Genomic DNA, 71,263 nt, shown 5'->3' with positions numbered 1-71,263 from the left:
ATGTCCTTAAGGCACAGATTGCTCATGCTATTGTTTGTGGCTTAAGAATGCCTTTAAGCTGTTTTCCACCCTGGGCAGGCCAGGTGTTCCTTGCCCTCATTCTGGTAAACCCACAACCTTCCAGCATGGACATTAGGGCCATTATGAACATGTTACAGTGCTGCAGAGATTTTGTTTATGGCCAGTTTTGGGGCCAGTTTATGGTCAGATTTTGGGGGGCTTGCTCCCAGCATATATCTTAAGGTAATAAAAGCCAACTATGAGAAGCCCACAGCAAACATTATACGGAATGGGGAAAAGTTGAAAGCATTCCCCCTGAGAACTGGAAAAAGACAAGGATGCCCACTTTCACCACTTCTATTCAACATAGTACTGTAAGTCCTAGCCAGAGCAATCAAACAAGAGAAAGAAAACAAGGGCATCCAAATCCATAAAGAGGAAATCAAACTGTCGCTGTTTGCTGATGATATGATTGAATACCTAGAAAACCCTAAAGACTCATCCAAAAAGCTCCAAGAACTGATAAATGAATTCAGCAAAGTTCCAGGATACAAAATTAATGTTGATAAATTAGTAGCTCCGCTATATGCCAACAGCAACCAAGCTGAGAATCAAATCAAGAAGTCAACCCCTTTTACAATACCTGTGATAAAAATAAAATAATTAGGAATATACCTAATCAAGGAGGTAAAAAACCTCTACAAGGAGAAAACTACAAAACACTGCTGAAATGCACAAATGAATGGAAACACATCCCATACTCATGGATAGATAGACTTAACATTGTGAAAGGACCATACTGCCAAAAGCAATCTACAAATTCAATGTGACTCTCATCAAAATACCACCATCATTCTTCACAGAACTAGAAAGAAAATTCTAAATTTCATATGGAGCCAAAAAAGAGCCCACATAGCCAAAACAAGACAAAGCCAAAAGAACAAATCTGGAGGCATCACATTACCTGACTTCAAACTAAGCTATACTATAAGGCCATAGTCACCAAAACAGCATGGTACTGGTATAAAAATAGGCACATAGACCAATGGAACAGAATAGAGAACCCAGAAATAAAGCCAATACTTGTAGCCAACTGATCTTTGACAAAGTAAACAAAAACATAAAGTGTGGAAACCACACCCTATTCAACAAATGGTGCTGGGATAATTGGCAAGCCACATGTAGAAGAATGAAACTGGATCCTCATCTCTCGCTTTATATAAAAATCAACTCACAATGGATCAAAGACTTAAATCTAAGTCCTGAAAACATAAAAATTCTAGAAAATAACATCAGAAAAACACTTCTAGACATTGGCTTAGGCAGAGACTTTATGACCAAGAACCCAAAAGCAAATGCAACAAAACAAAGATAAATTGATGGGACTTAATTAAACTAAAAATCTTCTGCACAGCAAAAGAAACAATCAGCAGAGTAAACAGACAACCCATATTGGGAAAAATATCTTCACAATCTATACATCTGACAAAGGACTAATACCCAGAATCTTCAAGGATCTCAAACAAATCAGCAAGAAAAAAACAAACAACCCCATCAAAAAGTGGGCTAAGTACATGAATAGACAATTCTCAAAAGAAGATACACAAATGGCCAACAAACATATGAAACAATGCTCAACATCATTAATGATCAGGGAAATGCAAATCAAAACCACAATGCGATACCACCTTACTCCTGCAAGAATGACCATAATCAAAACATCAAAAAATAATAGATGTTGGTGTATATGTGGTGAAAAGGGAGCACTTTTACACCGCTGATATGAATGTAAACTAGTACAACCACTATGTAAAAAAGTGTGGAGATTCCTTAAAGTACTACCATTTGATACAGCAGTCCCACTACTGGGTGTCTACCCAGAGGAAAAGAAGTCATTATATGAAAAAGATACTTGCACATGCATGTTCATAACAGTACAATTTGCAATTGCAAAAATATGGAACCAACCCATCAATCAAAGAGTGGATAAAGAAATTGTCTTATTTATATAATGGAATACTACTCAGCCATAAAAAGGAATGAAATAATGATATTCATAGCAACCCAGATGGAATTGGAGACCATTATTCTAAGTAAAGTAACTCAGGAATGGAAAACCAAACATCGTTATGTTCTCACTTACAAGTGGGAGCTAAGCTATGAGGGTGCAAAGGCATAAGAATTACACAATGGACTTTGGGGACTAGGGGAACGGGTGGAGGGGTGGTTAGGGATAAAAGACTACACATTGGGGACAGTGTACACTGCTTGGGTGATGGGTGCACAAAAGTCTCAGAAATCACCACTAAAGAACTTTTCCATGTAACCAAACACCACCCGTGCCCCAAAACCCTATTGAAATTAATTGCCCTCCCACCCTTCCCTTCCTCCTAGAGGGTGAAGATGCAGACAAGAGCTGGGGGACCTCTCCTGGCAGAGGTTCAGCCTCAAATCGGAGGCCCTTTCCAACCCAGGAGGGGCACAGAACAGTAACTGGAACTGTGGTCAAGTGGATGTGGTCACACCTCTTTCTGCTTGCTTCCTGGTGGATGACCTCACCCTGGCAATTTCCTTGCCTGGAACCTCAGTTTCCCCATATTTTAAGAAAGGGTTGACAATATGCAGCTGGTCTCCAGGCTGTAAAGATTCAGCTAGACACATTCAGGGCCCCAGTGAGATGTGATTGTCCTCTCTTTCAAGAGGCTGAGAGACTCACTGGGAGCCCTGTGGGCTGGGGCCACTCCTGCCCTCCAGTACCTGCTCCATCTTTCACCAGCAATCTCAGAGCAAATGCTTAAGGAAAAGTCAGGAGGCTGTTGGCATTGAGGGAGACCAGGAGGAGCCTCTGACTGCCCTCACAGAGGGATGAGGGTGCAGCTGCAAAGCCAGCTGTGAACCCAAGTCCTGCAACCCCAGAAAAGGGGAGGGAAGGAGGTCAAGGAGCTCAACAGAGAGGGTGACTGAGGAGGCACCCAGGCCCTACATGTGGTCCCCTGAGAGTGGTAACTGGTCCTTCAGCCCTGTGTGTCTTTCCTCCCACTCTTGTCTCATCCCAAGATTCCCTGGGACTTCCCTGGAACAGGCCTGTGAGGGGACCCAGGCTTGACCACCAACCGCTTCAGGGACCCCTGGGCCTCCTCACCTCGCACAGTCTTGCAGGGAGCAGCAGGAGGTCCAGGACCTGGAGTCTGAGGATGGGCAACACCAGGCCAGGTGAGAAACCATTTCCATCAGTCATCTCTCCTGGGACCCTTACCCCTTCAGCAGCTTCCAGGACTGGGATTTCTCAGAGCATGTGCAGCTCCAAAACTGCCCTGCAGGAAATGGCCCCAGCCACATCCCAGACTGAAGCTACCTTCAAAGAGCCCCAAGCTCCAAGTGGCACACCTTGAACGTGAGGCCTGCATGGAGAAAGGCTTCCTGCATCTTGGCTTAAACAGCAGCTCCCAGCAAGTGTTGGCTTCCTCAGAGCAGGACCAGCCTCTCTGCCAGCACGTAGAGCCCAAGACAGGTCCCGAGGGCCAGACATAGCTCTGAGGGTCAGGACAGCCAGGAAGGACAGGGCCAGGAAAACTGATATCTCTCTGAGGTACCCCCCCCAGACGTCCCCAGGACACTGCGAGATGCCAGGTCAGCCTCCATCTGCAGTCGTCATGATGTCCATACTGCATCCAGTAGAGTGCACAGTATGTATAAGACAAGGGGTGTTCAACCACTGGGTGCTCAGGGCTGATCTAAGAACACAGTGGCCTTTTCCCACTAGCAGAACTGATGTTAGCTCAGCCCCTCCCACACCCCACATGAGGAGCTGGGTGGCCCGAGGTCCCCAGCCCTCCACACACCCAACTCAGCATGGCAGGCTTCCTATCTGCTCACAGTCCTGTGACCTATTTCCAAATTTTGGTCACAACCTAAGATGTGAGTGACCAAGTTGAAGACAGGAATGGGGCCTCTGGGCTCTTTGGAGCTCCTTGGCCCACATCCCACACAGCCTTCCCTGAGTGCCAAAGCCCACTGTGGCCCATGTTCCAGTGGGTTGTGAAAAGAGGGAGGGAGGGAGATAGGAGCCTAGAATCTGCCAAGATCAGAAACTTACAGCTGACAGACCAGAGACCAGAAGGCACTCGTGGGAAAGGGCCAAATACACAAAGCCAGCAAAAAGGCATTCCCTCATTTTGGTCCCTGAAGTCCAGGTAGCCCCAGTGTTCCCAAAACCTGCTGCAAAGGCCGGCCAGGCACCGCACTCCTGCTTCCAACAGCCTGTGCCCTTAACTGTCCGCTCAGGTATTCCCGTGTCCACAGTCCTGCCCGAGACACCTGACTAGGTGGCATGGTGGAGCTAATGTGTCCTGCTTTGGGCATTGCAGAAGGGCCTGGAGAGAGGCAGATGGCACCCCAGAGGTACCCAGGTCTCCTGGGCCTTCTTCACTGCAAGAACCGACATAAGCAGACACTTGGCAGCCACAGGCTCTCCCTGGGATCCTCTCATCTTTACTGAAGAAAAATGGAGATGAAATGAGATGTGAGCCCAGTTCTGCTTCTCCTCCCCAGGAGCCAGGGCAGGATGGCTTTCCCATAGGCTCCCGGTGCAGTCCTGCCTGTGCACTCCCCACAGACACCACACCACCAGACCAGCCACAGCAGGAGCCACTCCACTGTCAGCACTCCCAACCCCAGAGCTGACACTGAACTCCTGTCCCATCCCCACAGCTGGGTCTCTCTGTGAGGTGGACAAGGCCAACCTGGGGGCAGGGGGCTCTAAGAGAAGTTGACAGGGGGATTCTGCACCTTCTAGTAGGACATCCAAATGAGACATGGAGGAGAATGGTTGTTATGAGGAGCCAACAGGGGCAGGATGGAATTGATATCCAAGAAGGGAAGCCCACGTCCATCTACACTGCCCAGGTGCTAGAGACTGTGCCGGGCTGTGCCACAGGTGCCATGTCCTGCAGCGACTGTGAACAGCTGTAAGGTGGGCATTGCCCTGACCACATTCACAGAGGAGAAAACTGACAAAGGGAGCTCGAACGCCCACCCAGGGTCATGCATCTGGTGAGGGCTGAGCCATGGCTGTCCCCCAGGGACCCTCAACCACAAAGCCATGCTCTTCCCTCCCCAACTTGCTCTCCTGGGGGGGATCCAGTGGAGGGGTCGGGTGATGACCTAAACCCAGCCTATCTCTGCTTCTCATTCATTCTGCTCTGTAAGGGCCCACCCAGTGGACACCGTTTCAGGAGCCCCCAAAAGCCGTGGGGAGCTCAGCTTCTCCCCTGGGTGTCACTTGCAAGCCGTGAAAGGAGAGTGTGGATCCAAAATCAGGTTCTGATTTGGTGGTGTCCACAGCATCCTTTGTGTCAAGTCCCAGCATCTGGGGTAGGGGAGAAATAACAGACTTCTGCCTGTGGGTTGTTGTTGGACAAAAGCCACATTTGTCACTGGGCTTACGGCCAAAGTAATAATCATTTTTTTAAGATTGACCCTGATGGAGGGAAGCCACCGTGGGCCACCAAGGCAGTGGTGGATGCGCTGAGGAGTTCCTCCTTGGGCCCATCGATCAGCACCAGAGCCAGACGGACGCTCGTCCCGATGGGGACATGCCATGCGGGGCTGACGCCTAGTCTTGTTTTCTTAATAAGCAGTGAGGTCGCAATAATAAGTCTCGGGTAAACATTGGGGTCAGATGTCCTAGGGGTCATTACTGTTAAAATATGAAAGGAAAACTGGGGAGTGCAACCAACATATGGACCTCTTCTTTAGCACTACAGAAGCTGGGCTCTACTTCATGGTGACTTTGATGGCATAGAGGACTTTGAGGTCTAAATGAGTTCCCAAAGCATAATCTTTCTCACTGCCCTATATGCAATATGCATGTTGAGGGTTGTTGTGTCCTGGTCATTATGGGGCACATGTGGGAGAGAGCAGGGCAGGGTCAGGGGTGGGAGAAAAATTTAGAGATATAGGGAGGTTCACTTGTCACCCCAGCTCCTCATCAGAAGGCAGAAGCCAAAGCCAAGGTACAAAAAGTGGAGGTAAAGAGCACCAAGGAATGAGAGGAAAGTCCAGCAGCAAAGTGCTGGGATGTAAGAAGGCTCAGGGAGCTAAGGCAGCCAGATGGATGGGGACATGGGGAGCAGACCCACTGCCCATTCCTGGGCACCTCCTAGGTGGTGGGTGGGAGCTTTGTGGAGTGGGCCAGCTGCTCAGTCCCACCAGGAAGCCTGCGTGGTGGACCCTCCTGTGGCCTCCCTCCACCCTTCAGTGCCAGGCTTCGCTGCTTTTCCAGGCCTTTGTTCACTGTCCTTTAGCCCCAAACGCCCTTCCCCCATCCTTTGTTAAACAAATCTCAGACATCTCACCCTCCCTCCCGAAGCCTCAGAAGCAAGCTCGGCCCCCTGCCCAGGTGCCCTGACCTTTGCACTTCTCTGCTGTATGAGTTGTCTGTCTCTTGGGCTTCTGCCCCTTCCGCTGGTGGCTCCTCATGGGTAGGCATCAGCTCATGTTAATTTACACGTTGGACCTGCAGTGAGGTCTCCATCTCCTCACTAAGATGTGACTCTTCTCCTCACTGTCCCAACCCTTAACCAGTGAAGGGCCCAGCAAGGTCTGGTGTTAGACTGAGCTCCGCACATTCATGCTGATGGAATGAATGAATGAATGAGTGAATGAGGAAGGAGCAGTGGCTAGAGAGCTGGCCCCAGCCCTGAGGGGGAAGGAGGCTGGGCTTTGACTTACATAACTTGCTCCCCTGAATGCCTGTGCCACATCTCCGAAGTGTGATTATAAACTTACAAGTAAAAATGAAAATGGACTTCCAGGCCAGGTGTAAACTCCTTCTTTTATTTTTATTTATTTATTTATTTATTTATTTATTTTTTGAGACAGGGTCTCACTGTGTCACTTAGGCTGGAGTGCAGTGGTATGATCTCGGCTCACTGCAACCTCTGCCTCCTGGGTTCAAGTGATTCTCATGCCTCAGCCTCCCAAGTAACTGAGATTACAGGTGTGTGCTACCATGCCCAGCTAATTTTTTTTGTAGTTTTAGTAGAGACAGGGTTTCACCATGTTGGCCAGGCTGGTCTAGAACTCCTGACCTCAAATGATCTGCCCACCTCAGCCTCCCAAAGTGCTGGGATTACAGGCGTGAGCCACCACGTCCAGCCTAAACTCCTTCTTTAACTGGTTGAATAAACACCTCGGACTTGAGAGCAGGCTAAGTGTGTCCCACAAAAAGTGTAGAGAAGTCAGTGGGGTGCACAGAGTAGGCATCCAGTGTGCCCTTGGATCTGACTCACAGGCTGGCTTTGTCGTAACTAAAGGGATCTCCTCGTTCCCCTTGTTACCACAGTTAGGGTACCCTAACTCTAACCCTAGTTTTATGATCGTTTTCTAACACAAATCCTTCTGTAGTAACTCTCACTGCGACTCACAGATATGAAGATACAAGACAGGCTGGAAGGTTGTTCATTAGGAAGGGAAAACATCCCTTTACTTAAACTTGATAATGACTGGTTTTGAAACTGGGGCAAGAACTACTTAACTCGAGAACATGAAATTTCAACAACTGTTTGGAGACACATGGTTGGGATTGGCTGTGGGGGTGAACGGCACAGATGCTCTTGACTGAAGTCTTGGCCAGGGCCCAGATCTCCCCCCACTGCTCCCATCCCATACACACGAGTCTTTGCAGAATCAGAGAGGGTGGGAAGGCCCTAAAAACTGGGACTCTGAAAGCCAAGTGCGTTTATGCCTCATTCTCCAGGGAAACATCCAATAGCTGCCTCTAAACTGTATCCATCTCTCACTGCCTTTGGCCATCTCCCATGTTTGCTGGTTGATTTTGTTCACTGGGTTCCACCTTTCTTGGCTGGGCTGAGTCCGTGGTGACTTGCACAGATGCAGATACTTGTGTGCCTGTGAGCAAGGAGCGATGAGTGGAGCAGGATCCTCATCCCGCTGCTCTGTCCAGGGAATTCTCAACAGAAAGAGGAGGGGCCAGGAGCCTCGGGGCTTGGGTGATTTGGTCTGGAAGGGAAGGGCCCATTTAACCATGAGTGCAGAGAGCTGGCGGGGAAACCCTGAAGCAGAAGATCACAGGGAGCTGTCAAGATCTCTGTCAAAGCTGGAAGATGAAGGCATTCCATGTGTTCAGGGAGAAAAAGCTGCATAATTCAGCCCCAAAGGAGAAGGTTCAGAGAGATGCATGAACAAATGACATGCAAAGAGAGGAGATAGGCCTGAGGCACAGAAGTCACCTGGGTCGGGATAGAAGACTGGCTCTGGGAAGACACCCTGGCCCTAGATGTGAGGCCAGCCTAGCTGGACCTGTAGGGTCCTGAGCTTGCCCATGGGTGGGTAGCAGCTGGTGGACACAGCAGCTCTGACACAGCCCTGTTCACCGCATCTGAAAACATTTGAGTCTCTTCTTCTAACTAAAGCCAGCTTGGCTGAGGCAGAACCCTTCCTTTCCTGACTATCCTGCTGGGTCAGCCATTCCAGACACTGGTCCTTTCCTCTGTCCAAAATCAATGAACAACTTCTCACCAATAATCACACCTCTATGTTGCTTTATCTCTCATACCAAACCAATTTAATCATATAGACAAGATGTGTACACATAAAACACATTAATGATTTTTTAAAAAACAGTTTTACTGTAGACAACAATGGTCCTACCAAGGCAAACACTCAGGTAAACCAATCCATGGAAAGTCAATGTAGAGTTCACATGCCTTTCACTCTGGAAAGTCTAATGACTGAGGCCCCCAAAATGTGGGCACTGTTTACATGCGGCAGGTGGGTGGAGGAGAGGCCCTCAGCCCCTCCCTGTTCTGGTCCCCTTCTCCCATGACTGGGGCTGATGGGATGCTCATGAACTGAGCAAGAGAAGCTCAACAGTCCTGACACCCAGGCCATGACAGTCCAAGTCAGCTGCCTCTGACAGAGGCCTTGAGCCCTGTGTTTTCCAATTGCCTGACCTGTACAATTACACTGTCAAATTCAGTTTTATGTGCAAAAACAACAATCATGTTTTGCTTTTGCTTTTACAGTTTTCCACCTGTAACCTAGACACGGTAAACATTCAGAGGGGAGTGGAGCCTGGCCGGGGTGGGGAGCCAGCCGGAAGAACATGCTGATGGTTTTGCCCCTGAAAGGAGGTGACAGGCAGGTGTGCATGGCTAGAAAGCCCCCGAGGACCAGAACAGAGGGAAGAGAAATGCAGCATCAAAAACACAGAGCTTGGAAATACTCCTGTCTCCTCCCAACACATCTCTCCCCACTGCCTGGAGGGGCATCGTTTGAACACTGATTTGTGCATTTAGGTCACTGGATCCCTGAACCCCTACCTACCTGCCATGCAGAATGCCCGGCCACTGCTATTATCTGGTTTTGTCATATGGTAGCACTTTGTACTCTCAGTCACCTCCCTTGGAGTCTGTGATTAATAATCCCTTCCTTTAAAGTTGAGGTGCCCAGGCTGTTTGCCAGTGTGTGTTCACCCCAGCCCAGTCAGCAGCCCTCTGCAGTGCTGAGCTATAGTTCCATGGTTTTCTGGGGGCTGGGGCAGACCAGACCATGCCGAGTGCAAGCCCTGGTCCTGTCTTTAATTAGTAGCTGCGTGGTCTCAGGAAACTTGGCCTCTCTGGGCCTCAGATTCCTCATCTGTAATACAGGCATAATAGCACTGCCTAAATTCAAAGTTGCCCTGAGGAGCAGGTAAGGTATGAGAGGTAGGAGTCACGAGAATTAAATAAGAAGGCATGCCAAAGGTGAACCCCACAGCTAAGTGTTCACCATGCAGCAGTTCTCAGGAGCTGGTAGTCGTATGAATTGTCACAAAGTGCCTCATGGTGCACATGCTGATGGGAAACGATTGCTTTAATAGTCTGAGAAGACCTGCTAGAGAAACTGGGTTTCCAGAAGAGTTTTGATGAATAAAAGCAATGGGAACAATTATACTGAAAGGAAGTGTTGTGTATCATGGGCCTGCCTTCCAAATGCAGGGCACTGTGTGCAACACAGCAGCCAATGCAAGTTTTATTAACTTCCTCCGTGATAACTACTTCAGACAATATTCCAAAATGGAATACAATCGCCACCTCTCCAGTAGTTCTCAGAATATCTGCTGGGATAAAGACATCTCCTGCAAAGCTACATGAAGAAGTTTCCTCAGGAGAAACTGCTGTATAATACAACAGCAAGTGTTAAGTGTGTAGACTTGACCTCAACTTTAATCTGCAAAGTTTATTCACTTCCCTGAAATCATCCGTACTTTTCCTAAGCTGAGTGTTAAAGCCTGTCATGCATGAGCTTCTGTGTAAAACCCTGGGTGTTCCTGCAACCCCCAATGCACCCCACTCTGCTCCATTGCACAGGCAAGTTAGACACAGGCAGGACTTCCTGCTCTGCTGTCTTAGTGAAGCCTAATTCTTCTGGCTCTTCAGGCATATGAGCTTGTGTTGCTTCTTTGCCTTTTGGCTAAGATTAACTGTAGACATATAGGCTTGTGAGCTCCTCCCTGCCAGCCTTCAGGAAGCCTCCAGCCAAGCCCTCTATTTCCTCCCTTCACCACATATGAAGGCTGGGAGTGGCAGGGGCATCTCCAGTGCATGTCTTCCGCAGGTGCCCCCCTCTAAGCCTTCCTCTCCTCCGCAGAGAACATGCTTCCCTGGCTTACTGCCTTGGTGCACCTGCCCATGCCTGGAGCTCCAGAACAAATTTGCCCAGATGCATTTTTCCCAGCTATGGAAAAAATGGCCTTCTCCACACCCATGGAGAATTCCTACCACAGCAACCCAACAGTCTGCAGCTCAGGCTTAGAGATATAAACAGATGATCCTTCTCATATCTCCATGAGGACATAACTTCCATGAGACCAGCAGCCCAAATACAGGTCATGGAGGCTGGAACAGTTCCCAGAGGCACATCCCTGGGGGAGCCAGCCAGAGGTCCAGGCTGGAAGTCCAGTATCACAATCAGTGATCCTGGGCTCACCAATGGAGGGCAGAATTGCACCAGTGTCAAAAAACAGGAGGCGTGCAGGAGACCATCTACTGGTCTGGCCTGAGAACTCCCCCGGGAGGAACACAGTATTTAGGCAAGAAGAGAACAAACCTCTCTCCCTTCTGTGCTATGTGCCACGCTCTTCAGTGGGGCAAGGAACTGATACCTGCCCAAGGTGCTACCAAGAATGACTCTGCATGCCAGCAATACCTTAGTGAGTCCCAACTTGTTCCTCCTCCCAGAATCCCCGAGGGCTCTGACACCTCCACCATCACGTGGCTCACTGTGGGGATAATTTGCAAGTGGGATGGGAGGAGGAGAAAACGCTGAAGTGCTCCCCTTTGAACCCCCATCATTATCTCACTTAATACTCACAGAAGCCCATGAAGGAGGCATCGTGGAGAGGAGACCAGGGCTCCGAGAGGTTCAATAGCTTTCCAGAAAGCAACAGAGCCAGGACTCCCCCTCGGAACAGGCTGGTTTCAGAGTACCGGCTCTGTGCAACACCATTATTAAGCTACAGCACAAAGATGCAACTCTGAGCTCCTGCCTTCCAGGCTGTGGGAAAAAAAGGACAATAGAGAGGACTAGCTTGTTGCATTCCTCCAACCAAGAGGAAGCAGTCCACACAAGGTTTGCTGGGAAAGAAGAAAGATCTTCAAGGGCTTGTGTTCATACTCAGCATTTAGGCCTCTGGGACGTCATGGGAAAGCATGGTAACGTCTGCTCTTTAAAGTAGAATCAAGAAAAGAGGCTCAAGATGAGACTCACCCTAGCATGCAAGCTGTTTGATGGGACGCAGCCAATAGGAGCTGATACTTCCTGAGCACCTGTATCTATTGCCACAGCAACCCAAGAAGGCAGGCAAGGGTATCGTCCCCATGGTGGACGTGAGCACCCTGTCACCTGCCCAGGGCCGTGTAGTTGGTTCTTGGTGGAGCTGGGATCCAGGCTGGTTCTTCACCTCTGTCCTGCCCTGTCTCTGTATCTCACCTGAGGGTCACTGAAACACCAGGTGTACTGCCTGGGAAGGCAGGACACCACCCCACCCTTTGTGTTTGTGTGTGCACGCACACGCACACACACACACCCATTCACAGATGCTTGCCATGACAACTTAAGCCTGCAATATGACCAAAGTATTTGATTAATAAGTACTCTCCTTCCTTCTTTCCTTCCTTCCCTCCTTTCTTCTTTTTGCCTCCATCCCTCCTTTCTCCTTTCCTCTTCTCCTCAAACACTGTCCCCGCCCTTAACCAGTAAAGGGCCCAGCAAGGTCTGGTGGTAGACTGAGCTCCACCTTAAGGTGTCTGCTTCTGGGGAAGAGGAGCCTGCACAGAACCCCTCCCGCTCGCAGGGTATAAAAGTCCAGGAGGGGAAACCAGCTGAGTGCTCAGAGCCAGTGGAGAAAGGACCCAATATCCAACTGGGAAACCAAACCGAGTCAGCTCAGCAGCACAGTGGCATTTATCCTGGGCCTAAAGGAGACCTAAGGAGAGGTAGTATGTTGAGAAATGGAAGCAGAAGAGGCTAAATGCCCATTACCCTGCACTGGATATAGAGATGGGATAAAGCCATGGGGTTTGGGGTCTAGAAGGGACCTTATGGAACACTCTGTCCACCCATCCTTCCCCCCAACCTTCAGAGTGGACTTCTTTAAAAGTAAATAAAGGTAAGTACCAAATTCCAGTCCCTTCACTGTCCCCTTCCCTCAGCCCCTACAGGCCTGTGTGACCTGGTTCCGGGCCCTTTCTCCAACCTCACCTCAATCCATGTTCCCTTGTCCACATCACCGCAGCCACAGTGGCCTTCTTCCTTTTCTCATACGCACCAAGCATGTTCCTACCTCAGGGCCTTTGCACAAGATGCCCCCGTCTCTGGAGCACTTTCCTGGCAGGTGGCTCTGTGACTGTCTCCTTCCCATGATCCAGGATTTACTGAGTCCCAGCAACCCTGGTTCAAGGACCTCTTCCCCAACACATGTGCAGGTGACCTCAAGCTTGAGGTAGTTGGCGTCTTTGATGATTTTCAAAATATCTGTCCCTCTCTGGAGTTGCCTTCACTTTCTGTGAAAGGTCTTCATCTCCTCACTAAGATGTGACTCTGGGAGAGCAGGAGGCAGCTTAGACTTGACGATGGCCCTAGCACCAGACAGTGCCACATGGTTACCCGCCCCCCCATAAATATCTGCTGTTAAATGCTCCATTCCACTTCTCTTTCCTCCTCAGTCTCAACGTGCCTTCTTTAAAATGAGGAATCGTGTGGGATGAACTATGTCCTTCCCAAATCCATGTACTGAAGTCCTAACCCCCAGCCCTCAGCATTTGGCCTTATTTGGAAGGAGGATCTTTGTAAATTAATCAGTTAACATGAGGCCATACTGGAGCAGGGTGGGCCACTAAGCCAGTATGCCAATACGGCTAGAGTCCTTATGAAAAGGGGAAATTGGGGTACAGAGGCAAACACTCACAGAGAGAAGACCCTGTGAAAAGACACAGGGAGGAAACAGCCGTCTACAAGCCAAGGGAGGAGACCTGGAGCAGATCCCTGCTCACAGCTCTCAGAAGGAACCAACCCTGCCAACACTTCATTTTCAAACTTCCCACCTCCAGAACTGGGCAATGATAATTTTCTGTTGTTTAAGCTATCCAGATTGTGATGGTTTGTTAACAAAGCTTTAGCAAACTCACAGGAGGAGTGTGTGAGATGATCCCCAAGCTACCCTCCTGTGCTCCCCACTTTCTGCTCTCCCTGGTCCTAGAAGGAGGGCACTTTCCATCTCTCTCTTGGGGACAGCATTAGGCAAACAGCCTGGGGGCTCTTCCTGAGCTGGCCTATTTAACATTCTTCAGCAGCTGGACATATTCACTTCCCTCAGGTGAGATTAGAGTCCTAATCTCCCCACACTGTACCTTAAATAATATTTATTTTACCACTTCCTATAAACAACTTTGCTGAGGGAGTTTACAACATAGCTTAAAAAGGGAAGCTTTCACTTCCTTTCTCAAGCCACTATTACCAGAACCTTGCCAGGGAGCCAGGAGCCCAGCTGCAGCCCTAGGGCTCACACAGCCCTCCAGGGCCAGCCCTGACATCCCAATGGTTGGCTCAGTTTCTGCCTCAGCCCCATCCTTTCCATAATGATTCTTCCAGCTGGCACTCCTCTGGTTGGAGTACAGAAACCCTGGTTAAAACACAACTCAATCTTCACTCCTATTTTCCAAAGGCTTTTCCAAAATGGGAAAGCTACAGTGCTCAGGAGACTGGCTGAACAATTTGAGGTTTCTGGCAAGCACGGACATGTGCAGATGTGTTTTTCAAAACAAGAGCAGAGCCTTGCAAACCCATTTACATAAGTCTTCTCTCCCGGAAAAAGAGGAAAGTAGTAGTTCTGGCACAAATATCTGAGAAAGTCTTGCTTTCTATGTGTTTAGACCTGAGGAAAGGGCTTCCTGTGTCAGCTCAGAAAATGTAGAGGGTTAGAACAATGTATCCCTCTTACAACCAGAAAAAAAAGCTAGACAAATTGCACAATCATGACTTTTCTTGAACCCCTCAGAGTACTGAGGTCACAGGTCAACCAACTAACCCAAAATCCAGGGAGACACAGCTTCATGCCAAAAGAAGCAGGATTTGAGTATTTGTTTACCTAGGCAGACACCATTAGGTGCCATATAAACTGGTAAGAAGATTCAGCTAAAATTTTTAAATGAATTAATTGTCAACATAAAAAATATAAAGAGGTAAATCTCTAAATAGGAAGGTTTCATTTGGGAATAATAAACAAGAAGTGGGATTGCAATTCAGGACATACACACAGACCAGGGTGGCCTCTGGAATGTCTGGAGAACAAAGGAAAAGGTTAGGGTGTTACTAGGGAAAGAGGAGATTACACAAGTTGTTTTGAAAAAAAAGTTGAAGATGGCTTAAAGAAATAAATGTGAAATCTAAGACTATAAAAACCCTGGAAGAAAACCTAGGAAATACCATTCTGGACATAGACCCTGGCAAAGATTTCATGAAGACTCCAAAAGCAATTGCAACAAAAACAAAAATTGACAAGTGGGACCTAATTAAACTAAAGAGCTTCTGCACAGCAAAATAAACTATCAACAGAGTAAACAGACAACCTACAGAATGGGAGAAAATATTTGCAAACTATGCATCTGACAAAGGTCTAATAGCCAGAATCTAAAAGGAACTTAAACAAATCAACAAGCAAAAAACAACCTCATTAAACAGTGGGCAAAAGACATGAACAGGCACTTTTCAAAAGAAGATTAGATATACATGTGGCCAACAAGCATATGGAAAAAATGCTCAACATCACTAATCATTAGAGAAATGCAAGTCAAAACCACAAGAAAATGCCATCTCACACAAGTCAGAATGGCTGTTATTAAAGAGCCAAAAAATAACAAATGCTGGCAAGGTTACAGAGAAAAGGGAATGCTTGCACACTGCTGGTGGGAATGTAAATTAGTTCAGTCACTGTGGAAATCAGTTTGGAGATATCTCTAAGAACTTAAAACAGAACTACCACTTTATTTGCCATGTCTACTGCAAGAATGAAGACCATTCGCAGCAATCAGACTGTTGACATTCCGGAAAACGTCATTACTCTGAAGGGATGCAAAGTTATTGTGAAGGGCCCCAGAGGAACTCTGTGGAGGGACTTCAATCACATCAGTATAGAACTCAGTCTTCTTGTAAAGAAAAAAAAGAGGCTCCGGCTTAACAACACTTGTGGTGAGGTAACAGAAAGGAACCGGCTATGGTTCGGACTATTTGTAGTCATGTACAGAACATGATCAAGGGTGTTACACTGGGCTTCCATTACAAGATGAGATCTGTGTATGCTCACTTCCCCATCAACATCGTTACCCGGGAGAATGGGTCTTTTGTTGAAATCCGAAATTTCTTGGGTGAAAAATACATTCGCAGGGTTAGGATGAGACCAGGTGTTGCTTGTTCAGTATGTCAAACCCAGAAACACGAATTAATCCTTGAAGGAAATGACATTGAGCTTGTTTCAAATTCAGCGGCTTTGATTCAGCAAGCAACAACAGTTAAAAACAAGCATATCAGGAAATTTTTGGATGGTATCTATGTCTCTGAAAAAGGAACTGCTCAGCATGCTAATGAATAAGATCTAAGAGTTGCCCAGCTCAGCTACAGAAACAAGATGCCGGATGACTCCTAAGACCTACTTGTGATATTTAAACGATGCAATAAAAGACTTACTGATTTGGAAAAAAAACAACAGAACTACCATTTGACCCATTTTGACATAAGCATGTGTGTCTTTATGGTAGAACAACTTATACTCCTTTGGAATATAAGGAATCCTCTGGGTGTGTTACTGAGTATATACCCAAAAGAATATAAGTCATTGTACCATAAAGACACACATGCATATGTTCGTCACAGCACTACTCACAATAGCAAAGACATGGAATCAACTTAGGTGTCCATCAATGGTGAACTGGATAAAGAAAATGTGGTACATATACACCATGAAATACTACATAGCCTTAAAAGAAGAATGAGGATCATGTTTTTTGCAGCAACATAGATGCAACTAAAGACCAATATCCTGAGAGAATTAATGCAGGAATAGAAAATCAAACACCACATGTTCTCATGTAGGAGTTAAACATTGAGTACACATGGACATAAAGAAGGGAACAGTACACACTGGGGCCTACCTGACGGTGGAAGTTGGAAAGAGAATGAGGATCTAAAACTACCAGTCAGGTACTATTCTCACTACCTGGGTAATGAAATAATTTGTACACCAAACCCCAGCATCACACAATTTACCCACGTAATAAGCCTGCACATGAATCCCCTGAACCTAAAAGTTGGAAGGAAAAACCAAATGGTTTCTTGCAGACACCAAAAAGAAGACAGCTCATGGCTTTTTACAAGAGCCAGAGAGTTCTGATTGGTGTCAGTGGTTGTTAGATAGGACTTGTGGTCTTGGAGTTCGGGTTAGGCCCTTGCAGTTTGGGGTTGGGCTTATGAGACAGTGTGTCAGGCAGGAGTTTTTGTATCTGCAGCTCTCTGTCCTTGTGTGACTCACGTAGTAAGCTGTGGTTTGGAATAACTTTGTGATAGCTCCTGTTATCAGTTAAATTATGGGTGAGAGTCCTCCCTTCATGGCCTTCCCCAGCTCTGTTGTAAAGGATAAGTAGTATTTGTAAAGGATAAGTTGTATTTTTTTTTCAGACGGATAAGTAATATTTTGAGAGAGATGGAAGCAGAAGCTCATTATCCTGCAGTAGATATAGACATGGGACAGGGTCATGGGATTTGGGGTTGAGTACGGTCCTTATAAACCATGCTGCCCACTCGCCCTCTCCCAAACTTTCAGACTAGCCTCCTTTAAAAGTAAATAAGATCAAGGAAGTGCCAAATTCCAGTTCCTCCACTGGCTCCCTTAGCATGACACCAGTTCCTTCCTTTGGCCCCCATGGCCCTGCACAACCTGGTTTCTGGCCCTTTCTCCAAACTCACCTCAGCCCATCTCCCCTCATCCGCTTCACTGCACCCACAATTTAGGCCAGGATTTGACACAAGTTATTCTATTTTGAATCTTACAACTTTTGGATGGCTAGCATGAGAAGGAGGATACCTGAAGGGGATGGAGATTTGGGGGCATTAGCACCACTTGCAGGATTTTCCTCCATGAAGCCCAAAATCCACTCCCAGGGAAGATCACTGAGAATGCTGAGACAGCTCCCTCCCCATCCTGCTTAGAGAAGGGAACAGCAGCCTTAATCTTCAGAGAAAGAGCAATGCACCCTGCAGTGGGGAAACCCACTGCAGCTGGGGGAAGGAGATATTAAAGGAAATCTGCATACCTGGGGAAGGCAGAAAAACACACGCAAGATCCCTCATCAGAGCTAGAGCAGGTACAGGGCACTTAGGAAAGCATCAGTTGCACTGAGCCTGCCTGAGTCCAGGCCTACTCAGAACATTTGAGGCACCCTTCTCCCTTCCCCCAACACCATGCTAACAGACATCAGGCACACATGGCAGTGGTGCCTAGCCAGGAGAACTGCAACAACAGATTCTTCACAGGGAGCAACACAAAGAGAAGACCCAAAACCACCCCGCCAGACTCCTAAGCCAGGCAGAATACAGGCAGTGGGGAAAACCCTCTGGAAAAGTAGTTCACACTCTAAACACAAGGTATAACCAGAGGAATCGGAACTCTCTGGCTCTGAGGGTAACTAGAGCACAACAAACTTCAAATTCAGCCAAACTGATGACAGCATTAACACAACCCTCCATGCTGAAGGTCTAGCAGAAGGAAAGGCATGCTCATGTTCAGTGTAAAAAAATTACTTCCGTACACACCACCCTCCATAAGATGTTCAACTTCCAACAAAGCAACAATAACAAAAACAGGAGGCATGTGAAACACAAGAAGAGCTCAGAGCTCAGTCTAGGAGACAAGGCAGGCATCCGAACCAGAATCCGACATGGCACCAAGGTTGGAACTGTCAGACAGGAGATGGGAAATGACTGTGATTAATACCTGAGAGGTTCTAATGTGAAAGGTTCAACATGCGGTAGCAGATGGGTAATTTCTGAAGAGAAGCAGAAATCCTACAATCAAATAGAAACAGAAAAGACAAAAAATACAGTAACATAGATGAAAAATGTCTCAACATGCTCTTCAGTGGATATGACACAGCTGAAGAAAGAATCAGTGAATCTGAAGATACAGCAATAGAAATTAGCTAAATGGAAATGTGATGAGAAACATAAAACGAATTTTAAAAACAGTACATCAAGTTGCTTCCAAGACAGCCGAATAAAAACAGCTCTAGTCTACAGCTACTAGTGAGATTGACGCAGAAGATGGGTGATTTCTGTATTTCCACCTGAGGCACCTGGTTCATCTCATTGGGACTGCTTGGACAGTGGGTGCAGCCCATGGAGGGCGAGCTGAAGCAGGGTGGGGTGTTGCCTCACCTGGGAAGCACAAGGGGTTGGGGGATTTCCCTTTCCTAGCCAAAAGAAGCCATGAGTGGCTGTACCTGGAGAAGCGGTACACTCCTGCCCAAACACTGCACTTTCCCCACAGTCTTCACAACCAGCAGACCAGGAGATTCCCTCCTGTGCCTGGCTTGGTGGGTCCCATGCCCACGGAGCCTTCCTCGCTGCTAGTGTAGCAGTCTGATATCTACCTGGGATGCTGGAGCATGGAGGGAGGGGCGTCGGCAATTACTGAGGCTTGAGGAGGCAGTTCTATGCTCACAGTGTAAACAAAGCAGCCGGGAAGCTCTTAACTAGGTAGAGCCCACTGCAGCTCAGCAAGGCCTACTGCCTCTCTAGATTACACCTCTGAGGGCAGGGCATATCTGAACAAAAGGCAGCAGACAGCTTCTCCAGACTTACACATCCCCGCCTGACAGCTCTGAAGAGAGTAGTGGTTCCCCCAGCATGGCATTCAAGCTCCAATAATGGACAGACTGCCTCCTCAACTGGGTCCCTGACTCCTGTGTAGCCTGACTGGGAGACTTCTCCCAGTAGGGGCCAACAGACACTTCATACAGGCGGGTGCCCCTCTGGGACAAAGCTTCCAGAGGAAGGAACAGGCAGCAATCTTTGCTGTTCTGCAGCCTCCACTGGTGATAATAAGCCAAATAGGGTCTGGAGTGAAACCCCAGCAAGTGCCAGCAGACCTGGAGCAGAGGGGCCTGACTGTTAGAAGGAAAACTAACTAGTATCAACAACAACAAAAAGGATGTCCACTCAGAGACCTCATCCAAAGGTCACCACCATCAAAGACCAAAGGTAGATAAATCCGTGAAGATGGGGAGAAACCAGTGCAAAACGGCTGAAAATTCCAAAAACCATAACGCCTCTTCTCCTCCAAAGGATCACAGCTCCTTGCCAGCAAGGGACAAAACTTGATGGAGAATGAGTTTGACAAGTTGACAGAAGTAGGCTTCAGAAGGTCGGTAAAAACAAACTTCTCTGAGCTAAAGGGGCATGTTCTAACCCATCACAAGGAAGCTAAAAACATTGAAAAAAAGGTTAGATGAATGGCTAACTAGAATAAGCAGTGTAGAGAAGAGCTTAAATGACCTGATGGAGCTGAAAACCACAGCACGAGAACTTCGTGAAGGATACACAAGCTTCAATAGCCAATTCAATCAAGCAGAAGAAAGGATATCAGTAATTGAAGATCAAATTAATGAAATAAAGCTAGAAGACAAGATTAGAGAAAAAAGAGTGAAAAGAAACTAACAAAGCCTCCAAGAAATAAGGAACTATGTGAAAAGACCAAATCACATTTGATTGGTGTGCCTGAAAGTGACAAGGAGAATGAAAACAACTTGGAAAACTATCTTTAGGATATTATCCAGGAGAACTTACCCAACCTAGAAGGCAGGCCAACATTCAAATTAAGGAAATACAGAGAACATCACAAAGATACTCCTCAAGAAGAGCAACCCCAAGACACATAATCATCAGATTAACCAAGGTTGAAATGAAGGAAAAAATGTGAAGGGCAGCCAGAGAGAAAGGTTGGGTTACCCATAAAGAGAAACCCATCAGACTCACAGCTGATCTCTCGGCAGAAACTCTACAAGCCAGAAGAGAGTGGGGGCCAAAATTCCACATTCTTAAAGGAAAGAATTTTCAACACAGAATTTCATATCCAGCCAAACTAAGCTTCATAAGTGAAGGAGAAATAAAATCCTTTACAGACGAGCAAATGCTGAGAGATTTTGTCACTACCAGGCCTGCCTTACAAGAGCTCCTGAAGGAAGCACTAAACATGGAAAGAACAACTGATACCAGCCACTGCAAAAACATGCCAAATTGTAGAGACCATCCAAGCTATGAAGAAACTGAATCAATTAACAAGCAAAATAGCCAGCTAGCATGATAATGACAGGATCAGATTCACACAGAACAATATTAACCTTAAATGTAAATGGACTAAATGCCCCAATTAAAAGACACAGACTGGCAAATTGAATAAACAGTCAAGATCCAGCAGTGTGCTGTATTCAGGAGACCCTTCTCACATGTAAAGACACACATAGGCTCAAAATAAAGGGATGGAGGAAGATCTACCAAGCAAATAGAAAGCAAAAAAAAAAAAAAAAAGCAGGGTTGCAATTCTGGTCTCTGATAAAACAGACTTTAAACCAACAAAGACCAAAAGAGACAAAGAAGGCCATTACATAATGGTAAAGGGACCAATGCAACAAGAAGAGCTAAGTATCCTAAATATATATGCACCCAATACAGGCACACCCAGACTCATAAAGCAAGTTCTTAGAGACCTAAAAAGAGACTTAGACTCCCACACAAGAATAATGGGAGACTTTAACACCCCACTGTCAATATTAGACAGATCAATGAGACAGAAACTTAGCAAGGATATCCAAGACTTGAACTCAGCTCTGGACCAAGCAGACCTAATAGACATCTACAGAACTCTATACCCCAAATCAACAGAATATACATTCTTCTCAGCACCATATCACACTTATTCTAAAATTGACCACATAATTGGAAGTAAAGCACTCCTCAGCAAATGTAAAAGAACAGAAATCACAACAAACTGTCTCTCATACCACAGGGCAATCAAATTACAACTCAGGATTAAGAAACTCAATCAAAACCGCACAACTACATGGAAACTGAACAACCTGCTACTGAATGACTACTGGGTAAATAACAAAATGAAGGAAGAAATAAAGTTGTTCTTTGAAACCAATGAGAACAAAGACACAACATACCAGAATCTCTGGGACACATTTAAAGCAGTGTGCAGAGGGAAATTTATAGCACTAAATGCCTACAAGAGAAAGCAGGAAAGATCTAAAATTGGCACCCTAACATCACAATTAAAGAACGAGAGAAATGAGCAAACAAATTCAAAAGCTAGCAGAAGACAAGAAATAACTAAGATCAGAGCAGAAGTAAAGGAGATAGAGACACAAAACAACCCTTCAAAAAATCAATGAATCCAGGAGCTGGTTTTTGGAAAGGATCAACAAAATACATAGACCGCTAGAAAGACTAATAAAGAAGAAAAGAGAGAAGAATCAAATTCATGCAATAAAAAATGATAAAGGGGATATCACCACTGATCCCACAGAAATACAAACTACCATCAGAGAATACTATAAACACCTCTGTGCAAATAAACTAGAAAATCTAGAAGAAATGGATGAATTCCTGGACACATACACCCTCCCAAGACTAAACCAGGAAGAAGTTGAATCTCTGAATAGACCAATAACAGGCTCTGAAATTGAGGCAATAATTAATAGCCTACCAACCAATAAAAGTCCAGGACCAGACGGATTCACAGCCAAATTCAACCAGACATACAAAGAGGAGCTGGTACCATTCTTTCTGAAACTATTCCAATCAATAGAAAAAGAAAGAATCCTCCCTAACTCATTTTATGAGGCCAGCATCATCCTGATACAAAAACCTGGCAGAGACACAACAGAAAAAGACAATTTTAGGCCAATGTCCCTGATGAACATTGATGCGAAAATCCTCAATTAAATACTGGCAAACTGAATCCAGCAGCACATCAAAAACTTATCCATCACGATCAAGTCGGCTTCATCCCTGGGATGCAAGGGTGGTTCAAACACACGAATCAATAAATGTAATCCATCACATAAACAGATCCAATGACAAAAACCACATGATTATCTCAATAGATGCAGAAAAGGCCTTCAACAAAATTCAACAGGCTTTCATGATAAAACCTCACAATAAACTAGGTATTGATGGAATGTATCTCAAAATAATAAGAGCCATTTATGACAAACCCACAGCCAATATCATACTGAATGGGCAAAAACTGGAAGCATTCCCTTTGAAAAACTGGCACAAGACAGGGATGCCCTCTCTCACCACTCCTATTCAACATAGTGTTGGAACTGGCCAGGGCAATCAGGTAAGAGAAAGCAATAAAGCATATTCAAATAGGAAGAGAGGAAGTCAAATTGTCTCTGTTTGCAGATGACATGATTGTATATTTAGAAAATGCCATTGTCTCAGCCCCAAATCTCCTTAAGCTGATAAGCAACTTCAGCAAAGTCTCAGGATACAAAATTAACGTGCAAAAATCACAAGCATTCCTATACACAAATAACAGACAAACAGAGTGCCAAATCATGAGTGAACTCCCATTCACAATTGCTACAAGGAGAATAAAATACCTAGGAATACAACTTTAAAAAGATGTGAAGGACCTCTTCAAGGAGAACTACAAACCACTGCTCAAAGAAATAAGAGAGGACACAAACAAACGGAAAAACATTTCATGCTCGTGGACAGGCAGATGCAATATTGTGAAAATGGCCTTACTGCCCAAAGTAATTTATAGATTCAATGCTATCCCCATCAAGCTACCAATGACTTTCTTCACAGAATTGGAAAAACTACTTTAAACTTCATTTGGAATCAAAAAAGAGCCCTCATAGCCAAGACAATCCTGGGCAAGAAGAACAAAGCTGGAGGCATCATGCTACCTGACTTCAATCTATACTACAAGGCTACAGTAACAAAAACAGCATGGTACTGGTACCAAAACAGATACATAGACCAATGGAACAGAACGGAGGCCTCAGAAATAACACCACACATCTACCACCATCTGACCTTTGACAAACCTGATGCACACAAGCAATGGGGAAAAGATTCCCTATTTAATAAATGGTGTTGGGAAAACTGGCTAGCCATATGCAGAAAACTGAAACTGGACCCCTTCCTTACACCTTATACAAAAATTAACTCAAGATGGATCAAAGACTTAAACATAAGACCTAAAATCATAAAAATCCTAGAAGAAAACCTGGGCAATACCATTCTGGATGTAGGCATGGGCAAAGGCTTCATGTCTAAAACACAAAAAGCAATGGCAACAAAAGCCAAAATTGACAAATGGGATCTAATTCAAGTAAAGAACATCTGCACAGCAAAGGAAACTATCATCGGAGTGAATAGGCAACCTATAGAATGGCAGAAAATTTTTGCAATCTATCCATCTGACAAAGGGCTAATATCCAGAATCTGCAAAGAACTTAAACAAATTTACGAGAAAAAAGCAAACAACCCCAACAAAAAAATGAGCAAAGGATATGAACAGACACTTCTCAAAAGAAGACATTTATGTAACCAACATACATATGAAAAAATGCTCAACATCACTGATCATTAGAGAAATGCAAATCAAAACCACAATGAGATACCATCTCATGCCAGTTAGAATGGCAATCATTAAAAAGTGAGGAAACAACAGATGCTGGAGAGGTTGTGGAAAAACAGGAACGCTTTTACACTGTTGGTGGGAGTATAAATTAGTTCAACCATTGTGGAAGACAGTGTGGGGATTCCTCAAGGATCTAGAACCAGGAATACCATTTGACCCAGTGTTCCCATTACTGGGCATATACTCAAAAGATTATAAATCATTCTCTGATAAAGACACATGCACATGTATGTTTATTGTGGCACTATTCACAGTAGCAAAGACTTGGAACCTACCCAAATGTCCATCAATGATAGACTGGATTAAGAAAATGTGGCACATATACACCATGGAATACTATGCATCCATAAAAAAGGATGATTTTACCTGCTTTGCAGGGACATGGATGAAGTTGGAAACCATCATTCTCAGCAAACTATCACAAGATCAGAAAACCAAACACTGCATGTTCTCACTCATAAGTGGGAGTTGAACAATGAGAACACATGGACACAGGGAGGGGAACATCACACACTGGAGCCTGTTAGGGGGTGGGAGGATATAGGAGGGATAATATTAGGAGAAATACCTAATGTAGGTGACGGGTTGATGGGTGCAGCAAACCACCATGGCACATGTATACCTATGTAACAAAACTGCACATTCTGCACCTGTCACCCAGAACTTATAGTATAATAACAATAAAAAAAAAGTACATCCAAGAGGTGTGGATAATATCAAATATTCTAAGACACATGTAGTTAAAATCCTAGGAAAAGAGAAAAACAGTGGAGTAGAAGAAATAGTTGAAGAAATAGCATCTAAGAATTTTCCGAAATTAATGACAGACACCAGACCACAAATCCGAGAAACTCACAAGACACAAGTAGGATAAACATGGAAACAACATAAAAGAAACAAACAAAATACACTTCAACATATATTCAAATCTCTGAAGACTAAAAGCAAAGAGAAAAATCTTGAAGGCAGAGAAAAATGACACATTGCCTAAGGAGAAACAAGGGTAAGAATTACAACAGACTTCTTGTCCGAAACAATAACAATGGAGTGATATATTTAAAGTGTTGAAAGAAAAAAACCATTGGCCCAGAATTCTATAGCCAGTGAAAATATCCTCCAAAAATTAAAAAAAAAAAAAGACATTCACAGGCAAATGAAAACAGACATAATTCATCCCAGCTGACTCCCTCCACAAAAAATCTTTAAAGGGACTTATTCAGGAAGAAGGAATATGGCATTGGTTTTTCTAAACCAATATGGCATTTTCAATGCCATAGAAAATATGGCATTTTCTAACAGAAAACTGTATCTACACAAAGAAATGAAGAGTGTTGGAAATGGAAAAAGTGAAGGTAAAATTCTCTTTTTTTCTTATTTTAAATTGCTCTAAAAGATAGCCAAAAATTTAAAACAGTAATGGTAACAATAGATTGTATATTCATAACTTATGTAAAAGTAAAATAAGTGACAACAGTGGCACAAAAGCTAGGAGCAACAATTGGGAAGAAAGCTGTTCGCACTAGATGTGAAGTGATTTAACAGTACCTGAAGGTAAACTCGGATTATTTCAAAATGTATATTTCAAACCCTAGGGCAATCTCTAAATATATATATATATATATATATATATATATAACACACACACATATATACACACACACACACGTGTGTCTGTTTGTGTGTGTGTGTAACAAGTCAATAGAACAGATGAAATAGACTAGGCAAAGATTTATTTCAATTTAATCTAAGCAGGCAAGGTAGGGATGAGCACTGCAAGGAATGGGAAGAACCACTGGGTTAAATTCCAGTGTATTGTGTGGAATCACTGTCCACAACTACCTAATTTGTCCATAGCTTGTGCAAAAATCAGCTCTTCCTTTTGTTACTAGAAAAGTCCACCCATAGAATGAATTCTCCGAATAATTTCCTTGATCTTTCAGTTCTATCACTAATCCTCCAAGTCAATAGTGGTCAAGCAGTTTCATCAAAAACACTAGGCAAATTTGGTAAAAGTTTGTTGACCAAAGCAAAACCTAAATGATTTGGGATATTTATTAATGACAAACTACCATATGCCTTATATTGTATATTACACTGATGGCTTTTATCTTTTTAATCCATCTTCTACTTCTAAACAATAAAAAATTACCAAGCAGAGAAACAGACATGTACAAAATTATCTTCTTACTGATGCAACATTCACTTCTTTAAACTGATTAATTCATTGATCACTCATGACAATGAAGAAAAAGAGGGAGGGAGAAAATAAAGTGATTTCTCCATCAGGGTTGTCAGAATTATTGAAATAGAAACTCAAAGTACTCTTATCAAATTTGGAATAGCAATTTCCTTTAGAAAAAAATGGGTATTTATTCATCAGGAGACTTTATCAACAGGAGAAATCATGAACATATGGCCAAGGCATTGACTCCCTTATAATGAGAATTTGGAATTCTGGTTGCCATGTAAGCCATGTCCAAATTTAAATAACTTCACCAAAAGAAGGAAATTTCTCAAGAGAAACCAAACTGAAAGCACTAAAATACAACCATGCAACTGTAAATTTTCGCATGGAAACCACTTCTCCAGATGGCTGGGGCTCTTGAGTACAGTGTCATTGCTCCAGAGGCTAATTTACTGTCTATATGAACTTGAAAATGGTTCTTCTTCAGTGAAAGTTAAAGTTTCCATCCTCAACATTGGCCATTAATTATGTTTTCCAAGGAATTTCTGGTCTTTTTTAATAAAAAATCAATATCAGAAGAAATACACACTAAATGTTTTAAATGCTTGCTTTAAAGAAATAATGTTTTATTTTTATTAAATAAAGCTTTTTTTAATCTAAAAATGTATGAAGAGATACAATGAAAATGAAAGCTAACCAAAGGGCCACAGTGTCCAAACTGGGTACTTCTAACAAAGGAGGTATTCCATGTGGCTGCACAAGTGCCTATGGCCCAGCTGGTGGCAATGGTGATGGGAATTCAGAGGCTGATCATAATTGTCTTATCTTCGCTGCAGAGTAGAGGCTTCCACTCCCTCATTCAGCCCTGCACACTGTTGAGAAAAGCCCCCACAAACATGCCCTGAGCACTCCCTGCCTGCCACACACTGGGCTAGGTGCTAGAGCCCCGACCTTGAAAATGAAACTACTCTTGTTTCAAAGAGATCCCATCCGGAGAAGAGGACAGATTGATTTAGAGGTGACAAAGGATGGCATTTCAAGTAAATGTCAACAAGCCTTCTGCCCAGTTACTTCTCAAATGAACCAAAATAACTCAATATAGACAAAAGGAAAAATAATCACCTACATGGAACTAGGAAAGTCTTACCTCATTCCAAGGTCTCTGAAGACTAACCCTCAGATACACCCCAGTTGAAATTGAGCTCAGAGACACAAGGTCAGCACAGTCAGCCACCCCAGTGGGGCTGTGTTGCGGGGCTGACAGAAAGGCACTCTGAATGTCCAGTATCCCCCAGCATGGAGTAGGGAGGCCCAGAAGCTCGACCTGATTTGGGCCAGGAGAGTAAATCCCCTATTGTAGTTTCTTCCACGGGTGTGGACAGCAAGACTGAAGCAGAAACTTTTTATCCAACAGGGGATGGGCTGAGGTCAGGAGACATCTAACTTCATTGTAATAGGCAACAGGTGACTCTATTGGGAAAAATACACTGAAGTCAAATCACAGAAAGTTCAGAGCCACGGGCAATTTTCTAATCTGACTTCTCACCAAGGTGCCAAATGTTATACAACATAGTATCTAATTTCACCATGTGATGCTTAAAATCAACATTTTGGTGTAAAAACGACATTCTTGCTTCTTAATTACTGGTGATGTTTTTTAGGAGGCAGAACACAGACTCTAGTTCAAAAGACAGAAACATTAAAAACCAAGGAAGCTTTCAAGTAGAAACACCAAAGCTAGGTCTTACAGTGTATATCTTATGCAATAAATACGAGTGTATAAGCCTAACCCAAAGGAGAAGGGACATCAGTCAGGACCAAAACAAAATAACCTAATTCCAGGTTACTTGTATTCTACAAAATATGAAATTAAAATAAAGGAACTTAGAAAGACTGAAAGCAGAATGAAGAGCAAAAATATTCCAATTCAATGTAAACAAATAGAAAGCTGAGTATCAATATTATACACAGTTACATTCATGACCAAAAAATATTGAAATTGTGTTCAATATAAAAAATATTGTATTTGACATAAATGTTCAACATAAAATATAAAATATTTTATAATATTTATTGCTTGATTGATTTAAAGATATAGCTGTCAAGAACCTTTATTTACTATATAGCATCATAGCATTAATAAATGTAGCAAAAACTGGAACAAATAAAAGGATAAATTTGACAAAACACAAAATCATTGGAAGACTTCAGTGTAGCTCTCTCACTCAATCCTGTATGTCAAGAAATTAAGGAAGAGTGAAACATAGAGAATCCAAATAATTCCATTAATAGATTGATCATATATATAACACACACATATATTCATATAAACATGTATGACATTTTATATATGTCCCCATGCCTTGTGTACAGAAAATGTGTATCCTTTTCTATTGTTCACAAAGAAAACTTCAAACTCAAAAGAAAAAAGAAAAATAACAAAAACCACCTTCTTTAACATCAATAAAGGAAAACTAAAAATGCATAACAAAATTTACTAATTGCAATAATAACACAGAACAATTCTGAAATTTTAAAAGCTCTTCCCTAAACAATACTTCAGTGAGAGAAAAACTGAAAGTCCCTCATGGAATTTCCTTAAAATCGATATTCCTTTTCAGAATCTTTGGAATACTATTAAAGCTGTGCTCATAGAAAAATATATAGCCATTAATATTTTCAGTAAAAATATGAACCAATAAAAACAAATGAACTAGGTATTTTACATAATAATTCTTTTGATTAAGGTCACGAAAAAGAATATTAAAAATAGAATCACAGTGACAACAGAAAAGCCTCATACAATTGACCATGACATGAAAGGTATGTCTTTGGTGGCGGAGGAGAATGGAATAGAATGAAACAGAATGGAGTGCAACAAAATATTAATTAGCCCAGTCAAGGAAAACAAAAACAAGTAAAAGAAAAAGAAAGCAAGGAGAGAGAAAGGGGGAGGGAAGGAGGCAGGGGGCAAAGAAACAGAATATGAGAAAGTACAAATAACCAGAGTACGAAAAAGAAGAAAACAGAATTACTTAAACATATCAATGACTCTGAAAACCTGAATGAAAAGCCGTTTTCTAGGAACATGCACATGGTCGAAATGGACTCAAGAAGAGATAGGAATGCCTAAATGGCAAATCAAACAGTTGTAAAAGAACTACAGCCCTCAAAAGCACTGGCTTCAGTGTTTTCAGGATGGGGTTTTTCAAATGCTGAATTCTGTTTAAACTGACCAAGAGCAAGAATGTTGGGGGAGGGGAGAGTCTGTAGATTCTTCTTTGGAAAGCTAATAGAATTCTGACATCAAAACCAAAAAAAGTTGCACAGAAAAAGGAAACTCCAGATAGCTCTCACAAACGCTGAGCATTGATCCTAAGTTAAATATTATCATAAATAAGAATAAAGAAATAAGAAGTGTGAAATGCACCTGTGTCAGTCAGCTTTGTGAATATCTTGCTTGGTCACTGGACCAAGCTACATTTCTGAAGCTGAGTGTGGGACTTCTCTGAAGGGAATGGATGGTCCTACTCAATATTGCGAAGCAGGAAGGAGCATTCAGGATGGGGCAGAGAGTTTGGAGGCTTGAACACCAAAACGTGGACAAACTTGGAACTTTTGTAGAGCTTGGAGTTGGGAGGGAGATAGCAGATGGCTGGGGCAGAGACCACAGGGCAGGTCTGGGCCTTAGAGGTTGCAGACTCTTTAGTGAATTATTCTGCACCTCTATCATCTGGAACTCTCATAGAAGTGGAGGCAGAGAGAGCTGATGCCTGCTCCCAGGGGTGTAATGCAGAATGAGGACTGTGTTCACACTCGGGGACAGGAGTTCAGGGACAGTGCAGGTGGCCACCAGGGGTTCTGGGGGAGAATGGCGCAGGATCACCGGCTCACCAGGAGCCTGGTTGAGCATACAAGGACTTGAGATTGAACCTGGATGGCTGGGAGGCCCTTTGGGAAAAAAAAAAAGATAAAAAATGAAAACATAAAAACAGTATCAAAGAGAACTGTGCCGTGTTCCACTCTTTACCAAGCCACTTTCCAACTTTCAGGCTGTTTTTTTTATCAAGGTTCCAACAGTGACCACCCCCAGGGGCATGCCTCAGGCAGGCTGGGGGTTAGGGAGCCCACCCCTCCCCACTGGGCTCCCACACCGCATTGTTACTGGTCACTAAACAAGCCACTTGCCAGACCCCAGCCACTTACCTGAACCAAGCCTGTCCTCTTGCTAGGCTTTCTAACCTGAAGTGCTTTATTGGGGCCTGTGGGTCCAGCCCAGCTAGGGAACACCCCAGTGCCCTGCAGAAAGTGGTTTGTGTGAATGATGCAGAAAACCAAGAAGGTTACAAGGCAGAGCGTGATTGATTCCCTGGGGCTTTATTGTAATAACTTTAATCTTCTGGAACTCATCTGGTATGAATTTAGGAGCTGGGCGGCATTTCACTGAAATTCCCCATTAATGCAGCTCTCACTGCTCTGCCGGCCTTGGTGGTTGTGGAGTTTGCCACGTGTATGATTTTGCCCTGGGCTCCTTATTAATGAGCCTTGAAAAGAGGGTGTGGAATACGTGAGCCCTTCAGCTGTGCTTTCCTTGAGGAGAAAACAAACAGAAATACCCACCTTGAAGTGCGTCTGGGCTCTGCCTTCCTGGAAAGAAAGCCAATCAACTTGGGCTTCCCAGGCCTCATTGCGGGTGGAGAAGCATCTGACACTTGCATTGTCTCCGGCTGTTGGTGTTTACAGGTCAGGAGAGGGAGAGGATTGCTGAGGTCTTTGTAACAAACTCAGGTCCTTCTGCCACTGCGCCCACCAGGATTGATTTTTTAAAAGGGTGTGGGGTTTGGGGACCAGCTTCCCCTATTTTCACAGCTCTCCTGGCCAAATCTAACCAGGATGTCCTGGGTCACATCCCATTCCAGCCCCCACTTACTGTGCACAGCTCCCCTAACTCTCTCCTCACTTTCATCCCTCGGTCCATTGAATGAGCACTTCCAGGTGTGGCCTCTAAGGGTCCTCTGTGCTTTGCATCCCTGGACGTTGGGGCACCAACATGGAGCAAGCAGAGGCCCTGGGGGCACGAGGTCTCGCTCACCCTCTGAGCTTCAAGTTCAGAGCCTTGTTTGCAAAACTGCCTGCCTGCAGATGAAAAATTAGCTGCATTCAGGGAGTGGAATGAGGAGCCATCGGTTCACCTTATTGTCTCATGCTAGAGGGGCTTTTAAAATAAATGTAAAGCAAGCGGGGCTTGCCCTTGTCATCTTCATAATCCTGTGTACTGACCAGCCGAGACGGTAAGCATCCTGACACCTCTGTGTGCCACGTGCATGCCACTTCACAGTTTACAAGGCACCTTCACATACACTTAATCTTTGCATCAAAAGGCTCCACTCAGCCTTATTTGCAAGTGAGGATGCTGGCTCGCAGGCCAGGTCCAGTGCCGTTAATTGACTTTCCCCAGCACTTTCCCCAGAACACAGCAGGAGGAGCTGCCACCTGACAAAGGCAGGCAGTGTGGCTCTCACAGGCTCCGACCAGACAGCCCAGATTCATCCCGGCCACTCATTGGGTGAGCTGGGTGAGTTACTTACATTGCTTAAGCCAATTTCTTTCTTAATTTAACAAATGGTGATAAAATCGCCTGTTTCATAGTATCCTTGTGTCAATTACCATAGATAACATATACCCGTTTCCCAGGAGGGTACAGACCATAATAGATGCTCTGGAAACCTAAGTTCAATGCCAGCTTCTTTCCCATGTGTTGTTCACATGCTGAAAGTATTGCACCAACCTTTAAAGACAGTGTTGAGAAAGAGAATGGTCAACCATGGGCTTCGTAGCACATCTGCCTGCAAGCCTGTGGTGCTCGGACTAGGTGGCTGATGTTGCCTGTGCTGTCTGTGTCTGGAGCTGCCTGCTGTGGGCTCAGGACCGAGGGGCTCCTGTGGACCTGGAGTTCTGGAACTTACAAGGTAGCCATATGAACCCCTGACACCACTCTTTACCCACACTGGGCTTGCCAGGCTGATGACTCAGAAGAAGGGCATGATTGCCTATGCCCAGATGTCCCAAGTATCCTACTAGGTTTTGAAAAAAGCCGGTAATAAGGACAAGGGACCAGTGCTTGTCTGGAGCCCCGCGGCAGCCCCTGGCTAGCTGTGAGAGCCTAGGTCAGACTTCAAACTTTGCTGACCCCCAACAACAGCCCTCCCCCATTCCCTGCCCCAGGCCTCATCTGCATTCATTCTAGCAGCTGGATGGGAGAGGGGGAGTGGGGAAGCTACGTGCAGGGACCCTCCACCAGGACCAGGCAGCAGTGGCCACATGACCCAGCTCTACTGAAGCCCTGGCTGAGCCCAGTGCACAATCCCTCCTCAGAGGCTGGGGCCGGGCTGCAGGGCTCTCCTCCTCCATTTCAAGTATATGAGAATAGACAGAGAGGTGGGAGAGAGGGAGATTTAGTCTTGACTCCCCTCCCCTCCCCTCCCCTCCCCTCCCCTCTCCTCCCCTCCCCTCCCCTCTCCTCCTCTCCCATCCCCTCCCCTCTCCTGCCCTCCCCTCTTTCCCTTCCCTTCCTGTACCATCCCATCCCCGCCCATTCCTCCACCTTGGCCTAAGTTAATTCTGTTGGATTTTAGTCACCTGTGACTGTAAAACCATTTGACTAATACAAAAGCCCTCGCAAAAGGTTTGTAGACACTCTGTTCCAACAAGCCGGTGGAATTTTTATATTCCTGCTATTTCCATCATAAAAAGCTCTTTAAAATACATTTCATCTTAAACCCGGCCCATGAAACTCCACCGAATTCCCAGAGACTTCACAGAGGTCCCATCACCCTCCCATCCAAGCTGGCTGCCCACACACAGGGGCCTCCTGCGTGCAGGGACTCCTCAAAGTCCACGTCCTATGCCTTCCCTGGCCGGGCTCCTCTTCTAACACAAAACCCTCCTGAGCAGGGGTTTGGCAGAGCAAGGGGTAGACTGTGGATGCTGTGATTCCCCACCACGGACCACCAGGTCTGAAGGACGAGCTTCCCCCCAGTGCTGGGAGAGCTCCTGGCTGACGGCCACCAGCCTTCTCCATGGAGCCTGATGATGGCCCCTCAGGCACCTCCTACTCACAAAACTGCTCTCCTGGCTGCCCCCAGCACGAGGCCCATGGCCTTACCCTCATTCTTTGTTTCCTAAACCCTCTTGCTCCACCCACCACATCTCTACTTCTTAATCTTTGCCTCCTTCAACATTTAGCTCAGATCCCCTCCTTCGTGAAACCTTTCAAATTGCCCCAGGGGCAACCCACTCGGCTCTGCCGCCCTCTCCCTGGCTCTTGTCCTGGGACTCTTGCAAATTCTAGTTGTAGCCCAAGACTCCAGGCCCAGCTGAGAAGCAGTCAGTCATGTTGAGAGGCCTCCTCCTTCCTGCCCTGAGATGGCTTGTGCAGCATGACAGGGAAAGCTGGGATTTGTAGCTGACCGTGAGTTCAGATCCCGTCTTTTCCACTCACTGGTAACAAACTCCCTGAGCCTCGCTTTCCTTGTCTCCAACAACATATAGGCACTGGGATGCCAATCAGGTCACTCGGGAAAAGCAAACTCAGGAAAAGTGAGTATGGGGAGGGGCGGGGAAGCTGTTGAGTGTTCCAGGACAGGAGTGGCCCGACGTTTCAGGTTCTTTCCCCAAACCGATCCCGGGAAGCAGGGGCTTACTGGACAGGAGTGCAGAGCTGAACGGTGGCTGCCAGCTGGCCTGGCTCACCACTGAGCCTCTCTCCCCAGGCTGACCTGCTGGAGGTAGAAATGTGGCCTCTGAAGTCCCCCAAATCCACAACCAAAAAGGCCAAATGAGTTCTGCCTAGAGGCCTGGGTGTGGGGTGGAGATGCCCAGTGCACCTCTCCCCTCCGTGGTTAGGATCTGAGCTAAACTTGGCATCTGCCAAGCAGCTCCCTCAGTCCTGCAGAGGACACTGGGAGCCAGGCCAGGCTAGGCAGCAAAGGCTCTTCCCAGGGGCACCCAGTGGCACCCCACTTCTCTTGGCATGGACAGTGTCCCTCTGAGCCCAAAGTGGGGAGTGGGCCACTGTAAGGCCTGACTGTTGGCTCTCCATCCAGTTTCTTCCTTTTTTTTACATACAAACTAAACACATCCACCATCTGGCAACCTAGGGAGATGGAGGTCAAATTTTGCACACGTGAAGCATTTCCGCCTGAATAAACAAGTTCCTTTTTTTTTTTTTGTCCTCTGTCATTCCTGGAATCAGTCCTGCTGTTCACCACCTAGGTACCTCCTGGCCCCAGATGTCCTCTGGGGCAGGCACGAGCACACACCTGCGCTATGGGGACAGGGGGAAGGGAAGAGGAGGGCCTCATTTCTATGGCCTGGGAGGGAGGAACAGGTGGCAAGCACACCCCGGCCTGGCCCTGCCCTCAGCTGCTCCTGCTGGGCTCCTGGAGGCAAAGGCTTGTCCAACAATGAGGATGGACACAGACACATATGTGCACCCTCCGCCTCCTACCACAGGGCTGCTCCTGGAAAACGTATTCCCTCTCTGGACCTCTGCGCAGTCCTCTCCTCTTCCTTCCCTAAGCCCCCCTCTGCCTCCCCCAACTCCCTTCCCTTCTTCAACACTCATTGAGGGCTGGCCCCTGGGTAAAGAGACCAACTTATCTTTGCTTTCATCTTCCATGGTTCCTGGGCCTGCAGACAGACTGGTTCCCACAGAAACCATGATTGCCCAGATTCCAGGGGGTGGTGATTACAGAAAACACACTCCCATTTAAGGACCTGTTCAGGGGGCCGAGCTGAAAGCAGCAATGGCATGGGGACTTCAAACCAGTTTCCCTTGACACTCAGGAGTGCCCCAGGCCTGGCTGTGTGCAGACACCTGCCTGAAACCCCCCTTGTGTTAAGACTAAGGTGGCTTCAGAAACCCGGGGAGCCTGTAGGAGGGAGGCAGTGACTGTTGGAAGGAGATTGTCTTGTGTCTTGCTAAGGTCGCATCTAAAAGGGATCCTGCAGAAGCACCCAACCAGCTACTCTTTGCAAAACCTGACCATACTCCCAGCCCTCTCAGCTCTGCACCCACCTTTAGAGACCACAGAAGCCAGGGTGTGAACCCCCCCAGGTGCTCTGGTGCCCCACCACCACCTGAGTAACCTCCTTCAGGTCTGTAGTCCCAGAGTCCTCACTGGCGAAATGGGGATGGGAACCCGGTAGTTCCATGGGAAAGAAAAACGCACAGGACAGTTCCTTCATAAACCAACTAGAGCTCTCCATGAGAAGAAGCAAAGATGAAAAAATTTTAAATGCTGTAATTCCCTGCACTTCTGCAGGACAGAAAAATGTCATCCTCAGAGCTTCTGGTGCCTCCACAAAAAAAAAAGCAGACCCTCACCCCCACCTCCAGGTTCTCTAACCACCCAAAGGCTCTTTGAATTATTCCATTCTAAGAACTGGTGTCTGCACATGACCTTACCCATGAGCATTTCGGGTCTTCAAGGGCAAGGCTGAAGGAGCCCCTTTTCAGGAGGACTGAGAGCCATGCCTGGTGCCCCCCAGGAAGGTGCTGGCTGGCATGTAAAAGTGGGAGCAAGTGCTGTGGCACACCTGGGTGACCAGCCCATTGCATGCTGCAGCCTCCAGCCAGCCTGGGCCTCTGAGGCTGTGCAGACCCCATGACTGGCTGTGGGCACACACCAAAGGGATCCAAGCCTTATTCTGGTCTTTGTGGTCAGCTGTTCTGTAAGTTTATTAAACTCCTCCAAGCTCTCAGGCAGAGCCCAGCTGTGATGCAACAGATCCCTACACCATACCAGTGAATGCACCCTGAAGTAGGCCAGAAGGTCAGGGGAGAGTCTGCACTTCTGCATCCAAAGCAACCAAAAACCGAACACTTCTGCAGCCAGACCGGGGAGCATGAGGGGAACATGCAGGGCCATAGCATGAGCCCTGGTCAGAGCCTCAGCTGCACTGCTGGTTCCTGTGGTGTTGGGAAGTTACCTCCCTCTCTGATCTGAAAATGGGATAAGCACGCTTGCTCTTCAATGCCGCTGCTAAGTTCATGTGAGCTGCTGGTGTGGCCTGCCTATGCGATCTTTTGGGTCTATCTAACATCTGGGTACGCTGAGGTTGTTATAGGGGCTGGCACAACTGTGGCCATCTCTAAAGGCAGCTTCATGTTTGGTCCCTGGGGAAGGAATGCCTGTCTTTGCAAGTTTAAGCTTTGATTTTAAATTTCTATTCAGACTTCAAGATCTCTTCTGGGTCTAATTAGCTCTACCAAGGTGCATGAAGCAGCCACACTATTAAAACTCTGCTCTCTCCACGTGGTGGTATAGCAAAAAAGGATGAGCCTCCCAGAGCTCTAGGGTAAAATACAGCTGACAAATGCACCAACCAGAGGCGCTGTTGGCCAGGGCACAAAGCTGATAATGGCCTGGGTGTGCAGGGGCCTCACCCCTGCAGCCAGGACAGTACAATGTGCTTTTCTTGGCATACTCTGGGAAGGGGTGCCTCACTCCTCCTGAGTTATAAGCGCTCAGGGTTTGCACTTCCTGCTCGAAACCTCAGCTCCAGTCAACTGGTAGACAGAATTATACCCATGCTGACCTGATGAAGAAGCCGCAGAAGTAAATATTGCCTTGGGTCAGGGCCCCTCCTGGAATTCCAGAACTCTGTTGAAAGCTGCCGAGGCAGGGGTAATAGATCACCACCACCCGCCTCCGTTTACAACCGGGTAATGTCTTTTATGACTGCCTCTCTCTATTCTGAATATTTATTTTATTGCCCCTGTAGGCAGATTTTTCCATTTGGTAAAAATCATCAGATGGTTTCAGTCATGTTAACAACTGCTCATTAAATGCAGAGAAGTAAACAGAGAAATAAAGGTTTGTTTTTTCCCTTTTTTTTTTCTTTCTTTGTAATTTATGGAGGATACTCATGGGATGGGCACTGTGGGATGAAGTGTGCTCAGATGCTGCTCTCCTCATCTCCTGCCTGGGTGGGCTTTCCCTAGGAAACCCTCCCTGCCCATAAGAGAAGGCCATTCCTTCAGCAGAGAAAGGTGAAGGTTTTGATCTATTTCAAGGCTAAAATTTGCTGAGTGATCTCCAGGTTTTGAGCTTTTGGTACTTGCTTCTTTTTTCCTGTGGTCCAGGAAGCAGGAGGCATGTCTTTCTGTTCCTTATGGAAAATATCACTCGGGACTAAAGCAGTTGGAGAGGACTGGTGTGGAGGGGGTGAAGGGGAAAGCCAGATGGATGGGTGGATAGATAATTGGCTGGACAGACGGATGGAGCTATGACTGGCTGGCTGGCTGGATGGATGGTGTAGGATGGATGGAGTGATGGATGAGTGGATGGATGAGCAGATGGATAATTGGATGTATAGATGGAGGGGTGCATGGATGAATGGAGGCATGGATGAAAGAATGGATGGATGGATGGGTAGATGGTGTTGGATGGATATATAGATGGATAACTGGGTGTTTCGGTGGGTGAATGATGAATGGATTAATGTATGGGTAGGTGGGTGGATGAATGGATGGACGGATGGGTACATGTGTTGGATGGACGTATGGATGGATGACTGGGTGTTTCAGTGGGTGAATAGATGAATGGATTAATATATGGGTAGGTGAGTAGATGAATGGATGGATACCTCAGAGGTATCCCCACCTGAGTCCATCTCCCACTTACATCCCCTAGGCCAGGCTGCTGGTGAAGCCTGCATTTGCAGTCAGCCTTGAAAGCCTCTCTCAGTAGCCTCTGTGTACAGCCCAGTTCAGATCATCCATGCAGTAAGACTACAGACACCCCGCCACAGGGATGTAGGGTGGAGAAAGAAGTAAAAACTCCTCTTCCAAACAAGGAGGGCCAGTGGAGCTGGAATCCTGGCTTTTCTAAGTGGAAGGGACCATCTGTGTAGGCAGCAGACCCAGCTCCTCCTTTACAACCCACAGCAGCTCTTGAGCTCTTTCCTCTCCTGCAGAATCCCACCAGCCCAGGATATTGCTCACGTGGCCCTCTTTCCTGAGATATTTCTCCCCTCCTTCTCCACCCACAGCTCACCCACCTGAAAGAGATGGAAAGAGTGTCAGTAGCTGGGCATCATACACATCTGCCGGGACCAGAGGAAGAGCAGGGCTGGTGATACTGGGGATAAGAGACCTGCCTACCCTTGCTTCAGGCATGGCCAGGACTATTTCTGGAAGGGTAGGGTTGGGGCAGGTGCTGTGTTACACTGCTCAACCCAGAAAGAAGAACAAGAAAAGATCATTCCTATATTGCTTTCATGCACCACTTTCTAGCATCTCTGTGTTAATAAAACTCAAGAAATCCTCTCAATGAAAAAAAAAGTGACTCCATAACTTCCCTTCCCAACCTCAACCACATGTTCTGAAGGTTCAGGCAGAAGACCACAAGGCGGGGGGCTGTGGCAATGTGACAAGCACAGACTCAGCAAATGAAAATACAGGATGCTCCGTTAAACCTGAATTTCAAACAAACACTGATAATTCTTTTTAATAAGTATGCCCCATGCCCCATGCAATGTTTGGGACACACTGATACTTAAAAACAAAAAGAAACAAACAAACAAAAAACAAACACACAAAATCCCTTGCTTTTTTGTGAAATTCAAACATAACTGGGCGTGCTGTGTTTTATGTGGCAAACCAGCTCTTTCTCCTTCACCAGGAACAGCCCTACTTCAGAGTGGATTTAAACTCCATCCCTGACAAATAATAGTTTTGTGATCTCTGTCCCTTATTTCAGGGAATGGCCTTGCCATTGAACCCACCTCATCAGCTAGATGCAAGGAGAAAGATGACAGAAGGCACGCAGCACAGGGTGACTCCAGTGTCAACACTGTTCACACTCTCAGTGTGCACACTCTGGGGTTTCTGATAGGTAGGGACTGATGTATACTCCAGTATCAGAACCTTCAGTGGATCCCCAGCTGCTGAGTCCAGTCTGCCCAGAGGCAAGGGGAATAGGAGAGAGGGGTGGGGCTAGGAAAGGGAGGCAGAAGGAATCCAGGCCTGACTGTGGTGACTGAGCACAGGAAGGGTTCACTACTTGGTTCCTGGGAACTGGTGTGGGGACTGGGAGCACAGATCTGAACCCTTGGGGCCTTGGGTCTGATTTGCCCTATGAGCCCTGGTAGTCCGACAGTCCCGGGGAATGTCCCAGGAAATACCAACTGTGCTATTGTGAAATATATATTTGGTCTTTGTCCCAGCTTCCTGGCATGCAGCTCCTAAAATCTTTGGTTTACTTGACTGATGGCTGGCAACCCTTGGGTAGCTTCAGGATGGAGGCTAGTCATCAGAAAGACCAAGCAGGATTAGAAGGCGGGAACTTATAGCCCCACCCCATCAGCCTCTGAGGAAGGAAACAGGGCTGAAGGCTAAGTTACCAATGGCCAGTAATGTAATCAATCATGCCTATGTAATGAAGCTTCTATACAAACACAACAAAGCAGGGTTCAGAGGGCTTCACGACAGTGGAGGTTCCTGGAGGATGGTGCCTGGAGAGGGCATGGAGGCTTCATGTCCCCTTCCCCCATACCTCGCCCTATGCATCTCTTCCCCTGTAGCCTTCATAATACCCTTTTTTTTTTTTTTTTTTTTTTTTTGAGACAGAGTTTTGCTCTTGTCACCTAGACTGGAGTGCAGTGGTGTGATCTGGGCTCACTGCAACCTCCGCCTCCCGGGTTCAAGAGATTCTCCTGCCTCAGCCTCCCAAGTAGCTAGGATTACAGGTGCCCGCCACCAAGCCCAGTTGATTTTTGTATATTTAGTAGAGACGGGGTTTCACCATGTTGGCCAGGCTGGTCTTGAACTCCTGACCTCAGGTGATCCACCCACATCAGCCTCCCAAAGTGCTGGGATTACAGCCGTGAGCCACCACGCCCAGCCCATAATACCCTTTTTAATAAACCAGTAAACATAAGTGCTTCCCTGAGTTCCATGAGCTGTGGTAGCAAATTAATGAAACCCAAGATGGGGTCGTAAAAACCCTAATTTATGGTCATTTGGTCAGAAGCACTGGGAAAACAACCCAGGGCTTGCAACTGGTATCTGAAGTAGGGGCAGCCTTGTGGGACTGGGGCCTCAACATGTGGGGCCTGAGCCTACCTCCAGGTAGATCGTCTCAGAGTTGAATTGAATTAGAAGACAGCCAGCTGGTGTCTGCAGCTGAAGGACTACTGGCTTTGTATGTGGGGAATCCCTGCCCCCCCCCCCACCACACACACATATCTGAAGTCACAAAAGTATTTTGTGTTGTGAGAGTAAGGAGAAACTGAGTTTGTTATTCTTACATTCTCAGATCCCCCTGCCTCAGCACTGTCCAGCAAGGAAGTCTTTGGGCAGAGCCTGCTCAGACAGAAGTCCTGGCCTGCTAGACGTGCACATACCCTGACGGTAAGCCTTGCTTGCCTACACATGTGCCCAGAGCCAGTGGGGATCAGCTCTGCCTCCCAGGGGTCCTTCCCTCTAGGGCAGCCTGGGGCTGTTTGCAACTGGCTCTTGAGGCCAGTGGGGATCTAGACAGGAAAAACATGGCCAGCTGGTCAAATGCCAAGTCCTGGCCCTGGGTACGGGATTCCAAAAGGCTCCCTGGATGACTGCCATGGGAGTGACTTATGTCCCCAAGAGTGCTTTCAGGACCTGGCTGATGTTCCAGGATCCAGAGACGTTGGCCCCAGAGAGATGTACCCCTGCTCCTGCCTGGCTCTGTCATGTTGGCCGAGGCCCTCAACTCTGAGCCTTGGGCTCAGAGCCCATGGAGACTTGGGTTCCATGTCTTCAAAGCTGAGACAGTGGGGCTTATACTGCAAGCTCGGTCTTTGAAAGTACCAAATTGACAAATTCAAAGAAGGCAAACTAAAGTCCTATGTAAGTCCACTGTTCAGTATCTTCCTAAGGGCCTTCTCTGGGCCAAGTGGTTTCACACTGACCAAATCCACCATGTCAGCTAATGTACCTGCTGCACAGATGACATCAGCAAGGCGGTGAGGATTTGTCTTCCTCACCGGGCTTCCTGGTTCCTGGAATAGGCCATCTGCTCCTGAACCCCAGGGCCAGGTGCCAAAGGAGTGAGGGCAGATGTGGGTGGTTGGGAGGGGTCCCTCCAGGACTGCATGGGAGCTGGGAGAGGAGCACTCCTGGAGGGGTGGCAGGGCCAAGGGTATCCAGGGATCCCATAGGGCCCCACAGTCTTCCTACGACCTGAGCGCTCCTGGACCAGCGTTCTCCAGCCTCACCTGGCAGGCAAGTGAGGAAGACATCGTGCCTCCCTTGTGTGATTTTATGTTTCAGCACTTTGGAGCCAAATACTTATTTCAAGAGGGGGATTGCGGTGGGAGGGTGTCAAATAATACAAAAAATATTCTTCATGTAGAAAAGGTTTTCAAATTTCAGATCTATTTGTATTGCTGTCAAAATTTTTGCAATGTCTCCAGCCACCTAGACTAGCACTTGCTGTTAGTTTCAATTGACTTACTTTTTAAAACTTGAACCATATATTAAAAAAAAAACCTGAGCAATATCTGAAATATCTGCCTTCACTGTGCTAGTTATATTTTTTCTTATTACTTTAAAAAAATAAATACATAAATCTATATTTTATAGATTTCAGAGTACCACCTGAAGTCACCTTGTCAATTACACACTGTACAACACGGATTTAGTGTAAACCTTCAATCCCTACTGGGAACCCTCTTGCAGGCCCAGCCGTTGGGCCCTGGAGGAGTGAACGGCCCAGGCCAGGCAGAGGGGGGTGGGCAGATGCTGCCTAGGGGTCTAGAGACCATAGCACACATGCCAGCTCAGGAGATGCCCTGCCTTTAACTCAGCAGCCAGACCCCTGCCTCCCACCTTGAACTGTGCTTAACAAGGCATCCCTGAGGAGCCGCTGTGCCCTGCATTACCTGGTAGAGCGGCACAGAGTCTGAAGACTTCAGGAGAAGGTGGGGCTCTATGGGGAGTAAGAGTCCCCAGGCAGAGAAAGAAAGGTGGAGCCTTTTGAGCATAAGCATAAGCAAAGGACACAGGGAAAGGGGTGGGGAACTTCGCTGACCCGAATTTGAGAGGTACCCCTGTGGCCGAGTGAGCTGGAGACATGTTAAAATGGCCTGGTCTGATGGCCGCCTGCCTTTGCAGGCGGTGTGGAGGCCCCCAGAGTGTACAGGGTTTTATTTTATTTTATTTACATATTTACATATTTATTTATTTATTTACATATTTATTTATTTATTTATTTATTTTTGAGACGGAGTCTCGCTTTGTCACCCAGGTTGGAGTGCAGTGGCGCCATCTCGGCTCACTGCAAGCTCCGCCTCCCGAGTTCAGGCCATTCTCCTGCCTCAGCCTCCCGAGTAGCTGGGACTACAGGCGCCCGCCACCACGGCCGGCTAATTTTTTTGTATTTCTAGTAGAGACGGGGTTTCACCGTGTTAGCCAGGATGGTCTCGAACTCCTGACCTCGTGATCCGCCCGCCTCGGCCTTCCAAAGTGCTGGGATTACAGGCATGAGCCACCGTGCCCGGCCAGGGTTTTAAATTTCAATCGCCAATTGTAAAATTGTGAGGCTTGTACCTAAAATATGGATCCTTGGCCACCCTATTTAAAATCCTAACTCCCACCCCACTTTCCTCTGCTCCATCTTCCCCTAGCATTTAATGGCCTTCTAAGTATTTTATGAGTAATTACTTATGCTTAGCGCCATGTGCTTCTAAACATTTAGTGCCTTTTCTAAACTACTTCAAACATGTAGCCCAGGTCTAGCACATAGTGGGTGCTCAGTAAGTATTTAACGAACGACTAGCGGAAGGGATGGCCCCATGGGTGCCACACTAGCTTCTGTTCTGGGGCCTCAGGGCGCCTGCGGGAGGGGCAGCGACCAGGCCTGAATCCCTGGTTCGCCCTCGACTCAGCCCACGCGGGCCTTTCAGGCTTCTGGGACAGATCCTAGGTCCAGCTGCCCACCTGATTTTGTGGCAAAGAAAAAAAAGAAGAAGAAGAAGCGAGAGGCGATGGCGTTTGCTTTGGCCAGATTTAAGGGCAAGCGAGGTTGCGCGCGGCTCCCGCAGGGTCGGATCTCCGAGCTCCAGGGCGCCCCTCCGCCCGGGTGTAGATTTCCCGCGGACCCCTTCGCCCTCCCGGGTTTCATCGGCTGCGCAGGAATGCAGCTGCCAGAGCTCTGGGAGCGGGGAGGGAGGCGCCGCCACCAGAGGGCGCCGGAGCCCCAGCGCTGCGGCCGGTGAGCGGCCAGGCTCCCCGGCCCAGCCCAGCAAAGGCCTGGGGACGCCCGACGGCTGCCTTCTTCACTGGACCTCACTGCCTTCAGTTCTTTAAGAGCAGTGCCAAGTCAGTGGGGTTCCCGGCTCCAAGCCCAGTGCCCAGGGTGGGTGAATGGATGGATGGATGGATGGATGGATGGATGGATGGATGGATGGATGGATGGAGTGCCGGCCCACAGCCATCTAACGGCCAAAGTGGTTTTGGAAAAAAAATGCACAGAAGACACCTACTCCCACCAGCGGAGTTCCGGAGCCCTCGCAGCCTCCTGTTGACCGCTCCCGCCTAATGCAGCCGCTGACCGCTCACTCCCAGACGGCCAGGACTCCCCAGGGACAGGGACGTGTCCCCAGGGCAGGTCCCTGGATGGACGCGGCGACTGACCCCACTCCGCTGGACGCTGTGCTGGGAAGGACACAGAGAGGTGGCTGGGGCAGCCTGCGGTCACAAAGCGAGGCCCAAAGGGGCGCTCTCCTCACCCCCACGCCTCCTGGGTGCCGGCCTGCACCCTCCCTTCGCCACCGGACTGGGGCCATCTGGGATGTCTCGGGGGTATCCGGAGGGCTAAGCACCGCCGAGGGACGGCTCCGTGGGAAGAGTTTTCTGGACCCCGAAGGCAGACGCCAGTAGTATTGTCCTAGGAGTCGGAGGTCGGGGTGGGGGAGTTCTTAGCTCTTTGGGTCGCACGGAGCTTTTCTTGGGTAAGGCAGTAAGTACTTAGGTTTAAAGGACTTACTTACAGCTACCATTTATTGAGTACTGTCTGCTTGTCAGACACGATGCAGAGGATTTCGCGGCGTGGGGCGGGTCTCATTGAATCTCCCGTCCCACTCCGCCTGTGATTAGCTCATTTCACTATTGAGAGGTCGGAAGTACAAAGGCTACATTCGCTTTTACTGAGAGCCGCCGGCGCCTTCTGCTTTGTTTGTACAGGCGAGGAAACTGAGGCTCGGCTGGTGGCGCCGTGGGCTTGGAGTCCGAGCCACGCTGACTGCAAAGACCGGTCTCATTCCCGCAGATCGAGCTCTGCCGGGGCTGCGCCGCAAGCCGGGCAGGTGGCGAGCTTGAGCCCCCACGCACAAAAAGCAGGACCCCCTCGGCTGCCTTGGGCCGCCACCGCCAGCAGGCCCTCCGCGCGGGACTAACTTGTTTGCTTTTCATTGGTTCTCATTCAGTTCCCGCCATCGAAAGGCCCCGTCCCGCAGCTTTCCACGCGCGCCCCACTTTACGCCTAAGGTCCTCAGTCTCTCCAGTGGGGCCCTGTCACAGGGACAATAAGCGGCCCTCCAGCCGGCGTCGCTCAGGCTGCGGACCTCACTGCAGACCCGGCCAGCGGTGCGGGGCCCAGCGGAGCCTGAGAAGGTCAAAGGCCGGAGCGCACTGCGCCTCGGGAGCACAGAGGGAGCGGAGGAGGGGCGAAGGGGATGGGTGGGGGGTGCCGCCGAGGGAGTCGCGCGTCAGAGACCCCGGCCACGGCCAGCACTCGGCTCCGGGCCCGCCCCTCACCGCGCGCCCCGCCCCGCCCCGCCTGGCTCTCCCCTCTAAAGCGCCCGGCGCGCGCCTCCCACCGCCGCACTTTCACTCTCCGTCAGCCGCATTGCCCGCTCGGCGTCCGGCCCCCGACCCGCGCTCGTCCGCCCGCCCGCCCGCCCGCCCGCGCCATGAACGCCAAGGTCGTGGTCGTGCTGGTCCTCGTGCTGACCGCGCTCTGCCTCAGCGACGGTGAGTGCGCTCGGCGGGGAGGCCCTGGCGAGGCTCTGGGCTTCGGCTCCCGCCCGGCGCAGAGCCGCGGCTCCTCTGCCTGCGCCCGCAGTTTGCGCCGCCGGACACAGTGGGGGTGGAGGCAGCTCGCTTGGCTGGGCGCTCTGGTGCGGTGTCGCGTCCAAAGCCCTACTTTTGCGCCGAGGCTTTGTGACCTGCAGAGAGCGACCGCCTGACCTCAAGCTGGCTGCAGAGCGAGGTCAGCCGGGACAACTGGGCAGGAACGCCCCAAGGGAGCGTTCGGGACTGGCGCGGGAAGGCGCGAGGGTGGGGAGCCGCGGACCCTAGACCCCTGCCTGCCCACCCCCCACCCACTGCCTTCCCGCTCCGGGCTCGGTTTCCACAGGCGAATGGGCTCCGAGGTCCTGCTGCGCACAGTGCTGGAGGTCGGGCGGTGCATGGCGAGAGCGCGCTTTGCAAAGTTCGCCTCATGCCGCGACTTGAGGCTGTGAGGTCCGATGCAGCCGCGCAGCCTCCGCTCCCTGCGAAGCCGATCCTCTCCCCACACCCTCGCGGGGCTCTTGGCCAGGCGCGGGCGGGCTGCGCGGCGCAGCTGTCGGGCTCGTGCCACCCGCCAGGCCGCGCTTCTGCACAGCTCCGCGGTCCGCAGCGACGCGGACCTGGGCGCGCGTCCAGCCGCTGCCTCCCAGTCTCTTCTCGGGTTCACCTGAGAGAGGCCCAGGGACCCTCCGAGCCTCACACGCCCCCTCCCCAGCTCCCCAAACACACCTGCAGACAGGCTCTTTTGTCACCAGCCGGCCAAGCGCTTTGCCCCAGAATGAGAGCTGCAGCAAAGTTCAATCTCCAAGGCCCTGGGCCACTGGGAACCGTGGTGTCCCGTTTCACTGGGAGAGGGCTTTTTTCTTTTCTTTCGCTGAAGAGAAACTCGCTGCGCTGTCACAGGACACCGCTGCAAACCAAAATAAACTGTTGCCTCTGAACACACAAAACAAAACCCTGTGGCTCAGGCCGCTGAGCTTCCTTGGCTGTGAAGTTTCCTGCAAAGAGTTGAAGGACACTCTGAGTGCTCTTGCAGCCGCGGGCTGTGCAGGCCCAGCGCGCCTCGAGCCCTTGGCTGAGTTGGTGCAGACGTGGCCCCGGCGTCCTAGCTGGCTTGGACTGTGCGCTGGTGTGAGCAGGACCAGCGCAGCTGAGTCGGGCAGGAGAAGCTGGGCAGCCCGGGGTCGTGGCGGACTGCCTAAGTGTTAAGGACACAGACTGAAGACAATTGGGAATGTTCGTCGTTGATGAAAAGTCCCTGAGGCTGTGTCTGCACACTGACCACCCCCCCCCCCCCAAGTCATGGGGCATGTTTCTAGTTTTTATTGCTGGATATTCTTCTGTTCCTGTAAGGTCTCTGGTTTGGGCAGTTATTGACTGATTGGTGGGATGAGCGCGGAGGTGTCACAGTGCGCCGCTCTGGGAAATGGTGCTGCCCCCTCTCCGGAGGGCTGGAGAGAGGATTGGAATGAGGAACCTCGGTCTTTGAGTTATGGGTGCAACTGACCTGGGGGAAGCACAGAGACGTGGGGTTCATCCCAGACTCCTCCTGGCCTGGGAAGGGTGACATGGCCCTCAGAGTTGCCCCATTGGCAGCCAAGTAACCAGGGCAGGAGCCTGGGCTCCAGGCAGATCTGCTTCTTACACACATCGCCAGAATGTTTTGTTTTGTTTTGTTTTCCCCTCACCTCACAGTGCCTATGTGCCCTCTATCCCCACACTTAGTCCTCAAGCTGCACTACAGAGAGAGCTTGGCCAGGGGTCCTGCCCCTCCCCCGTTGGCTGACTTCCGTCAGGCAGCTGGGCCCCTGGGTTTCCTGGGCTTAAACTCAGGGTGGGCCCCCTTCCCAAGCCTGCTTGGAGGGGCCAGCTGGGCTCCTGTCTCTGCATTAGACTGGAGGGCTTTCTGAAAACTCCTGGAGCCAAGCTCACCCGGTCCCAAATCCGGGGTACCATCAGAGCCAGTCAGGACTCTTGCCGGTACACGGATTTACATCCAGAACGGTTGGGAAAGTTAGTCTTACTGACAAAAAGCTGGAGGAAGGAGCACATGAGGTACACACGAGACCATGTTCTTTTGGTAAGCACACCTGGGGGCTCTGTCACTTTAAAAAGACCTGTTGAAATTCGCTGCTTGACAGGCGGGCCTTAGGTCCTGGGAGTAGAAGCAAGAATTGCTTTTGAAGGAAATGGATAATCCCAGGGGGTGGAGGGGGAGAGGAGAGAGAGCCTGTGTGTTGAGCTCTGAATAGGCTCTGATTTCTGGCCTCATCACCACTGCTTGTTTAGGGGGGCCAGAGGAGCTTCTCTCCTCTGGGCGCTGGAGAGTCACAGCCCCACCCATCCCAGCGGGGGCGGCTGCAGCACTTGCCCTTGGCTGCATATCTTCAAGCTCACTGTTGTCGGGAGGGGGCTTGTGCCTCACTACCGGCCTCCTATTCTCCTGCTCCACCCCCAACCCACCCCCTGCCTCAGCTTGGAAGGGCCCAAAAGAAATCCAGGGAAACCTGGAGGCACAACACTCAGGAGCATTTAGCTCCTCAGTTACCCAGGCTGCAGGCCCCGGCCCTGGGGGTGGCTTTCCCAGGTGATCTGGTTACAGTGCAGTGCTGACTTCCCCTGCAGGGTCCCAGTGCAGCTGCTGGAAGCTGGCCCCAGAGGTGCCTTTCTGGAGTTAGATCAGGTATAACTGTGAAGGCTGCTTTAGGTCTCTCCAGTGCCATGAGTCACCAGCACCCCGATGCTTGGCTTTTTCCTGGTTTTCAGGGAGTTGCATTTGGTCCTGGGGACAAGGAAGTGGGGGGACAAGTGGTCCACTTTTCCTGCAACTTGGTGGCTGAATACACAATGGAATTCCTAGCCCACATCATCCCTCAATTGATTGCAGTCTGTAGAAAAAATAAAATAAAATAAGCCCCTTACTCAAGATTTCCTCCTACTTCCCCAGCATTCTTTCCCAAAGGTGCAGAATTTCAGAACCACAGAGGTCTCTCAGAACTTTGTAAACAGGCAAACTTAAAAAAAAAGAAAAAAGAAAAAAAAATCTCTGGACCAAATACTCTTAGACATACATTTAATCTCTGATGAAAGGATCCACAAGTTCAAATAATTTGGGGTATTAAGTGGGGCTTGGATAAAATCTGCAAGGAAAAAAGAAAAACAAAAAGCACACACAAATCCCAGCCCTCCAGGGCTTGCAATCCTATATTTAAAGGGTGAGCAGTGGGTTCTGCAGGAGCCCCTTGCTAATTTACACTAATGAGTGTCAATTATGGCATTTTGTAAATTGGTGATTTTGCAAAGATCTTAATACAATTCCTGAGGCTACAGCATCCCTGCCTAGGCAATGAAAACCACATTTAACTCCAGCTCCACTAATCTCTAAGCCTTGGGGAAAGTGCTGGGCAGAAGGTGGGTCCTTGGCCTGCTCTCAGGGGACTCACAGGTAGGAAGCCAGCCAGGATTCTTTTGTGCCTTCCAGAGCTTTAGGTGAATGTGAGGAGGGGTCTCTGGGGTGGGGGAGGGCAGCATTCCTGAGTGCTACTGTGCTTCCTGGCTAGAGGCCTGTGCCAGAGGAGAGAGGCCAGGGAGCCTGGAGCCTCTTGTCCCCCTTTCCTTTCCCTGAGTAGGGAGATCTTTCTCAGTTGTCCCTTGAGGAATTTTTTTTACAAAGAGTAACTGGGAATTTCAGTACCTTGGACTGAAACCGTTATCTACTATAATTACTACCTTTATCTTGAGACACTGAGCAGGTGGCTTCTAATTTAATCTCCCCCCTCATCTAGGCTCCGGCTCTCCCCAGGCCTGTTGGGCTCCTTGCCCTGTAGAAGCTGAGCCTGAGCTCAGCCAGAACTCACTGTGTTGCCTGAGGAGATGGCCTTTCCCAACATATACCAGTAACCTGGAACTTACCCCAGTGATGCCGTCTCTTGATCCTTAATCGCTGCACCAACTGCTGCAGCCCAGACACACATTACCAAAATCTGGCAGGGTAGTAAAGTGCCTTGTTGTCCTTACCTCTTCTAGGGAAGCCCGTCAGCCTGAGCTACAGATGCCCATGCCGATTCTTCGAAAGCCATGTTGCCAGAGCCAACGTCAAGCATCTCAAAATTCTCAACACTCCAAACTGTGCCCTTCAGATTGTGTAAGTCTTGAAATTGAACATCATCTAACGAACATAGTTGCATCTAACGAACATAGTAACATCTAACTGGAGTCTTATTAAAGGTGTAGAGGTGACAAGCCAAGTGTCCAACCTTGAACTTGGCATAATTAGTGGCAGCTATTCTTATCATGAGGACCTTTAGTATGCCACCAGGCATTAATTTTAAAAGCCGCTCTTGGCCTGGGCACCCTGCTGTGCTCGTAGTAGTTCTCTCTTCTTTCCAAACCTGTGTTCTTCAGCACAGCACAGCTGGATGCTGGAGAAACTATGGGCTTCACCAAGGTTTTGGCTGAAGCCTAGTAAATTAGCCAGCCCTTAGCTAATAACAGTGATAACTGGCCTGCCAGTTTCGGGGATCTGATGCCCTACATTAACTCACAAGACCCAAATGCAGTTTAAGTCCTCTTTAACCATTGGGTGAAACTTCAACATTTTCAGCTCACTTGCCTGTATTTTCTCAAGTACAACATACGAGGTTTTGGTGTTATTTGGTGTGGATGGCAGCCACTAACATTTGATTTTATTCATTTGGGAAACAAAGAACAAAATCACACATCCACAAGACAGGAAGATCTCAGCTGGGTACAGAAGACCGCAAGAAATGCGGGAAGAAAGCCATGTGCTTGAAAGCCCATAGCTTGGCCCTCTCATGCTCAAGAGGTCCTGTGTCTGAACACGGGGAAGCGAGGGCTCAGGGAGTCTCCTGGAGAGGATTTGATTGCTCAGAAGTTCTAGTGCTAAAAATGGGGTGGGGAGACAGCAGTTGGAACCAAAGCTACAACTTTCCCAAGACTTTTCCACCCAACACCAACTGTTTTTACTTTTGATTTTAGAAAACTGTTTTTAGTTTTGAGTTAACCCTTTACTGCCTTGAATGTGTTTGTTATTTACAGTATGTTTTAGGGCCCTAGAAAATGAATGTTTTTTCAGTACTTTGCCTACAACATGATACTTTATCTCTTGTGAAGAGTATTTTAAAGATGCTCAATTTAGCTAGCTTGGACCTGCTTTACAGCACTGATCATGCTGGTTTACCGGCCTGGAAATGCACCTTGAAGTTGAAGATGCCAAATACAATTCTCAGGTCTGAGCAGACACTAAATTAACAAAGAGCAGGCCCCAGATTTGGACCCCAATGTGGGTTGCTCCGAGCCACACCCATCTCTGCACCCCTCTTCACCTAATGGACAGGCTGCTTGAAGACTCCCTGGGTGCCCCTGAACCACTGTGCTGGGGCTTAGCTGTCCTCAAGACCCTTAAGTACTTGGGCTGCATGAGATTACCTGGCACCAAAGGGCTTTCTGGCAAGAGATCCAGAGAGATGAAATCAGGCCCTCCCCAGGAGTTTGCATGTAGGGAAGCTTTTAAGAGTGTGAACTTTTAAAAAACAAATGAGACCAAGAAACATTCAGTGAACCTGTAAAATCTTTCTAGAAACTATTTTCTGGTAAGCCACCTGCACTGCCCCTCCCCTCCCTGGCTGGTCACCCTCCCGGTCAGACCGCGGTGACTTCTGGCAGGCCTCCTTCCTCCAGGCTTCCTCATGCCCATCCTTAAGTCGGCCCTATATCTATCAAGATGACCCATCCAAATAAACCTCTGCTCTGTTGCTCTCCATTCTCCCCTCCCCAGGTGCCTAGAGCATCCTGTCCTCCCCTTCCTCAGTGTCCTCTGTGTGCTTTGATGACCCCCCTGGCGTATTTGCTCCTGATTTTCCCTTCCCGTTTATTTACTCTCCAAGCTCCTACTTATCCTTCAAAGGCAGCTCAAATGCTCCCTTACATGAATTCCCCTGCACTGCCCCGGAAAGACTTCTGTTCACATTTCCATGTCTCTGCAATGGAACTTCCTGCACTGCCAGCGCTGAGCTTTCCCCAGCACACCGCGAGCACCTCTGGAGCCTGAGCGTACCAAGTGGAGCACGAGGTGCCAGCGAGGGCCCTAGATGGGTGTTGGGGGAGCGGATGCACACGTTGCAGCCGCGCCTTCCTCCTGTGCAGCCGCACACTGTTGCCATTCTGTTTTCACAGAGCCCGGCTGAAGAACAACAACAGACAAGTGTGCATTGACCCGAAGCTAAAGTGGATTCAGGAGTACCTGGAGAAAGCTTTAAACAAGTAAGCACAACAGCCAAAAAGGACTTTCCGCTAGACCCACTCGAGGAAAACTAAAACCTTGTGAGAGATGAAAAGGCAAAGACGTGGGGGAGGGGGCCTTAACCATGAGGACCAGGTGTGTGTGTGGGGTGGGCACATTGATCTGGGATCGGGCCTGAGGTTTGCCAGCATTTAGACCCTGCATTTATAGCATACGGTATGATATTGCAGCTTATATTCATCCATGCCCTGTACCCGTGCACGTTGGAACTTTTATTACTGGGGTTTTTCTAAGAAAGAAATTGTATTATCAACAGCATTTTCAAGCAGTTAGTTCCTTCATGATCATCACAATCATCATCATTCTCATTCTCATTTTTTAAATCAACGAGTACTTCGAGATCTGAATTTGGCTTGTTTGGAGCATCTCCTCTGCTCCCCTGGGGAGTCTGGGCACAGTCAGGTGGTGGCTTAACAGGGAGCTGGAAAAAGTGTCCTTTCTTCAGACACTGAGGCTCCCACAGCAGCGCCCCTCCCAAGAGGAAGGCCTCTGTGGCACTCAGATACCGACCGGGGCTGGGCGCCGCCACTGCCTTCACCTCCTCTTTCAACCTCAGTGATTGGCTCTGTGGGCTCCATGTAGAAGCCACTATTACTGGGACTGTGCTCAGAGACCCCTCTCCCAGCTATTCCTACTCTCTCCCCGACTCCGAGAGCATGCTTAATCTTGCTTCTGCTTCTCATTTCTGTAGCCTGATCAGCGCCGCACCAGCCGGGAAGAGGGTGATCGCTGGGGCTCGTGCCCTGCATCCCTCTCCTCCCAGGGCCTGCCCCACAGCTCGGGCCCTCTGTGAGATCCGTCTTTGGCCTCCTCCAGAATGGAGCTGGCCCTCTCCTGGGGATGTGTAATGGTCCCCCTGCTTACCCGCAAAAGACAAGTCTTTACAGAATCAAATGCAATTTTAAATCTGAGAGCTCGCTTTGAGTGATTGGGTTTTGTGATTGCCTCTGAAGCCTATGTATGCCATGGAGGCACTAACAAACTCTGAGGTTTCCGAAATCAGAAGGGAAAAAATCAATGAATAAACCATCATCTTGCCACTACCCCCTCCTGAAGCCACAGCAGGGTTTCAGGTTCCAATCAGAACTGTTGGCAAGATGACATTTCCATGCATAAATGCGATCCACAGATGGTCCTGGTGGTATTTGTAACTTTTTGCAAGGCATTTTTTATATATATTTTTGTGCACATTTTTTTTTATGTTTCTTTAGAAAACAAATGTATTTCAAAATATATTTATAGTCGAACAATTCATATATTTGAAGTGGAGCCATATGAATGTCAGTAGTTTATACTTCTCTATTATCTCAAACTACTGGCAATTTGTAAAGAAATATATATGATATATAAATGTGATTGCAGCTTTTCAATGTTAGCCACAGTGTATTTTTTCACTTGTACTAATATTGTATCAAATGTGACATTATATGCACTAGCAATAAAATGCTAATTGTTTCATGGTATAAACCTCCTACTGTATGTGGGAATTTATTTACCTGAAATAAAATTCATTAGTTGTTAGTCATGGAGCTCATAGACGTTTCTGGTTTATGTAGTTAAGCCTGCCTGCAGTCAGGTGTCTGAGACCCCTTCTCACAGCCCATGTGTGACAGTGTATGGGCTTTTCTCACGAGCAGATTAGATCTGCAGCTCAAGTTTTTGGATCTTTTTTTTTTTTTTTTAAACCCGATTGAAATAGCAGTGCTGGTTTTCTGAAGAATAATATTTGACTCACTAATTCGTCTTCCCTCCCTCCTCCTCCTTGGTTCTCCTAACATCCCCATGTAATCCCCAGAGACTCAACCCTAGTAATATCAACCTTTTACATTTTCCCATGTAAAAATCCCATGACTCCAGGCCATGGTTAATATGAAGCTTTCACAGGGACAGGTGGCCTCACCCCATAAATCATTAAATACCATTCAGCTTGAATCATTTTAATGTGACAGTCACGAGCCAGTTGCTCTAATAAAATTCTGCTAACCAGCTCTCTCCTTTGCTCTCCAGAACAATCACATTCATTCCCAGGAGTGTTCACAGGCGTCTAGAAAGGGGAAGGTGGGACCACTGCCTTTTTTCTCCTCTTCTGAATGGCAGTCTGAACCTGGGGCCTGCAGCCTCCAAAACGTTATTCAATTTGAAATGCAGACATTTCTTAGAGAAAGCTAAGAGTTCAGCCCTGCATTGAGAAGAAGAAAAAGTCCCATGAGAGCAGGGCAGGGTGGGGTGACAAGGACCACGATGGCCAGCCTGGCCCTGGGTGTACCCTGAGATGTGGATTCCTTGTCCCCAGTGGGAATCAGGTTCAGGTTGGCAGATTGGCAGTCGCTGTAACCCATTCACAAAGGTGTTCTAGGAGCCCACTGAACATTTGTTTGAATGGAAGGAAATGTCCAATTTATTTTAATGAATTACTGATAAACAGTGCTTTGACCAGGGGCCTCCAGGCCTGAGACTGAAGGCACAGTTTAACCAGTACACGGGCCAGTGTTAAATCTTATGCAGACTGAGACGAACTTTTGTTTATTTCCACATTATTAATGGTTCTACTAATTTTATCTAAGGGGGCGCAGAGAAGAAAAAGTGGGGAAAAAAGAAAAGATAGGAAAAAAGAAGCGACAGAAGAAGAGAAAGGCTGCCCAGAAAAGGAAAAACTAGTTATCTGCCACCTCGAGATGGACCACAGTTCACTTGCTCTCGGCGCTTTGTAAATTTGCTCGATCCTCCTCCAGGACAGACCCCCATGCAGACTGGGCAGGGGCTCAGACTTCCGTAGGGGAGCAGTGCTTTGCTGCCCTGCCAGCCACACCGGCTTCTGTATTTATGTGCTTTTTAAGGCCCTTATTGGTCTGCTAAGTTATGAAGAAAGTAGTTGTGCAGAGACTGGGGCGGGGGTCTGTGACGCGGAGCCTGTGTGCTCAGGACTCTGTCCAGAATAGCCTGGGAGCTCCAGGAATGCCCAGGTTGCTGAGCCCCCCAGCCCACCCTCCACTTCCTCTCTTAGAAGTCCTGCGCTCAATGGGGAGCTCACCAGCTCCACACACTTGCAGTCTGCATTCCTGTGGAGACCAGGCTGTGGCCACCTGGCCAGTGTGCAGGGCAACCTGCTAGCCCAGCAGAGGTGGCCTTGCCAGGAAGGGGGTGTGCCACCCCTCTGTGGCCCTCAGGAAAGGTGAAAACTGACTGACCCTTAGGAATGGGCCCTGGCTTTTTCCAAATACCCATTGCCTTTCCCTCCAGCACTCTGCCACCTGTGAAGGGGCTTCTTCAGCCCCTCCTTCCTGGGTTGTGGGAGTGGCTTTATCCCTAAGCCCGGGTGGGTTTCTGCAAACTGTGTGGGGTGAGCCAGAGGGAATGCTGCATTCTCAGAGAGCAGATGTGGAAACACTTCTCAGGGAGCTCCTCTTTGAGCAATTCTCTTTAGAGTCTTTAAATGGGTCCCCCACGTGGAGGACAGATGTGCTATGGAACTTTGCAAGGGTCCTGAATCCCTGGGGATCCCAGCCTGTCCCCTCCCGCTTCCTGTGTGATGGCGTGTGCTCCAGCTGCAGGGCACAGCTGCCTCTGTCCTCATTCATGGGAAATACCTTATCTGCCTAAAGCAAATACCACTTAAGCTCTAGAACTTTCCTGCACCCTCCTTCCCTGCCCATGTAGATGTATGTGTGAGATTTTTTGGCAAGTTTCTCTAATCTGGACCGGGAGGATGGAAGAGCAAGGACCCCATTTCAGTAGTGCTCGGAAAAAGGATGCGTTGAATTTCTCAGCCCTTCTCCACCTCACATAAACACCCGCCCACCCTGCACCCGGATCCTGGGTCATAATTTTAATAAATGCAGAAAGAGGAAGTGGTTGGAGGATGGAGCACATGGAATTCAGGAGAAAACCCACAAAGACCCCTGCATGTCAGACACACCCTGTCCCGGAGCATGGTGTCCCCTTGAGCTTTAATGAGCTCCCTGTGATCACAGCCATGCCTTCTCCTCCTTGGGGAGGTGTCCTAGGATGCTTCAGCCAAAGACCTTTGTTTCCCGCTGCTATCTCTTTTACCTGGACAACTCTCCTGGCCCACGTTCCTCTTGCCAGCACTGGGGGTCACAGGCCTGAGCCCTGGGTACAGGGGTGCCCTAGTCTTCTGCCCTCCCCACCTCTTAAGGCACAGAGCTGTTGGGTGGGCTGCCTGGGGCTGCCATCCTTCCCGTGGAAGCCAGTAGCCACTCTAGTCCATGGGACTCTTGACAAAAGTGCCCCGAGAGGGCAAACCTGTGCCCCCATACTCGCCTGCATTCTTCGGACTCCACATGCAGCAGGGCTCTGTGCCTGGGGAGGGGTGGCCAGTCTGTCCTGGTCAGTATGAAAAGCTGTTGGCCCCCTAGGGACAGAGGGCCCAGCTAAGGCTGCCTGAGGATACAAACTGCTTGCTATCCCACTCCTGGGGAGCAGGGTCTGCAGGGACTGAGAGTGAGTCCCACCTTGAGAACGCATGCAAGGTCCGTCCTGTCTTGATGTCTTGATGTGACTGTACATGCCCTGGGGGCTCACTGTGGTTTACAAGTGGCTTGTGAAGCTCCTGGGAGCAGGTGGTACACCCAGTGCTGAAGACAGGGTCGCCGTGGAAGAGCGAAGAGCCTGACCGGGATTCCTGGTGGGTTGAAACTAGGAAGTGCTCATACCAGTCAGAGCCAAATGAAGGGTGCGCTATGGTCACTGCTCTGTCCAGCATGCGTTCCTCCTGGGAGGTCCTGGCCACCTGTGCACCCACCCCTGTGCCACCTCCAGCAGTCCCACCTGGGGCCACTTGCGGTGGCATGGCCCCTGGCTGAGAGGCCCCGAGGGCGAAGGGTTACTGGAAGCCACGAAAGTGCCTCTTGGGACAGCCGAGGCCAGGATGCAGGGCAGCAGCATCCTGAGCCTCAGCCCCACGCCGGTGCCGGGTAAGCAGTGTGCCCTGTCCCCGTCGTATGACCACTCTGATGGGCCTCTCTGTGCCTTCGTGCATCTGCCACGCCCAGTGCTTGCCACGTGTCTGTCCTCTGCTTTCTGCCATCCATGGGTCCCTCCGCTTCAGCCTGGCTGCGTCTTGCACTCCCCTCCCGTCTGTTGTCGCAGGGCCTCTGAAGGGAGATGCATGGCCAAGGTGGCAACTTGGAAGTAGGGATTGGCCCCAGGGCCTCCGCGCAGGCCGCTGTCCTGCTGGAGCTGGCTGGGTGTGGGGGGAACCTGCCTTAATGGTGTTTCCCTCTGTTCTTGTCAACAGGAGGTTCAAGATGTGAGAGGGTCAGACGCCTGAGGAACCCTTACAATAGGAGCCCAGCTCTGAAACCAGTGTTAGGGAAGGGCCTGCCACAGCCTCCCCTGCCAGGGCAGGGCCCCAGGCATTGCCAAGGGCTTTGTTTTGCACACTTTGCCATATTTTCACCATTTGATTATGTAGCAAAATACATGACATTTATTTTTCATTTAGTTTGATTATTCAGTGTCACTGGCGACACATAGCAGCTTAGACTAAGGCCATTATTGTACTTGCCTTATTAGAGTGTCTTTCCACGGAGCCACTCCTCTGACTCAGGGCTCCTGGGTTTTGTATTCTCTGAGCTGTGCAGGTGGGGAGACTGGGCTGAGGGAGCCTGGCCCCATGGTCAGCCCTAGGGTGGAGAGCCACCAAGAGGGACGCCTGGGGGTGCCAGGACCAGTCAACCTGGGCAAAGCCTAGTGAAGGCTTCTCTCTGTGGGATGGGATGGTGGAGGGCCACATGGGAGGCTCACCCCCTTCTCCATCCACGTGGGAGCCGGGTCTGCCTCTTCTGGGAGGGCAGCAGGGCTACCCTGAGCTGAGGCAGCAGTGTGAGGCCAGGGCAGAGTGAGACCCAGCCCTCATCCCGAGCACCTCCACATCCTCCACGTTCTGCTCATCATTCTCTGTCTCATCCATCATCATGTGTGTCCACGACTGTCTCCATGGCCCCGCAAAAGGACTCTCAGGACCAAAGCTTTCATGTAAACTGTGCACCAAGCAGGAAATGAAAATGTCTTGTGTTACCTGAAAACACTGTGCACATCTGTGTCTTGTTTGGAATATTGTCCATTGTCCAATCCTATGTTTTTGTTCAAAGCCAGCGTCCTCCTCTGTGACCAATGTCTTGATGCATGCACTGTTCCCCCTATGCAGCCGCTGAGCGAGGAGATGCCCCTTGGGCCCTTTGAGTGCAGTCCTGATCAGAGCCGTGGTCCTTTGGGGTGAACTACCTTGGTTCCCCCACTGATCACAAAAACATGGTGGGTCCATGGGCAGAGCCCAACGGAATTCGGTGTGCACCAGGGTTGACCCCAGAGGATTGCTGCCCCATCAGTGCTCCCTCACATGTCAGTACCTTCAAACTAGGGCCAAGCCCAGCACTGCTTGAGGAAAACAAGCATTCACAACTTGTTTTTGGTTTTTAAAACCCAGCCCACAAAATAACCAATCCTGGGCATGAAGATTCTTTCCCAATTCACATCTAACCTCATCTTCTTCACCATTTGGCAATGCCATAATCTCCTGCCTTCCTCCTGGGCCCTCTCTGCTCTGCGTGTCACCTGTGCTTCGGGCCCTTCCCACAGGACATTTCTCTAAGAGAACAATGTGCTACATGAAGAGTAAGTCAACCTGCCTGACATTTGGAGTGTTCCCCTTCCACTGAGGGCAGTCGATAGAGCTGTATTAAGCCACTTAAAATGTTCACTTTTGACAAAGGCAAGTACTTGCGGGTTTTTGTTTTGTTTTTCATTCAGTCTTACGAATACTTTTCCCCTTTGATTAAAGACTCCAGTTAAAAAAAATTTTTATGAAGAAAGTGGAAAACAAGGAAGTCAAAGCAAGGAAACTATGTAACATGTAGGAAGTAGGAAGTAAATTATAGTGACGTAATCTTGAATTGTAACTGTTTTTGAATTTAATAATCTGTAGGGTAATTAGTAACATGTGTTAAGTATTTTCATAAGTATTTCAAATTGGAGCTTCATGGCAGAAGGCAAACCCATCAGCAAAAATTGTCCCTTAAACAAAAATTAAAATCCTCAATCCAGCGATGTTATATTGAAAAAATAGAGCCTGAGGGATCTTTACTAGTTATAAAGATACAGAACTCTTTCAAAACCTTTTGAAATTAACCTCTCACTATACCAGTATAATTGAGTTTTCAGTGGGGCAGTCATTATCCAGGTAATCCAAGATATTTTAAAATCTGTCACCTAGAACTTGGATGTACCTGCCCCCAATCCATGAACCAAGACCATTGAATTCTTGGTTGAGGAAACAAACATGACCCTAAATCTTGACTACAGTCAGGAAAGGAATCATTTCTATTTCTCCTCCATGGGAGAAAATAGATAAGAGTAGAAACTGCAGGGAAAAATATTTGCATAACAATTCCTCTACTAACAATCAGCTCCTTCCTGGAGACTGCCCAGCTAAAGCAATATGCATTTAAATACAGTCTTCCATTTGCAAGGGAAAAGTCTCTTGTAATCTGAATCTCTTTTTGCTTTCAAACTGCTAGTCAAGTGCGTCCGCGAGCTGTTTACTAGGGATCCCTCATCTGTCCCTCCGGGACCTGGTGCTGCCTCTACCTGACACTCCCTTGGGCTCCCTGTAACCTCTGTATCAGGACCCAGAGGAAGGGGCCAGAGGCTCGTTGACTGGCTGTGTGTTGGGATTGAGTCTGTGCCACGTGTTTGTGCTGTGGTGTGTCCCCCTCTGTCCAGGCACTGAGATACCAGCGAGGAGGCTCCAGAGGGCACTCTGCTTGTTATTAGAGATTACCTCCTGAGAAAAAAGGTTCCGCTTGGAGCAGAGGGGCTGAATAGCAGAAGGTTGCACCTCCCCCAACCTTAGATGTTCTAAGTCTTTCCATTGGATCTCATTGGACCCTTCCATGGTGTGATCGTCTGACTGGTGTTATCACCGTGGGCTCCCTGACTGGGAGTTGATCGCCTTTCCCAGGTGCTACACCCTTTTCCAGCTGGAAGAGAATTTGAGTGCTCTGATCCCTCTACAGAGCTTCCCTGACCCATTCTGAAGGAGCCCCATTCCTGGGAAATATTCCCTAGAAACTTCCAAATCCCCTAAGCAGACCACTGATAAAACCATGTAGAAAATTTGTTATTTTGCAACCTCGCTGGACTCTCAGTCTCTGAGCAGTGAAGGATTCAGTGTTAAATGTGATGAATACTGTATTTTGTATTGTTTCAATTGCATCTCCCAGATAATGTGAAAATGGTCCAGGAGAAGGCCAATTCCTATACGCAGCATGCTTTAAAAAATAAATAAGAAACAACTCTTTGAGAAACAACAATTTCTACTTTGAAGTCATACCAATGAAAAAATGTATATGCACTTATAATTTTCCTAATAAAGTTCTGTACTCAAATGTAGCCACCAACAGTTTGAAATTAGTGTTACTACTTGGAATTTTCTGGACGTGCTTTTTTTCCCCTCAAACCCAAAACTGAGGGTTGTGTAATCCTGGCTACAGTGGTTCATGGAAAACAGGGCATTGTAATCATGCTAATCACAGCTGAGAATTCTGGAGGCATACTTGCCTCTTCTGGACAGCTGATCCTTAGCAGGGAAAGGTGCTCCCTTTTCTCTGAGTGTCTTTGATTTTGCTAGAATTGCTTCTGAAAGGCCAGCCTGTCCTCCACTCCACAAGGGATGGTTTTGTGCAAGGGTCTCAGGTATTTCTTGACAGCTGTGAGGAGGGAAGCTTCCACTCTGCCCTTCTCAGTCCTGGGAGAATGCAACAGAGGTCTGGCCCTGATGGTAATTGCTCAGGACCAGCACTCTGTGTGTTTCCTGCACTGCACAGAGACCTTGCTGGAAGCCAGACACGATTCTCTCACCTAGCAATGGCTAGCCAGCACTGTCCTGGACATGGGGCATAAGAGATGAGCCCAGCAGACAGGTTCTGGTCCTCACAGAGGTCAGCCCTTAACACTCTATAGCACATTCTCTGTCATCCACAGTCAACTTTGTTAGAAAGGATAGTCAGCACAAAAGTTCCGAATGTCTGAGTCAGATTGTCCGGTCCTCCAAGCCCTCTTCCCCATTGGTCCAGATGTGATCACATCATCCCATGCCAAATCTTCCCATGACTTAATGGGATGGCCGTCATGTGGGTGCTAAGTTGCAGATGGACTGGGGAAGGAAGAAGGGTTAGAGCAGGCCGGGAAGGGCAGCGTGGTGTCAGGGGACCTGTGCAGGTGTGAAGATCAGTAGACTGGGGCTTGCGTCCCATTCACTGTCTGCTCCCTCTGTGATTTGAGATGCATCCCTTGATCTCTCTGAGTTCCAGTCTCCCAGCTGCAACACTGAAGCTTATTACTGCCAACGGTCAAGAGGATTAGACTGGGAGAGTGTGTGGAAGAAGCTAGCTTTTGAGGGACAGGACAAAGCCCACCCCTCCACCCTGAAAGTTCCCCATTTTGCTCCCTCTCTCCACCTCCTGTTTCCTGAGGTCCACAGAGCTAGAATAAGACCCACATCTGCCTCTGCTGAGCCCCTTAACAAAGCTCAGAGACCAAGGGAGCAGGAAGTGACCTGGAAGCTGAGCCTGCCCCTCAGCTAAAGGATGGGGAGAAGTCACTGGGTCACATCCCCTGTATCTCCGGCACACCACACTGCTATCCTAGCACTGGGAATCGACAATGGGCCAACCCTTCAAAATGACCTGGCATCAGAAAGAAAGCCTGAGCCCTGGCATGCTTGCATTCTCCCCTCATTTACTTGGCCAACAACAGCTGTGATGCCTCTCCTGCACTGCAGGAGTGTGGGGAGCAAGACACACTCGCTCTAATTCCATGAAGCCTGCAGTCTGGCGGCTGCCGTGTGAGAAGTGGGTATTTTCATAGATTGTGGTGCATTCAGGCATCAGGGAAGCGTAAAACAGAAAAGACCCCTAACTTAGGCATCAGTAAGGATTTGCTTAAAAAGCGCCGGTGAAGGTGAGACCTGAGAAAAGTGGATTCTTTGGGGAGGTGGTCTACTGAGCCCATGAGGGCTGGCATGGAGAGCCCAGGTGGTATCCTCCTGTGAATTGGAAAGGGGTCTTATTCTAGAAGCCGGAGGTGTAGCTCACACAGGGAGTCTGGCATGGGGGGCACAGGGCACTGGGTTTCAGCTTCCTTATTCCCATCACTTGTGGGAGGCACAAACACAGCTGAGAAAGCTGGACCCCCACGGTGATGGGGTCCCCTCAGCACGGCTGATTGCATGGAGTGGACACTGGATGCATATTGCAGGCCGATCTGATTTTCTGTCACAGGAGTACAAGGCTGTGATTCAACAGCATCGGGCTTTGCTCCCTTTCTCTGTGCCTGCAGCTGAGGACTGGGCACTCTGGAGTGTGGGCTGCCGGGAGACAGAAGCAGAGGGAGCCCCCACTGCTTGAAACAGATTCAGAGAGAGAAGTGGGGATGCAAGACCAGGGAAGCAACCTGTGGCTGCCCATGGAGGGCCTGGAGAACCTCAGAGGGCATTGGTCGCTGGTGAGGTCTGGCCACACTCCCCGCCTTGGGTTCTGTGTGTTCCAAGTAAATCCTCTTGGAGGTAAAATGAGGATTTCTGCTATTTACACTCAAACAATCATCACCAGGGTCAACTTGCAAGCTCCAAAGAAAGACCATTTAGATCAGCGGTCCCCAACCTTTTTGACACCAGGGATCGGTTTCTTGGAAGACAATTTTTCCACGGGCAGTGCAGGGTGGGGTGGGTGTGGTTTCAGGATGAAACTTCCACCTCAGAGGACCAGGCGTGAGTTAGATTCTCATAAGCAGCACGCAACCTAGGTCCCTCACACACGCAGTTCACAATAGGGTTCTCCTAGGAGAATCGAATGCTGTTGCTGATTATCATGACAGGAGGTGAGCTCAGGTGGTAATGCTCCCTCACCCACCATTCATGTCCTGCTGTGCAGTCCAGTTCCTAACAGGCCATGGACCCCTACTGGTCTGCAGCCTGGGGGTTGGGGACCCCTGATTTAGACCACACAGATTCCTTAGCTGTGCCTGCTACCCATTAGGATTGATCAAAGACCCTGAGGCATTCCCCGAGCCTCTCTCCACATAAGGCACACAGGACCCGTGTAGCACCCACCCTGCCTGCCCAGCATCAGCTGTGAAGAGACGGGTGAACATCCGTCAGCCTGGGAGAGCTCTGGCCCAGCCACCAGGTGTGTGCAGGGAAGGCTTGGGCCTACTGCACAGCCTGTGTATCCGCTGAGCAGAGCAAACTGGAGATAGCTAAGTCCTCAGCTGTCCTCAGGTAGAGTCTGCTCCTAGACATCCCCCACTAGGAGGAAGCTCCACAATGCCTTTTCAGGGTTTCCTGCCAGTGCCTCATCATGGATGTTTCACAGACTTAATGAGTAAGCTGACTCTCCAGGCTGCAAGGCAGCACCAGGCCCTGGGCAGCAGCCTCTGGTCAAGTCACAGCCCAGCCCTGGGGTTCCCGTCTTAGCTGCTCTCAGATTTCAAGGCCATTGCCCTGCTACAAGTAAGAGCATAAGGAATTGTGTCCACCCCTTGGCCCACGAAACTAAAAAGAAACAAAGCTGAATGAAGCCATAGATGAAGGCTCTGAACTCCCCAATCCTCCTATTCTTGCTGTGAATGGAGGGGCCTGGGGTGGCAAGTGGGGCTTGTGGACTTGGCGGCTGAGTGGAAAGAGCCCCAGGCTCAGAATGAAGGACCCAGCTGTCAATGGCCGTTTAACCTTCTCCAGCTAAGTCTCACTTAGTCCACCCTGCACCTGCACCTCCAAAGCTGATCGGAGCTTAGAAAAGATTCTTCCCTGCTGTCCACTCTCAAAATTCATACTCAGCCACCTGATCCTACTCAGCCCTTCTGTTTGCCCTTCCTACTCCTGGGGGCTTGTTCCATGCTTTCTTCTCTTTCCTTAAGCTTTCTTCCTCCTCTCCTTTGTCAACTTGCAGCTCATGATCTGGCTTCCTCTGTCACAGAATCAAAGGGAGCATTATGGAGGGGGGTTTCCCAAACACCACATGTTCTCACTTATAAGTGGGACCTAGATGATGAGAAGACATGGACACATAGAGGGGAACAACACACACTGGGGCCTGTTGGAAGGTGGAGAGTAGGAGGAGGGAGAGGATCAGAAAAAATGACTAATGGGTACTGGGCTTAATACCTGTGGATGAAATAATCTGCACAGCAAACCCCCATGACACGAGTTCACCTATACAACAAATCTGCACATGTACTCCTGAACTTAAAAATTAAAAAAAAAAGAAGAAGGGGGTTTTCACAAGCTTCACCTCTTGTCCACCCACTCATCCAATATGTATGCACTATAGCTGCTGTCACCCACCTCCCTGCCACCCAGCACCTGGGACATGGAGATCAGCATTCCTCACCTGCACAAGGATGCCTCTTCTGACTTCCCCTTTCTGCTACACCATAATTTTTTCACTGCTTACATTAACCTGCCAACATGTTATAATATCTCCTATCAAAAACAAAGCAAAGCAACATTGAAAACGATCTCTAACCTATATCCCACTGCATCTTCTGGAGTATCTCTGCTTCTTATCACACACAAGCCCTCAAAAGGGTTGTCTGTGTTCCCCATGCCCACTGTCTCTCCGCCTCTCCCTTCGTTGAGCCCACTTCCATGAGCATTTTGACCCTTTGGCTCATGTGCTGGAGCTGCTCGGGCGCTAGGCTGCCAGTCAGCCCCATGCTGGGAAATCCAAAGGCCAGTTATCAATGAATGCTAAGCTTCCTTGGTCCCTTGGCATCACCTGACATTGTTGATCGCCCTCCTTGAAGCACATTTTCTGGTTGGCCTTTAGGAGGCCAATCTGGCCTGTTTCTTTGCTTCACACCCTCTCATTCCACTTCACTGCTTCCTCTTTCTCCTCTAGACAGCTTACCATGAGAGCGTCCAGGGTTCAGTGCTCCTAGCTTGTCTTATTTTCTTATTTTTTTGTTGTTTTTGTTTTTCTTTTCTTTTTTCTTTTTTTTTTTTTTTTGAGACAGAGTCTCATTCTGTCACCCTGACTGGAGTGCAGTGGCATGATCTTGGCTCACTGCAACCTCTGCCTCCCGGGTTCAAGCGATTCTCCTGCCTCAGTCTCCTGAGTAGCTGGGATTACAGGCATGCACCACCACGCCTGGCTAATTTTTGTATTTTTAGTAGAGATGGGGTTTCACCATGTTGGCCAGCCTGGTCTCGAGCTCCTGACCTCAGGTAATCCGCCCGCCTCAGCCTCCCAAAGTGCTGGGATTACAGGCGGAAGCCACTGCACCCGGCCCCTAGCTCTTCTTGAGCACCAGTTGTACTCACTTGTTCTTTTGGCCTTGAACACCATGGAAACATGAAGGAATTCCAGAGTGCTGTCTCCAGCCCAAACCTGTACACCCAGCTCCTCCTCTGAAATGCACCATATGCAGAATGAAACTCTGAATTTCCACCTGCTTATCCCCATTTCTGCAAATGGCAACTCCATCCTTTCAGTGGCTCAGGCCAAAGCCCTTATATTTATCTTTGATTGTTTTTATTCTCACACAACCCCAAGCTAAACCATTAACAAACCCAATTAGTTATCATGAAAATATTTCCAGAATCCAATCACTTCTCACTGTTACTGTCTTGGTCCAAGTCACAGGGGCCTCCTGCCTAAATCACTGTGCTAGCCCCTGACTGTCCACCCTCAGGCTCTTTCAGAAGCAGCTGAAGTGGCCTGTGATGATGGTTGGCTGCAGCCCACCTCCTCAAGCCTTCCTGTGGCTTCTCATCCCATGTGGTGTAACAGCCTACAAAGGTTTGCCCCACCAGCCTGGCATGTCTCTGAACTCAGCCCTCTCTGCTCCAGCCACACTGGCCTCCTCTTACTTCAACAGGTCAGGCCCACCCCTGGCAGAGGACTTTTGCAGTAGTTGGTCTCTTGGCCTGCATATCATCCCATGGTTCACCCCTCCCTTCCTGCAGCCTTTGCTCACCATGGCCTTGTCAGAAAAGCCTTTGCAGAGGCCCCCTCCTCCCACACTGCTGCGCCCCGGCCTCCTCCTGCTGCTGCTCCTCTCCATTGCATTGCCTGACCACATCTGTTTGTTTCTTGCCTGCTTTCCTGCGCTGCACAGCAAGGGGGGACTTGGTCTGTTGTGTTTGCCTATCAGTTGCTGTGGCTGGCACATAGAAGGTACGACAGTAATTTTGGAATGATGGCACAATAGCTAAATGGGATGTTAACATGTTGGACGCTTTCTCCACTCATCTCTGCAATGAAGGCAGCAACTCACCTCCAGGGTTGTGCATTCATTTGCACACCCAAGGTCACACTGGTACCCAAATCCATCTCACTCCAATGTTTGTACATCAGTGGTTACCCGCACTGCTCCTTCTGCAGACTCCCCTGTGTCTGGCCCTTCCCCCTGGAATCCCAGCACATGAGAAACACTATAGTGTTTATTCCCTGTGAGCCTAAATTAAAGAACCATCCCTTCCCTAGAGGCACCCCCTTCCAAGGCTTCCCTGCTTCCAGTGGGGCCTGAACATGCTGCCTGTGCAAACCACAGGCCAGCATTGGGACAGGCACAGCTGGTCTGGGCTTTGCAGCTGGTGGCCCCAGGGGACAACCACAGTGGCTGCAGGTCCCATTCCTGAGCCTTGGAACAGATCTCTGCTGCTGGTGCTTCAGGACAGGCCTGACATGGGGCAGTGGGTGGCTGGCCAGACCTCAGGACATAGCCAGGGCCCTAGAGGGCAGAGACACCACCAAGCGGAGTTTTCCACGAAATCAGTACTGGAAGCCGAGACTGAGTCTTTCCAAAAATGGACACAGCTGGGAAGTGACAAAGTGAGGATTCGGACGTGAGTCTCTATGGCTCCAAACCTAAGCCTGTAACCATAGGACACCCCTGCCTCCCCTCTAGGGTTCTCTATACCTTCCCCACTGCCCTACCAGGTGGAGGCCTTAGGCCACCCTGGCTGCTGCTGGCTTGGCCTAAAGGCTGATGCTCCCAGCCAGACCTGAGCAAGATGGCCAACCTCCGGGGAGGAGCTGAGGCAAGGGCCAAGAGCTCAGGACTGTGGCTGGCAGCGGTGGCTGTGCTCAGCTTTCCCAGGCAGTGGCCAAACTCAATGCTGCAGCCAGACAAGCTGATGGGGAGGAGGAGCGACCAGCCTTGGTCAGTCTGGAAGGTCCCAGATGCAGCCACGGGCTACCCTTGTCCTTTCCCCTTCCCAGGCACTTCCCCAAACGTGGGACCCTCAGCCTGGGTCACATGGGCTTGTAGGCCGTGAGGAAACAACCATTCTGGACATTCCTGAGCCTTGGGGGAGGCGGCTTTCCTTCCGCCCACTATGGGAACCCTCCAGGGCCCTGTCGGTGCCTTCGCTGGGGAAGGAGGCCTGCCAGGGACCAGCTCGTTCCAGTTCCTCCTCTGAGAGAGCACCTGCCCTTCAGGCTGTGTGGGCCTCCCCCTGCTCAGGAGGCCAAGGGAAACTGGAGCCTAATGCATTCACTGCGTGTTTCCTTTGTTCAGGACAGAGCTCCTGCTGGGGACAGACCAACACCTAGGTCATGTGCCTTCCAGGGCAGCCTGTGCCTGCCAGGCCCACACAGGACTTTCAGGTACCATCTCTTCCAGTTGTCCTGATAATCCCATGAGCTACCAGCCCTCTCCATGTGATGGACACAGACAAGGAGCTTCAGAGTAGCCGTGAGCCCCACGTCTCAGAGCTGAGATATGGCAGGCAGGAGCCCCTCCTTGGGCTGTTTGGGGCCAATGCACTAAATAACCTTCTCTTGTGGTTTGCAGTCTCCGGCCTTGTTCTCCGGCCTTGGTCAGTCTGGAAGGCCCCAGATGCAGCCACATCTGGGGCCTTCCAGATGTGCCAGCACAGGGGCTGCCAGGCTCAGGTCCATAGTTTGCCTTGGATGGCACAGGGATATTTCTGGGGTTTAAGTGAGAATCCATGTATGGGAAATGCTGGACAAAGTCAGGCTGTGAAATTAACATAAACTAGTAGAAGCAGCAATTTTAAAAAACAAAATAGAAAAGAAAGAAGAATGTGTTTTCAAATAGAAAAGAAGGAAGAGAATAAAATGAGAAATTTTGGCAAGTGTCACATCTACTATGGGGAAGAATAAGTCTTGAGTGTGTGTGGGGGGGTTGGTGAACACCTGATGATGATCATGATGATGATCATGATGTAAAATGCAACGTTTATCATAGGTTGTGGTCAAAAAAGTGTACTGCTCTAGTGTACACAAACCCAGTGATGAGCGTGGCTCATCTTGAACCCCAACACAGAACCTTCTCAGGGAGCCTGGTCCAGTGGGGCAAGGCTCATGGAGCCCCCTGCTGACTTCTCAGGAAGCCACAGGGGCAGAGACCAAAGCATGGCTTCCTGGAAATGTGGGGACTCAAACTCCAAAATTCCCAAGAGGGGACTTGAGGGGGTCATTGCCCTGGACAATCAGTGGTCTCCAAATGCTATTCAGATCCCTTTCAAAGTCCTGGAGGAACAAAGTGACCATACTGTCCCAGTATTTGCCTGTTGTTCCAGGAAAATGAAGGACAGAGCCCTCTTCTCTGTCAGAATGTCCTGGTTTCAATGATAAACTGTATGGCCAGTCTGTCAAAGAGTGAGGGAGTTTGTGGGATCTGCTGCGCTCATGGCTGGAAATACAAAGCCTCCTGTTCCTCCAGCCCTCTTCCATCACCCTCCCCTTCTCCTCCAGGAAAGCCTGGAGAAGCCCCAGGTTCTTGCTGCACTTCCTCCCTGGATGTCTCTTCTCTTCACCCAAACTTGGAGCTGCTTTCTGGAGCATCTGAATCCCTGGCCTGGCCTGGGGCTCCTCATACTCCCTGTAAACCAGGTACAGGCAGGGAAACCAGCCTAGGAAGAGAGAAGTTAGAGTTCCACAGGGTTTGAGGTGGAATGCCAGTCATGTAGTCAATGCGATCAGTGTTCACCCATCACAAACCACAGTGGAGATCTGAGAAGGGAAGTCTCAGAGGCTCTACAAGCCCTGGTCTCCTTGTCTGTGGTTCCTCATCCATTTCACCCTGAGCAGGGAGAAGGGACAGCCCTGGACTGCCTGGAGGTGAGCAGAGCTGGAGCCTGAGTGCAAGTAAGAATACCAACCTAGTGTTCATTCCACCCTTCTACATGCCAGGCACTTAGCACATTCTGAATAATGCTCCCTGCTCCCTGCAGGGGAGATGATATTTCTGTTTTGCAGATGAGAAAATGGGCAAGGTTAGCACTTTCCTAAGCCATGTATGGAAAAGTAGCTGAAGCTTGAGTCTCCACATTTTTTATTGAGCTGTCTGCATCACCAGGCAGTTCCTCCTTCCTGTGTGTCTGAGCCGCAGCCATGGAGGGATAAATGAAGGTATCAGGGGGTAGGGAGGGATTGTGATGATGAGAGGGGGTCACCTTGAGCCAAAAGGGCATCAGACACTTCTTTGACTTCTGCTGGGCTGTGAGCTGCCCCCGAGTGGAAGGTGACATGACTTGGACTCTCAAGGGGTCCAGCATACGCAGGGCCACGCAATGTGACAATGTTGGCTGACACTTGTCCTGGGCCCTGAGCAGCCCTGAACTCAGAAGAGAGGAGCTAGAAATGCATTCTGGAATTGGAAAAAGGAACGGTTAGACTCTGCCTTGACCAGTTAGCATGAACACAGGAGCCAGGAGACTGGTAAAAAAATAAGGGGGATAATAAAAATTATGCCAGCTAAGTCTTCCCAAGTGCCAATTTTGTGCCACACTCAGGGCTGGCTGCTCTGGAGGCAAGAGAAAGAGAATGACTTGCACAGGGCCACCTACGGTTGCCTATCATATCTGGGTCCGTCCCCAGCATCTCTACCTGTGTTGGCTTGAGCAAGTATTGGGGCCTTGAGGCTGGATATGCTGCCTGGCCAGGGTATGCAGTGTTAAGGTAAGATTCCCCTCCCCGGCTTTGTCCCTGGAATCCTTCAAACATGCATGTTCTTCCCTCAATTTTTGGGGTGCTTCTATGTCCGTTGTCATCACTCATCTCTTAGTGAGTGACAGGTGCTCTTGGTGACATCTCTTTGGCTGCCTGTGTTAAAGACATTCCTTAGCTGCAGGTCAGGCAGGGATTCAAGATTGCAGTTGCCTTACTTTTCCCCAGTGTGCTCTGGCTGTGGGAGTCGGGGCTCTTTGAAATGCCCAAGGGTGGGACATTACTAGGAAGTTGGGGTTCAGGAATCATCCTAAATGCATGTGCTCTAGGATCTGGCCTCGGTCTTGGGTACACCAGGGGCCACCTAATTCCTAGCTCAGCCTCCTCCAGAATGTGCCCCACATCCAGGGCTTTAAGCTCCATCCATTCCTCAATTTATCAGCCAGAGTCATCACCTCTTCCCAATTTCATGGAAATTTCCAGCTCCTAAAATTCTACCCTAAACCATCATGAGCTCATTGCAAGACATTTTAATTACTTGTTGAACAGACTATTTAAACAAACAACCTGAGGATATGTAAGTTGCCACCCATTGCAGCTCTCTGACCTACAGCTTCCAATGGGATGGGGCAGCCTCAGTGTCTACTTAAAGACGCCTGTCTCCGTAAGAGACAAGGGCACATCCACATTGTAATTCAGCTGCCAAGGACAGAGTTTGAAATTATTTTTGCTTTTTCACCTGTGAATAGAAAATCTTTCCTCTCGATTCTACCCTTTCTTACTTGTGCTGATGGTTCACAAACCACAGATTTCCACATACATGTTTGGATGTCCATGTTCTTGGGAGTTCAGATTCCCAGCTTTGTCTTTTACTCCCAAGGGTTCCACAGCAAATTCACCCCACCAGCTGTTTGCCAGGGGGTCCAGCACCAGCTCATGCCAGTGTGACAAAGACAGATCCCTTCTCAGAAAAGCCAGATGGTCTCCCACCCAAAAAAAAAAAAAAAAAAAAAAAAAAAAAAAGGTTTCCAAGTAAAATAAGACAAACAGCCAGGGCCAAGAGCTGTCCACCAGGATCCCCCATGCCCACCTCTCAACCTGGCTCCCCACTAGAGGTTGTTTACAAGGATAAATTGAAATGTCCAGTGCAGCTTGGAAGTAAGATTTTCATCTCCATCTCCTTTCAACCCACACCATGAGCTGTTTTACAGGAATCGAATCAAAGCACAGCACACGTTTTAGGTTCCCAGCACTGATATGTCCTTCCTCGTCATTTTCATTCACATATTCACACCACTCAACATGAAGGTGAAACAAAATAAGACAGGAAAAAAGTATCTTTGGCAAGTTTGGGCTTGGAATCTAGGCAGGAAGTAAAGAAGCTAGGAGAGACCCCGTGCCAAGCCCACAATCTAGTCTGAACACTCATGTAAACCAGAGGGAGCTGCCCGCTCTGGAGATAGCTCCAGCCTCAGATGGTGATGCT

General features: G+C 48.5%; 1 protein-coding gene and 1 pseudogene across 4 annotated transcripts; both read left to right on the top strand.

Annotated features, from left to right (window-relative positions):
• Positions 1 to 15,569: 15,569 nt before the first annotated feature.
• On the top strand, positions 15,570 to 16,150 carry LOC100975324 (large ribosomal subunit protein uL6-like; annotated as a pseudogene).
• Positions 16,151 to 43,844: 27,694 nt separating this feature from the next.
• Positions 43,845 to 60,250, top strand: CXCL12 (C-X-C motif chemokine ligand 12). 4 transcript variants are annotated; one of them, XM_003816744.5, is made up of 4 exons: positions 43,845 to 45,477; positions 49,543 to 49,660; positions 51,712 to 51,798; positions 57,096 to 60,250. In XM_003816744.5, exons 1-4 carry the CDS (start codon positions 45,180 to 45,182, stop codon positions 57,109 to 57,111), a joined length of 519 nt encoding a protein of 172 aa, XP_003816792.2. In that variant the 5' UTR covers positions 43,845 to 45,179; the 3' UTR covers positions 57,112 to 60,250. The 4 variants fall into 4 exon arrangements, with proteins under 4 accessions (XP_003816792.2, XP_034786278.1, XP_003816794.3 ...); XM_003816746.5 differs by having other exon boundaries at positions 45,264 to 45,477; positions 54,403 to 60,250; XM_003816745.5 differs by lacking the exon at positions 57,096 to 60,250 and adding an exon at positions 52,530 to 52,702 and having other exon boundaries at positions 45,281 to 45,477.
• The last annotated feature ends 11,013 nt before the right edge of the window (positions 60,251 to 71,263 follow it).

The sequence above is a fragment of the Pan paniscus genome, chromosome 8 (genome assembly GCF_029289425.2).
Source record: "Pan paniscus chromosome 8, NHGRI_mPanPan1-v2.0_pri, whole genome shotgun sequence".
NCBI lineage: Eukaryota > Metazoa > Chordata > Mammalia > Primates > Hominidae > Pan > Pan paniscus.
The sequence above is the reverse complement of the archived record's forward strand: the minus strand, read 5'-3'. Positions and strand labels throughout refer to the sequence as shown.

Bases quoted from the DNA above. Each gene is read 5' to 3' on its own strand.
- CXCL12 (XM_034930387.3), top strand. From the start codon at position 45,180: ATGGGTGGGGGGTGCCGCCGAGGGAGTCGCGCGTCAGAGACCCCGGCC. The intron at 45,478-49,542 runs GTGAGTGCGCTC...TACCTCTTCTAG, and splicing joins CGCGCTCTGCCTCAGCGACG to GGAAGCCCGTCAGCCTGAGC. The intron at 49,591-57,348 runs GCCATGTTGCCA...GCTTAGACTAAG, and splicing joins CCCATGCCGATTCTTCGAAA to GCCATTATTGTACTTGCCTT.